The 72089-nt window shown below is 37.9% G+C and overlaps 3 protein-coding genes and 1 non-coding gene across 4 annotated transcripts in view; 3 read left to right on the top strand and 1 right to left on the bottom strand.

Annotated features, from left to right (window-relative positions):
* Positions 1–3800: 3800 nt before the first annotated feature.
* Positions 3801–9336, top strand: LOC130968589 (uncharacterized). The gene is made up of 13 exons (XM_057893940.1): positions 3801–4497; positions 5044–5122; positions 5254–5310; positions 5747–5802; positions 6651–6879; positions 7141–7227; positions 7313–7387; positions 7483–7563; positions 7949–8016; positions 8095–8281; positions 8369–8457; positions 8592–8706; positions 8952–9336. The coding sequence occupies exons 1-13, from the start codon at positions 3935–3937 to the stop codon at positions 8991–8993; spliced, it is 1728 nt and encodes a 575-aa protein (XP_057749923.1). The 5' UTR covers positions 3801–3934; the 3' UTR covers positions 8994–9336.
* Positions 9337–33514: 24178 nt separating this feature from the next.
* LOC130971268 (small nucleolar RNA R71) lies at positions 33515–33622 on the top strand. Its single transcript, XR_009082496.1, has one exon. It is a non-coding gene; the product is annotated as a small nucleolar RNA R71 (small nucleolar RNA).
* Positions 33623–62713: 29091 nt separating this feature from the next.
* LOC130966870 (uncharacterized) lies at positions 62714–65138 on the bottom strand. Its single transcript, XM_057891690.1, has 4 exons — positions 65038–65138; positions 64194–64434; positions 63242–63631; positions 62714–62971 (listed from the first exon to the last, which is right to left on the bottom strand). Exons 1-4 carry the CDS (start codon positions 65136–65138, stop codon positions 62714–62716), a joined length of 990 nt encoding a protein of 329 aa, XP_057747673.1.
* A 5558-nt stretch (positions 65139–70696) lies between these two features.
* LOC130966868 (uncharacterized) overlaps positions 70697–72089 on the top strand; it is a 3971-nt gene continuing 2578 nt past the window's right edge. The window contains exons 1-3 of the mRNA XM_057891689.1: positions 70697–70819; positions 70907–70987; positions 71067–71155. Coding sequence (XP_057747672.1) covers positions 70697–70819; positions 70907–70987; positions 71067–71155 — 293 coding nt within the window. The remainder of the gene's footprint in view (positions 70820–70906; positions 70988–71066; positions 71156–72089) is intronic.

The raw sequence follows: 72089 nt of genomic DNA, 5'->3' as shown, positions 1-72089 counted from the left end.
AACCATAGTATAGATATAGATAAATAGCATTTTTGCATAGTTGCATGCACATAGGTAGTTGCATTAAATAAGTTGCTTGCCCTTTTATCCTTTTCCTTTGATTGTGATTAGCATGAGGAATGTTATTGTTTAAGTGTCGTAGAATTGATGAATCCATATTTGACAATAAATTTTGGATTGATTTGAGTGGATTTCATCATATAAACCCACATTTATTCATCTAAATAGTATACTTTTGTGTTTTCTCCCTAAGTTGAGCTTAATTGTGAAAACATGCTATTTTTTGCTTAATTTAACCAATTTTATTCTACTTTCATTCCATTCGATGCCTTGATATTTTTGATGAGTGATTTTAGGTATAATGGGTTGGAATGGCTTGATGAGAGTGGAGGAGAAGCATGCAAGAGAAAGAAAACATGAAGAAATCAAAGGAGGAGCACACAGCCATGTGTGCGTACGCACAAGAGGAAAATTTAGCACGTGTGCGTGCGCACACATCTGTGCGTATGCACGAATCAGCGCACGTAAATCACTTAAAGGAAAACACTGGGGGCGATTTATGGGCTCCAGAGCCCAGTTTTAGACTTTCTGAAGCTGATTGAGTGCTATATCAAAGGGGCATCATTCCATGTCAAGTGGAGAGCAATTAGGGTAAATTAGAAATTACATGCTTTAGGTCATATTCTAGAGAGAGAAGCTCTCATTTCTCTCTAGAATTAGGATATATTAGGTTAGATCTCTCTTAGATTTAGGTTTAATTCTTGTTTTTATTTAGTTTTCCTTGCCATTTTTTGTTCTTGCACTCTTGTTCTTTAATTCTACTTGTTATTTCCTTTATTTTGTTCTTTTATGTTTATGACACTTTGTTACTTTTAATTTTTATTAATGCAATTCGTGTTTTATGCTTCTTATTGTTTAATTTAGTTGTTATTATTGTTTTCTTGTAATTGGTAGTTGTAGATTTTATTATCTCTTGTTATTTTACCATGCTTCTCTTTTATACCTTCTAAGTGTTTGATAAAATGCTTGGTTGAATTTTTGCCTAGTTTTTCACACTCTTGGTTAGAAAATTGGGTAATTGGGTGAACTTGAGTGGTAGATGTCCATTCTACATTGTGTAAGGATTGTTAGTTGATTTGGTTTCCACTAACTATAAGCCTTCCATTAATAGAGTTGGCTAGGACTTGTGGATTGAGATTAATTATGCCCTTTTGACTAGTTCTCAATGTTAGGATTGACTAATTGGGATTAATTCTACACAATTACCATGTTTGTAGTCCATAACTAGGATAGGAATCCTTAATTCCCCAATTCTTGCCAAGAGCTCTTTTTTCCATTTAATTTCCATTTTTATTGCTTTTACTTGCTTTTCATTTAATTACTTGCCATTTTAATTTCTTGCCTCTTATAATCATAACCCCCAAATCCCCCATAGCCAAGAATTGAGCATTTCATTGCAACTCCTAGGGAAGATGACCCGGAATTTAAAAACTCCCGGTTATTTTGTATTGATTGTGACATCTTTGAATTAAAATTTGATTGTTGGTCAATCGTTGGGTTTGGACTATACTTACAACGGAGAAATTCTATTTTGAGAAAAATTCCTAACTTGCTTTTGGCCATCACCATCCATTAACAACCAAACCCAAATTGAGTGCAATGTACAACATACTTTAATTGGCCACTCTTTAGTATCTTATACTCTATAACCCTCTTAATACTATACATCTTAACTGCCATAATGACTTTTTCCTTGTTTTCATACTATTGCTCAATCTCAAACTCATTGGTAGGATCATCTTTAGGGCTTCCTTGACTAAACAAACAATCTGGAGTCATTGACTCGAAATTCAATGTAAAAAAGTGATCGAATCGATCATATGATCGGAAAATGGTAGGCTGTGTCAATGCGATTTATGTGTCAGTGAAGTAGTTCATCTCTTCCTCTTCTTTATCTGGAATTTTCATCAGTTCAGCCTCTACATCTTCACCGTCGTTAAGGCCAACTTGATAGGGATCCATCATTGGATCTTTAATCGTAGAACCCTCATGGCTTTCAAAATTTACTTGCATCATGCAATCATTAGAATTTTTGACATTTGATGTCTCTTGACTATCGTCAGGTGGCATATTTAGGTCAACTATCGTCCTTCTAATATTTTTTCTAATTGCCCTACTTAAGGGAGTATCATCACCAGTATCCACATAAATCCCTCCATATAAGTCGACCAGAAAACAAATAATTCCAATAGATGGGCATTTGCCCAATGGTTGTGCTAGGCTCTTATAAAATATATGTCTTTGTCATCACGTAATCGATACTTAACTCACAAAAAACATAAAACCTTATCAAAATTATGATCAAATAATAAAATAATAATATGTCCAAGATGTCTTTCTAGCCAGGAATCAATTTTATATTATATTTGAAATTGTCCGAAAGCTCAACTTGTATGTCATATGTTAGATATTTCTTGTCATTCTCTAAATTTAAAGAACTGATTCTTGTATCATCACAGAGAGCATCCGTTCAGGTTCTTTTCGAGACTTGGTGGATATGGTGAGTACGGAATAATGACATCTTTAATCCTTATGAGACTTACCCTGTGAAAAAAGTGATTTGTCCAGCTTTAACTTCCGAAAAAGAGCTTAGGAGTGTTTTTTAATTACAACGTATTCTCCCCTCTATTCTAAGTGGTTGTTGGAATCCTCTATTTATAGGTACTTTCAAGATAAATTGTAATGTTAGTTATCTTGATTCTAGTGATAGTGTTGATTTTGCTTGTGTGATTAGAGATTGCAATAGGTGTTGGCAAAGGGGGTGTTTGATAATGATTGAGAATAATAGTATTTTTCAAGGATAATTGTTTACTATTTGGAGAGGTTATCTCTTTGCTTGGGATGTGGGTCAACGAGATATTATTTGTGAGACGGATTGCGTGGAGGCGTTTAATCTTGTTACTAATCATCAAGATGGTTTTGAGTTTATTGATTTACAGGTGCTCAACATAAGGGATATCATGCATTGGAATTAGCGTGTTGACTTTCGTTTGAATATGAGAGATGCAAATACAGTTGCGGACACTATGGTAAAGATGACGATGAGGTTATGATTTCATCAAGTAGAACTTCCCTCTCCTTCGGAGGAATTTGAGGATAGTCTTAAGCGAGATTACCCCTTATTTAAGCAGTTTTTTGTCCTTTGTTTTCTTTCTTTTTTTTAGCTTATTTATGTAAAAAAAAAGATGTGATCTATGAATAATACGAATATATCTTTTGTAAAATAAAGTGTTATCTATTTCTCTCAGATATCTATAAAATTCTTTAACGTTGTTAAATCTTTTATTTTAGGTGACATATACGCAAGTATCGATTGCGCATAATTAAATACAATAGATCTATCTTAATCATATACTATTTTACAATCATAATGAATAAACAACAATAAAATTTTAAATATTTTATAGAAAAATAGAAGATAAAAAACAGTGAGATACTAGTAATTTTGTGATTGTTCAACTTCAGTATTATACAAACACCTTATATAAAATGATGAGATTTGCCGAGGAGAGTGGTGGCCAAAAAATTAAGTCTCAGAAAATAAAATGAGATTTATTTTTTTAAAAAAATAAAATATTTTTTATTTTATTCTAGAAAAAAATTCCAAATATATGATGATTAAGTTTAGTTAATGCACATAATAATTTTTAATTTTTTAATCTGGATAGGAATTCAAGCTCTTCTAGATTACACAGCCGAGGAGCCAACCAAACACCCTTTTTGGCTCTTTCCATATTCCAATTGCCAAGAGAAGAAAAAAGCGAAATAATATAATAAAAACCAAAACCCTAGAATTCATAGTTGACAATAGAGCTGATAGATAGTTCTCCGTTTCCGCGGCACCATTCACTGAGTGTTAGAGAAACCCTAAAAAATGGACTTCGACGAGTACGAATACTTGGAGAAGACAGTGGAGGACCACGACGACAAAGACTCCTCTAAGCTCAAGAAGAAGGACTCCACCGACAGAACAGATAGGTCTTACCGCAAGCGTGACGTTGACGACGATCTCGACGCTGCCGACGACAAGCGCACCAAGCGCTCCAGGCACGACGACGACGACACCACTGGCTCCAAGAGGGACCGTGACCGTGACCGCGAACGGTCCAGCCGTGACAGGGAGCGCCACCGCAGCGAGAGGGAGAAGGATAGGGATAGGGATAGGGACGGGGAGAGGAGCAGCAGAGAAAAAGAGAAGGAGAGGGATCGGGATAAGGACAGAGAGAGGAGGGACAGAGACAGAGATAGAGATAGGGACAAGGAGAGGGAGAGGAGAGATAGGGAGAGAGAAAAGGAACGCGAGAGAAGGGAGAGGGAGAGGGAGAAGGAAAAGGAGAAAGAGAGAGAGGAGAGAGAGAGATCCAGGAGGAGCAGGAGTCGTTCCGAGAGAGACAGAGACAGAGAAAGAGAACCAGATTTCGAATCTCGCGATGGCCGGTAATCTCCAATTTTTCTGAGTTAGGTTTTAATTTTTCTACTCGTATCAATGTTCTCTCAATTCACTGGTTACTCTTCAATTCTCGTTGCTATTTAACTTAATATGTAGCTCAGTAGCTGTCCCTCTTCAGCTACTTGCTTTCGTTTTAGATTTGTTAATGGCTGAATTCAATGATCACACTCCTTTTCTTCAATACTACTTGCATTAGCTACTTTCATCCTTTTAGTGCTACTGTTTCATGCAATCCGTATTTCTTCAGTGGTATTCAAGCTGCATGTAGATCTCACTCACATAGTTACTTTGGTCAGTATTGAGTCCCTCTTTCATGCATTAGATCGGTGGCATTTTAACATTCAACAGCATTCTTCAGGGAGGTATTGTATCATTGCTTTATTGGTGTTCATAAATATATTTGAAACAGCTTCAAATGATCTTATATAAGTATCAGATGTAACTATCACGAGCTTTGTTATTTACTTTCTCCCCACCCCCCTTTCCTTCCTCCTCCTCCTCCTCCTTACGGATGAAGTTTAATTTAATTTCAGGAGGTTTAGGGATAAAAAAGAGGCTGCGGAGCCCGAGGCAGACCCAGAAAGGGATCAGAGAACTGTTTTTGCCTATCAGGTTGATAGGATAAGCCCCACTTCTGTCAGTTTTTAAATATTACTATCAATATCAATCTTAAAGGTCTAGCATACTTGAATATTTCATCGCTTTTCCCGTTGATTGCTTATATGCTATGTCTCTGCATGCAGATGCCCTTAAAAGCAACAGAGAGAGATGTATATGAATTCTTCTCAAAAGCTGGCAAGGTTAGTTGTTTTCAATTTTTTACATTTCTTTGCCTTCGGAACTTTAAAGACTTCCGACAATCCGGTGGCTTGTATTCTAGATTTCTAGTATACTTTAGTATTAAAAGTTTCAGTATATAGATGCTCTTATCTTTTCGCCCTATGATTAATAACTACTTTTGTAGATTCTATAATTGCTAGTTTGTTAAGAAGGACTAATGCATGTTGCTGGCAATTTTGACCTGCCTTAACTTTTGAGTAGTATAACAATTTTACTGTGTCCCAACTTTTCTGTGTCTGTCTTCCATGAATAAGATGGGGCATCATGAGGTTTTCAATGCAACAAAGTCGGTATTTGAATTCCAAGGGTGACATGTCAAGCATATATGTATCTTTGTATGATGATTCTTGTCGAATGAATATCATCTAATGTTACTTTTATTTTTTGCCCTCCTAGGTTAGAGATGTTCGTCTGATCATGGATAGAAACTCAAGACGTTCTAAAGGAGTTGGGTATGGCTTTATTTTCAAATAATTTAAAATTTATACGCATGTGCTATTGTGATACCAGGATACCAACTTCTAAGAATCATGTTTAACTGTATTCTTAAATGAACTAGCAATGCGATAATGATGAGGGATGGTGGGAATACCTTGCACTCATGTTTAATCAATTCATGCTGCGTACTCAAGGTAGACAACATACATAATCTTGGTTTTCTGCTTGGTCCTATTCCCAATTTTCTTCCTCTCAGTTTGTATACAGTGATAATTTCATTGGTATGCTGATAAGCCCTTTTAGTTTATTTCCTTCTGATTTTCATTTTTTGGGTGGGAAAAATGCCATTGGTGTCTAGATGAGATGCTTATGGATTTGGTTCTGTTTGTCTTCTAGAGCTATTTGGCAACTGAGCTACCTTACTAATCTTTACAGCAGTTGACAACTGCCAAGGTTGAATATTCCCCATCTCTCCCCCCCCCCCCCCCCCCCCCCCAAAAACAAAAAAAATTGAAATTGAATTGCTACGTAACCTCCGCATATAAAAGAAGCAAAGTAGATGAGTTTCCGTTGCTAATCCTCCCTGTCTTGGGTTACCTGTATCTTCATTCTCATATGGTCTTCCCATTTCTCTCCATTGAATTGGCAATTTTAAATATGCCTTAGCTTTGTATTTTGATTATGACAGGCTAACGTTTTCTGTACACGAGTCAGATACATCAAAAGAAACCCAGCTTGAGCTGTCTGCACTAAAGTTTTTGTTTCCACCAATCTCTTTGCTGTGTATGCTTTGTAAGTTTTGATTGCAAATTTTGCATATCTAGTTCTGAAATCTTGATGCAAGTTCATGGGGAGGCTGCAGGTACATTGAATTTTATGATGCAATGTCAGTGCCAATGGCAATTGCTCTTTCTGGCCAGCTTCTTCTTGGTCAACCTGTAATGGTGAAACCTTCTGAGGCTGAAAAGAACCTTGTTCAATCTACTGCTTCCACTGGAGCTGCTGGCGTAGCAGGACCATATGGTGCCATGGACAGAAAGCTGTATGTGGGCAATCTTCATTTCAACATGACTGAGAGTCAGCTGCGAGAGGTATTTTAGCCATTTATCGCTTGTCATTATCTGGTGTGTTCTGGATAACAATATTTGGCCTCGATTGAGCCACTGCCGCGATCAGCGCTGAGTGCAGATCGAACATCAATAAAATTGGCAGAGTTTGTTTCTCCATAAAGATCAACCATTTAATTTTTGTATATTTGATTACTTTCTGTAGTTTGTTTGATGTCAATAATTATAATCTTGATTGGATACTGTGCCATTTATCGTATTTTAACATCTTTTTTTTTCTTCAAGATTTTTGAGCCATTTGGGCCAGTGGAGGTTGTACAACTGCCTCTTGACTTGGAGACAGGACACTGCAAAGGTTTTGGGTTTGTTCAAGTTCGTTTCTAACACTCAACTTTGAATAATACCTCTCCTGTATATATTGGTATTCATGTTTCTTGTGTTGATTGAATTTGGACAGTTTGCCCATCTTGAACATGCCAAGGCAGCACAGAATTTAAACGGAAAATTGGAGATTGCTGGCAGGACTATCAAGGTAGGAATAGTTGTGTTGATTTTTTCTGTTTCTCTATGGTGTATGTTTTCAGTGATGATCATGTGGTTCTCTGAGTCTGATGTTTGCCAAATCAGGTTTCATCTGTAACTGATCATGTTGGGAGCCAAGATACAACTGCAAAATCTGCAGATCTTGATGATGATGAAGGTGGATTGGTAAGTTCAAACCTGGTATATAGAATATTTAAAAATTTAGTTTCCAGAAAAGTCAAGAAATTCGCATTGCAGCATAATGGTTGCTGAAAATTAACTAAATGTTACTAAAAGTGTAGCTTAGAAGCAGTTGCTTTTACTTCTCAGGTTAATTATCCGAATTTCTATTTGATTCCCCACTGCCCCGTCCTCCTTTACTCTTTTCTCCTTATCTTTCATCGTTCCAGATTAGTCTTATTGATGTATGAAGCTGCATTTCTTTTTATCTGCGGCATGTCCTGAACTTCTGTCTCCTTTATTCTGCCCTTATATTGCTATTTGATTTTATTGGCCACTCTCTTATTCGCAATGAGTTCCTTGCTCATCTATTATGGGTTTTTGGGTGAAGGCTTTAAATGCACAATCAAGAGCATTGCTTATGCAGAAGTTGGCAGACCGCCATGGCCTTCCTGGAAGGTTTGTGCTTTCTCTATAGTATTTTTGTCTTATATATGATGGATCTGTTTGCCATCTTCACGGATTTCAATAATGCAGCAATGGGGTGCCTGCTGTGAATGGGGCTGTTCCTATTCAGCCAACCATGGGTTTGCCTATTGGTAATCCAGGTATAATACCTGCACCTGCTCTCCCAACTCAAATTTTGCCTACTCCAGTGGCAGAACCTGTAGGGATCCCCAGTGAGTGTTTGCTGTTGAAGAATATGTTTGACCCTAGCACCGAGGTTTGTGACTAACTGACTATATATACTTTATGCTTACCATGCACTGTCATATCAAATAAAGTACTGATGACAAGTATTACAATGCAGACTGAGCCAGATTTTGATATAGACATTAAAGAGGATGTAGAAGAAGAGTGTTCTAAATATGGCCGGGTGAAGCATATTTATGTTGACAAGTAAGTTTATAAATGCATGACATGGTTCCTTTAATTATGAGGAATAATTTTACTTCGTCTTTTTTTTAATGTCAATTTTAATTTTCACAATTTACTTGAGTTGAATCAACTCTACTACTTTGCCATTTATGCAGAAGAAGTGCGGGTTTTGTATATTTGCGGTTTGAAACGGTGGAAGCAGCAAGCGCTGCACAACGGGCAATGCACTTGAGATGGTTTGCACGCAGATTGATTTCAGCTGTGTTCATGGTACTTATTAGCCTCGAGTTTCCTTTTGCTTATTTATTTTCTTCAGATCTGATAAAATTTTAAGATCAGACATAAAATGGCAGATTAGAAAGTATAGTCCCTATAATTCTGTACTTGTTTTTTTTTTTATTTAACTACTCTTATCTTTGACCGTCCAAACATTCTCTTGCCCTCAAGGGTCCAGTCATGTTTGACTGCAGATAATTTCCAGCTCTAGATATTTTAAGAAATTGTTTGTGTTGCAGCAACCTCAGGTCTACGAAGCTAAGTTTAAAGGAGAAGACTGAAGTAGTGCATACAGGCCTCGAGAGAAGGTACTGCCGTACTATGGATACAATATTTTTTGTGGGTCTGAAATATCCGGGGATACAATCTGAATATTTTGTTGGGTCTAGGTTTTCATAAATTAACAGTTTATAGGTTGATTCCTTAGTTGTGCTAGGTGTATGATTACAGAAATTGTAATGTGAGGATGGTATATTTGAAATCAGTTTGCCATCTCCCATTTCAATGTATTTTAACCCTCGTACCCTTTGTCTTTCACCCTGTTTGTAATGTGGAATGCCCTCAAGGAATACTTTTTTATTTTTCTTTATTATTTGATGATTCTAGGCTTAAGGAGTTCTTTTATTCTACTAGGACATAAATGTCTGTCAAAACTCAATTTGCAAGACAATTAAATGTTTTCCAGTATAAAATATTTAAATTAATAATGGGCGATAGGTTATTCAAAACAATTAATTTTTTCTATTATAAATTATTTTAAACTAAAATGATAATAGGTTGTTATGTTTACCTCCCCAATCATCCTAGTTAGTGTCCAAAGTATATATTTAGCTTAGATTAATCAAGGTTGGCGAACAAAGCAGCGAACCTGCTAGCGAAGTTTCTGCACTTGGAATAGAGAGAAGGGCGTTGGAATAAGTGGGATCAAGCTTCTTGTGACATTCTGCACATATTATCCATCAAGATTCAAGATAGATAGGGGAGTTCTGTTGCACGTAATTTAAAAAAAAAAAATCTAATGCCAACTTTCGTTTCTGATCCTTATGTTGCCAAAACTAGAATGCACGCATTTTTTAGTGGGAACACAAGTGAATGACCGTTTAAAACATATGCGCCCCTGGAACCCAAAAATATACCATATTGAGTTATGTCTTAATAATATTAGAAAAATAGATTTAGAATCTAAAAATTCAAATAAGAGTATTTTTGAAGCAAGTGCTTGTTTTCAGACATTGAAACTCAATATTGTTTGGTAGTCTTTAGGTAGCATTTTAGGTAGCATTTGGAAGAAAGATAGACTTAAAGATTGAGACTAAGAACTAGAGACCGAAGTAATTCTTAATATTGTATTTGGTGTAAAATGGGAAACAGATGAAATAAGAATGAAGCTCTAATTTAATTTGTATAAGGGTAGAATTGGAATTAATTAATTAACAACAACAACAAAGCCTTGTCCCACTAAGTGGGGTCGGCTACATGAATCAAACGACGCCATTGTGCTCTGTCATGTATCATGTCTACAGAGAGACCGTTTACATGTAGATCTCGTTTGACCACCTCACGGATGGTCTTCTTAGGTCTTCCTCTGCCTTTCGCTCTTTGTCCATCTTCCATCTCATCCACCCTCCTGACTGGATGTTCTATCGGTCTTCTTCCCACATGTCCAAACCACCTGAGACGCGATTCAACCATCTTTTCCATAATGGGTGCTACTCCAACTCTCTCCCTTATATCTTCATTCCTTATTTTATCCAATCGCGTATGACCACTCATCCATCTCAACATCTTCATCTCTGCCACACTCAGCTTATGTTCGTGCTCCCCTTTAGCCGCCCAACACTCCGTACCATATAGCATAGCCGGTCTTATAGCGGTGCGATAGAATTTACCTTTAAGTTTTAAAGGCACTTTTTTGTCGCATATAAAACCAGATGCACTCCGCCATTTTGACCAACCTGCTTGGATCCTATGATTTACATCCTGTTCAATCTCTCCATTATCTTGTATGATGCACCCAAGATACTTAAAACTTTTAACTTTTCGTAGGAATTAATTAATTAATTAAAATGAGAATATTTTAGGTATAAAATGTTATTAAAGTTCTGTTCTAAAAAATTTCAATCCTATGTGTCCCTACTTTTGGAGGTACTAAAATATTGAAATTTTGGAGATAAAAACTAAAATTTTAGTATCAGTTTCTGGGCCAACAAACATAATATTGAATTTCAGTCTCTCAAATTCTATCCCATTATCTCTAGAAAGTGGAGACAGAAGGAACTCTCTTTAGTATCTCTAGAAAGTGAAAAAAGAGAAAACCGAAACTTTAACATTTCTTTTTAAAAATACTCTCATTTACTTTTTAAATTTCAAACATAATATTTAAATGTAATTTAATTCAGTATATTTTACATTAAATACAATACAGAGACTTAATTTAGTCTCAGTTCAAACACGAACAAGAAATTGAAATTGTATCTTGAGATTGAAATTTTAAGACGGAAATTGTAATTCTAATTTTCTAATCACTAAACAGAATACTCAGTCCTAATTTTCCAATTTCAGTTTGAGTATGTTTTTTTAATTCTCATTAATATGTGAAGAAAAGCATCTATTACTGCATTAAAGTTCCAGGTGTACTTGAAAAAATGTTAAAGCTTCTAAACAAAATTAGTAGGAGAAAAGCAGAAAAGTACAGTACTCTGAAAATTTACGTTGAATAGAATGTGGACTCAAGGTCTCAAGCTAACAAGGATATGTAATATGTAAATATGTAATCTTGGTTAATGTAACAGGCTTTGGCAACAACAGTCCATGAAAAATATAAAAACATTTTATACTTCCAATTTTTGAGAAGGGTTAGGCCACGTCTGAACAAGTAAGAGAATTAGGAAAAATATCGGTAGATAACGAAAATACCAAACAATGTAAATAATGAATATATTGGATGTTTAATTTATTAGGTGTGTGAATGGTTATCCTAATATTAAGATTTATGTGGGTAATTTGGAGTGTAATGTATTTTTATTCTATTGGACTAATTTTAGAATACATTGTTCACATTATTTACAAAAGTTATTGTTTATCTAACAAAGTCCAAAGAATTAATATGTTATCCGATAGCATTTGTCCTCCCTCTCTGTACAGAAGTCTCAGAGAACAATTAAAAAAAAAAAAAGGCCAAATAATACATTTTTTTTAATAAATAAAATAATTATCAATATATGCAAACGTAAAAAAATTTACGTTTTTATTCTATCTAATAATTTACTGATAGAAGAGTTCAAAATGAAAAATTAACAGTGGCATTAAGGACTTTATCAATATCCGAGTTCAACCCATATGGGCATAAGCGCAACTTTCCTACTTTTAAACTTGTGTTCCCTACAAAACTCGACACTTCTATATGTATTATAATCATCTCCTACAATGTTGAAGAGATTATCCTCCTGCATCGCTTCAAAGCCCCAATGTAATACTGACAGAATATATGATAAATATGAAATAGGCAGCTGGATCAATGAGGAACCAGGTTGGTCCATCAATCAGAGTGCCCGACACAAACTCATCCTTATTATTATTGTTAATGGGTGTGTTGCTGATATGAAATAAGAGAGAAACAAAAAAGATAAGGATAGAAGTTGAATAAAAAAGATAAATTGTATTTGAAAGAAAAAATAAAAAAGATAGATTGAAATTGAATAAAAAGAAAATTATTCTTGTTAGCATAAAAATTTGATATTATGAACAATTTAACCATAGTGAAATAGAATGTCATTTGACCCATATAAATAATAGAGCAAATGATATGTAAGTCGAAATATCATATACATAAGTTGTTCTATGAAAAATATTAGCACAAGAGTTCGACTTATCATGGAAGAAGAGTTGAGTTAGTAGCTTCAAAAATCGAAATGAGATAATCACATGTGATATTATCTAGAAGTGTTATACAGAACGTGGGATTTCGAGATCAAGGTGAGAGAGGATGTGGGATGTCAGACTTGGGAGTAGTCAAGATTCTTCATAGTTAAGATAAGGTCATGGGTCATGAAAATTCAGAGAAAGAAGGGGAAGTTAGATCGTGTCTACAGTTTACTTCTTATGGTCTATAAATAAGAAAAGTTCAGAAGAATTCAGGGACTTCAATCAAAACACTTCACAGTCACACAAAATTTTGCAAAAATTTTCAGTCTCAGCAATACAACGAAAGATCATAGAATGCAAGTGTAAGTGAGTTTCTAGAGTCAATTTTCTTTCTTTGTTCATTTTATTGTTTTTTTTCTTTTCCAACATTTAGTATTTTTTTCTTTTTATTAAATTATTTAATTTCTCTTAATCTCAATTTAATTCTGTTTGTTTCTTTTCTGTTGCTTTAATTCAGTTATTTGTTCTGACAGCTCTGGCAACTGAGCTTGGCGGTGATAGCAACCACCGCAACAGCACTTTCCGTCGCGACCTTCTCCCTCGGAGTTTCTCTCTCGTTGCACCTCTATCCTTTTCCTTAGCTTAGTTCGGCAACGGACTCAACCGCATTAGCCATGGCGAAGGTCTTCTACGCCTGCGATAGACACGACGGTGACGTGGAACTATCTTTTCCTCCCTCTTCTCTGTCGCGCGCCTCCTTCTCTTCTTTTCGGTCCTCTACCTGTCCAGCCACGACGACGACGATGGCGGCGGAGTCCTAGCCATTGTCGTCCTCTCCTTCCTTTCCCTCTTCTTCTCTTCTCCCTTTCTTCCTTCCTTCAATTACTCTCTCTTTGATCAGTGTTGTGTGTGTGTGATGGCATTGCAGAGAGATGATGAGAGAGAGTGTTAATTAAAATGACAATTAATTTAGGTATTTTGATAAAATTGGAGGGTAGGGTAGTAATTGAAAACTAAATGTAATCCGTTAAAATTATTTCAAGAACATTATTTATTTATCATCTTACTAATTAGTTTAAAATAAGTACTCTAATTTAAAATTAGAGATAATGTAATTAATTTTCTTTTAGTTCATATTATTAACTAAACTCAATTTATCAAAACTTGATTTAATTAAAAAATAATTTGTAATAGAACTTCTGAAAATTCGGGGTCTTACACCAAAGGCATGCACCTATTCAAAGAGTCCTCACCTTTGACTTATATTCTATAGTCAAGTCATGGCCATTCAAAGGATGGACTCTCGACTTAATAGGAATGATTCACCCTCCTTCGACTAAGGGGCATAAGTTTATCTTGGTGATAGTCGATTACTTTACAAAACGGGTGAAAGCTGTGTGCCCATGAAAGAGGTTACCCAAGCTAAGATAATCGACTTTATTGAGAAGTCGATTATTCATAGATTCGTCATTCTTTAGACTTTGACCACGTGATCAAGGGACCAAGTTTACAGGTCGATAAATGAAGGGGTTTGTTGAATCACAATGTATTAAGATAATGCACTCGACTCTCTATTATGCACAAGCTAATGGCCAAGTCGAAGCCATTAATAAAATTCTAATAATTTTAATAAAAAAACATATAGGGAGACAACTTCGAAATTGGCATAATACTCTAAGCCAAGTACTATGGGCATATAGGTGTTCACCTAAAAAGGCCACAGGTTTGACACCTTATGAGCTGGTATATGATCATAAAGTTGTTTTATTACTTGAAATAAATTTATAAACTATTAGAGTGAAAAAATAAAATGATTTGCCTGTCAAAAAATACTGGTCAAGTATGATAGATGAATTAGATCAATCTCGACTAACTGCATTAGATAGAATGATTCGACAGAAAGAACTGATAGCTAAGTCATACAACAAAAAGGTAAAGAATAAAAGATTTGTAGTTGATGACTTGGTTTTAAAAGTGATACTTTTCACTGAGCAAGTTAAAGAAAAATGGTCACCTTTATGGAAGGACCTTTCCAGGGCAAAAAATATTTGATGACAATGCATATGAGCTAAGAGATATAAAAACCGATCGACAAGTAGGGCATATAAATGGCAAATATCTCAAGTTATACCATTGTTATTAAATCAAAAGATGAATTCTATAGAAGAGAAGTTCATACAAATATAGTTGAAACATCATTAAAATTACAAAAGACACAAAATCAAAATTCAAACACAGTTCTAAACTTAAGTTTCAAGTCTTCTAGTTTTCAACCCAGAGCAACAGAAACATCAGAGATTTCATCTTGGGCTGTATGGCTAGAGTTACTGCTTCGACGAAGGTAGGACGACTTGAAGTTTAAGAATCATACATTTTCTGGATCTTCTGAAGTCGAAGTGTCAAAGTTGAATTTGTGACAACAACTTTCTCTTTGCTAGCCTTTAACTCAGCTAACTCTTTCCTAAGAACCTCAACTCTCGATGTCAGGATTTGCTTTTTAGTTTGACCCTCTGATAAAACTTATTTGATTTGAGACTTGGCCATATCAAATTTCTTCAATTGGGTGTCATGATTAGCCAACGCCTCAATCGACTTCTTCAATTTTTTCTCAGCAACTTCAAACTTAGAGATATGATTATATATATCTTTGATGAAGACCCCTATAGCTGTATGAACCTCAATGAAAATTTTTTTATCCAAAAATCTAAGAGCATCAAGTAGTTGAACCTTTGAGTTAGCATTATTGTTGATATCTTCTAAAGGTTAATTAAGGCAATTGAGAATTGTGTTCACTTTCTTGACACCTAAAGGATCAAGACCTGGTGGTGTTTGAGGTTGGGGAGAAATGACTTCTTCATGGGTCGGTGCCCCTGGCATTGATTTTGGAACTAAGGGCACAAGATTCAGTTATGGATTAGAGGAAGAGAGCACCTTAGTCCCGTCTGAGGAATATACTTGTCAAGCTTCAGACAAAATGTTGGCAAGGTCGAAGTTGAAGTCTTCAAAGTCTAAATCCTTAGCCTTTGGTGTAGGAGGAACATTGAAAGGAGGCTCCAAATCCTGTTCGACAACAACCTGATTTGTGTTTGGGGTGACTATAGAAATGGCTGCAGCAGTTGTTAAAACAAGACCTGACTCTTGATGTGTTTCTGCATCACTTGGCAAAGGCATATAGCTCGCCTACAAGAGATAGGCAATGAGTGTGAATATGAACAGTTAAAATGAAATATGAAAATGGTAAAGAAATTTACCAATAGAGAATTAGTCGAGCCCTGAGAGGCAGCAGTCGATGGAATGGGCTGTACTGGACTTAGAACGGGAATGGATGGTATAGCCATTGGTCGAGGAACTGTGGGAGGAGCAAGTTGAGTTACTTTAGTCTCGATATCGAATGGGTCAACCTCTAGTTCAGAATGACTTTCTACTTTGACCCGAGACTTGGAGTTTTGCTTCGACTGTTTAGATTGAGAATAAAAGAGATAGCAGGAGAGCTACTAAGTATTTATTCAAAACAAACTTTGACTATAAGCTTAAAGGTACTACAAAAATACCTTAGAAGAAATGGTGACATGTGTTCTTTGTACTTTTTTAGGATTTGCACTAAGAAGAATGTCGACAGCCTCACATTTCTTTTAGAAAAGAATGGCTTCACTCGACTTTCCTTGGCCTCGACCTCTCCTGGATTTCGTTTTCTTCGGAGAGGCATCTTCATCTGACTCCTAATTCTCTTCGACTGGCTTGGGGTCAAGAGCATCACCAGAAATTTCTGTAGGCCGAGTAGCTGAAAATGCATAGAAAATATAATATGAGTAAGAAATGCAATGATTGAAGTCTTAAGGAAACATGGTACCTGGAGGATATCCAGCGATCTTCGTTCGACCATGAATTTTATCGCTGAAGCCCCGGTAATAGACAACACTAGTTATATTTATGCCCAGGGTTTGAGGATCTTTCTTTTGGAGTTGGTAGTTTGGTGCGGATTTTGAGAATATCCACAACTAAACCAGAAAGTTCATCGGGTCGTCCAAGTAATACCTCAGGTAAGTGAGGGTCGATCCCACGAGGACTGAGGAACTGAGCAACTATGGTCAACTGATTGGCTTAGTCAGACGAACAGAAAAGTTGGTTTTTTGGGTTTTAAAAGCATTAAACAGTAAATCAAGAGTAAAGAAAGCAACAATACGTTTGGAGTAGAAATCAATGAGAGAAATAGTTAAGGTATGAGAGATGTTTACTTTTTCGGATCAAGTTTTCTTACGAACTATTTTAATCATGTAAGATTCATTTCATGGCAAACCGTAATTAACTAAACCCTAATCTCTTAGTGATCTAGTTTCCTCTAACCTTCATCAACCGCCAATCTCTTGGTCACTTGATTCCGATTAGAGGGTTAAGTTCAAATCTAGTTTATGGCCACAAAACCCCTAATTATCCAAGGCTAAACAGATTATATGTCATGTATCCAGATTAGTTCAAGTAATTAGCAATTTAGGAGGAATTTACTTTCAAGCATTGTTTAGATGAGAGACCTCTCCTGAGGGTCACAAGAACGCATCTTGAATAAGGATCATACTCTCGTTCCACTCAGATTCGTAAAATTAAGAACGAAAGTAATCCTTGAAATTGAATCAATACATTAATTAAAATATAAAAGTAATAGTCTTAATCCATAGAAATAAACAGAGCTCCTAACCTTAACCAAGGAGGTTTAGTGGCTCATGACTTTTAGAGAAAACAACGGTTCTGAAAAGTGTGAAAGTGCGAAAGTGAGAAGATCTCCCTTCTAAAGGGTGAATATTTTCCCTTTTATATCTAACCTAATTTGATTTGAAAATAAAATAAAATATTAAATCCTAAAACTAAAAGATATTGTTTGTAAATAAAAATTACAAAAATAAAAGATAAGATAACTAATAAAAGCTAAATCCAGCTAGAGATGTTTCAAGAGGGTGGATTCGGTTCAGGCTGCCTGGCACTAAACGCTAGATGGGTGTTTAGCGCCTAGAATGGGTAGAGACGTCCCTGGAATGCTGGCTTGCTGGCGCTAAACACCAACTTGACGTTTAGTGCCTAAGACGGTTGCTCTAAGTATTTTTCTTTTTGCTCCAAACTTTGCTAAATTGCTCCGAATTTCACCTGAAATCATAAAAATACTAAAATAATTCAAAGTAGCCTCCAAAGAGGATTTTTGCACTAAAATATAATAAAACTTAGTAAATATTACTGAAAATGACTAAAAGATAGAGGGAAAAAGGGTACAAGATGCTCACGCATCACAACACCAAACTTGAACTGTTGCTTGCCCTCAAGTAACTAAAACAATCTAGGACTGAGAAAAGAAGAGACAAAGGCTTAGGACTTGAGTGTTCATTTAAGCTCATGTCTAGTTATTGAGTGGGGCTAATGACACTCTAACTCTGAATAGGCTTAGCATCCACTATCCTTTGAAGTTCAGAAATATTAATAACCTTCAGTACTAGAACTCAGATGACATTATGGATTTTCTTCTTTAAGCTTTAATTGATCCTTGAACACAGCTTTTTCTTTTCATTTTCTTGGTGCTTTGCACCTTGAGTCTAACCGTGACTCTAAGTATTTTGTCCTTAAGCTTAATTTGATACAAAAGCACCACAAGCACTTAACTGAGGAATTCTTTGAGTTCTAGTTTTTCTTTTAATTTCTCTCAATCAGTGGCGCTAAGAGCCTTTGGCATACTCTATAATTGCATTTGGACACAACTCTTAGTGTTTTGTTTCAAGGATTACTTGACACATTCCACCACAAGCATATGGTTAGGAAAAACCACTCTTTTGAGTTTTAGATCAATTTTGACCCTCTTAACCATTGATGCACAAAGTCTTGGACCTTTCTTTTTATTTTCTTTCTTATTATTTTCTTTTTCTTTTTGCTGCTTATTTTGCTTCAAGGATCAATGTCTTACTAGGTTAGAGAATTCATAATACTTCTCTAAGTTCCTGTACTTCAAAAACCAAAATTCTTAACTTCAATATCAAATATGTATTATTTATTCATGCATTTAGAGTTAAAGATAATGCCACCACATCAAAGTAACTAGAAAAACTCATAATATAAATAACTCAAGCCTTATGCATTTTACTATTTCTTTTCTTTTTCTTTTGATTTTTTTTCAAGCTCGGTGAGCAATACATGAGACATCTTTCAAAATAAATATAAAATAACAAAATAAATAACTAAATTAGCAAGCAATAAAAGACTGCTAGTGATCATGCAAAGACTCAAATAAGTAAATAACAGGGAACAAGATAAAAATACTGAAAATAAGAAATAGGGTAGGCATAAGGTAATGAAACTCAACCACCTTAGTCATGGTGGCTGCTGCTCTCTGCTGAGAATCCACTCCATCGCTTCAAATCCTCCAGCTCACGTCCCTGTCTCTACTGCTCCTCCATCAGCTTGTGGAGGATGGTAGATTGGCTCTTATGCTTCTGTTTCAGCTGATCCATAGTAGATATCAACTGTCCAATGGATACCGCCAGCTGAGTCCAGTATTCGTGCGGAGGAAGATAGTGTCCCTCAGGTGATTCAGGATGCTCCTACTGAGGAGGGAGAACTGCCTCCTGAGGTGGTTCTTGTCTAAATTTTTGAGCATACTCTATACCCCTCCTAATGATTGGTCTATCAACTGCAATAAGAATGTCTCTATTAATCTGGACATTAGCAGCCTCACATAAGCGGAAGATGAGGTGGGGGAAGGATAATCTAGCAGAGGTGGAGGTCTATGTTGCTATGTTGTATATCTCTAGAGGGATCACATGGTGAACTTTCACCTCATTGCCGAGCATGATGCCGTGAATCATCACAGCTCGGTCTACAGTAACCTCAGACTGATTACTAGTGGGGAGGATGGAGCGCTGAATGAACTCCAGTCATCCTCTAACAACTGGCTTCAGATCCTGCCTTCCCAGTTGGTATGGCTGGCCCTTGGCATCCTTCCTCCACTGTGCTCCGGGTAGGCATATATCCTTGAGGACTTGATCTAGTCTTTGATAAGCTCTGACACTTTTAGTGTAGGAGTGAGGGTCATCTTTGGATGGAGGCAGCTGAAGTATCTCCCTCACTCTCTCCATACCAAACTGTAGAGTCTTCCCTCAGACCATGGTGCGCCAAGTCTTGAACTCTGGATGCATCCTTGCTATGCTTGTCAGTCACCCATAGATTTGTATAGAACTCTCTAACCTTCAGAACTCCAACCTTAGTCACAGGATTGGTCAGAACTTCCCAACCCCTGCTTTGAATCTGTTCCTGAATCTCTAGATACTCGTTTGGCTTCAAGTCAAACTTCACCTCCGGTATCACTTTCTTTTTGCTGACAATCTTATAATAGTGCTTCTCATGAACCTTAGTGTAAAACCGGTTGACCTCATGTGAAATTGTGGAGGGAGCCTTTTCTTTCCTCTTCCTTGAAAAGGATTCTCCAACTTTTGATGCTATAAGAAATGTGAAGAAGGTGAAAAGCAGAGCTCCCCAATACCAAACTTAAAGATTTTGCTCGTCCTTGAGCAAAGAAAAAGATAAGAATACGAGAAATGAGTAGGGGAAGAAGGGGAAGAGGAAGAGAAAGGTGGAGGGGGTGAGGGAAAATTTTGGTTACAAGAGGAGAAAAGAAAGGAAAAAAGAGAGTGATGTGAAAAGGTGTGGATGAGAGGTGTGGTGAAAAGAGAAGTAGAGAATAGTATTTATAGGGGTTAAGGTTCGGTTATGGGGAATGGGTGAAAAGGGGAGTGAATTTTAATTGTTGGAGATATGATATGAAAAGATATTATGGGAATTTGATGAGATATGATATGAAAATGGTTGGAAAAAAGATAAGTTGATGGTTGAGGATGAGTAGTGGGGGAAGAGAGAGAAGGTAGACGGTCAAAAAGTGGTGAGAAAGGGGAAGTGACCGTTTGAAATCTCAATTTACACATTTTTGGAATTGAACTCCCCTTGCTGGTGATAAATGCCACCTTTGACATTTAGCGCCCAAACGGTGAAGACATTATCCCTTTTGTGGCGTGAAACACCAGTTTTTTTTCTTTTTTTTTTTGAAACTAGGACAAGTCAAGTTTGGCGCTAAATGCTCAGCTGGCGTTTAGCGCCCTTGGTGGGTTGAAAAATGCCTCCTTCATGGGAGTTAACCACCCACTTGGCGTTTAACGCCAGTCTTTGTAATCCTTCCTGGGTGTTAAACAGCCTCATGGCGTTTAACGCTAGGTTCTCTGGCTCCCTTCCTGGCGCTAAAGGCCATTCTTGACATTTAACGCCCAAGCCCTTCGAAAGCTCCTTACTCCAGGGTGTTTTGTTCTTTATTCTGAGTCCTCCTGTCCCTGTTCTGAGCACTGTGCATGATCATAAACTAAATTAAAGCTTGAGTATAGCCTTCAACCATAGATTTACAACTCAAAGGGGACCAAAGGGATTGATCGAAGATTCACCTCATCAAATTTCGCTAATGACTAGAGAAAGTGTTTCATACAATTGACCCAGAATTAAAGAAGGGAGGTGGTGCGGAATTTATGACCCACAAACTAACCGGCAAGTGCACCGCGTCGTACCAAGTAATACCTCAGGTGAGTGAGGGTCGATCCCATGAAGATTGATGGATTAAGCAACAATGGTTAAGTGATTTACTTAGTTAGACAAGCAGAAAATAGTGTTTGAGTGTTCAAAAGCATTAAACAGGAACTTCAAAATATCAGAAGACAGGCAATAATTAAGTTGGAAAAACAATATGAAGAAGGCAGTTAAGGTTTCAGAGTTATCTATTTTCCGGATTGACTTTTCTTATTAATTTATTATAATCATGCAAGATTTAATTCCTGAAAAACTATATGTGACTAAACCCTAATTCCTTAGACCTTTCTAGTCTTCTCTAAAATTTATCAACCGCTAATTCCTTGGTCAATTAATTCCAATTAGAGGGTAAAGTTCAAATTCCAGTTTGTATGCCCCAAAAATCCTAATTACCCAAATATAAGAGGATTATATGTCACGTATCCCGTTAAGTCCATATAATTAGAAATTTAGGAGAATATGTTTTCAAGCTGTTGTTCAAGTAAAGAGCTTTTCCAAGTTATACAAGAACTCAATTAGAACAAGGGTCATACTTTTGTTCCACCTAAATTCATAAGATAAAGAACGAAAACAATTCTTGATATATAAATCAACACATGAATTAAAATAGAAAATAATAGTATCAATCCATACAATAGACAGAGCTCCTAACCTTAACATTGGAGGTTTAGTTTCTCATGGTTCAGAGAAGAAAAATAAGGATTCAGGTAAACTGTAAAAGTATGGAATGTCAATTGGAATAGAATCCCCGAATCTTTTATATCTAATCCTAATTAATTTAAAATCTAATTTCTAAAATTTAAAATAATATCTTTTCCTATTTTAAAATTTAAATTTAAATTAGAATCAATTAAATAATCCGCGCCTTGTACGTGGGGACCACTTGGCTTCACTGGATCTGCGCCTAACTTGGCAGAGAGCTGCGCCTTACTTGAGTGCCAAAATGGGGCCCAAAAATCGCCCCCAGCGTTTTCTGCATTTTCTGCACGTGGCGCATGTCACGCGTACGCGTTGATGGTCTTCTTCGCGTGTCACGCGTACACGTCAGGTACGCGCACGCGTCGCTGCACAACTCTCCAAATCACGCGCACGCATCAGGTATGCACACGCGTCACTCCTCGCTGATAATCTCCATTAATTCTTGTGCTCCTTCCATTTGTGCAAGCTTCTTCTCCATCAAATCCAGCCAAATGCTACCTAAAATAAACAAAATTGCACGAATCTCAAAGTAGCATCCATAGTGGCTAAAAGATAATTAATTCTTGATTAAACTCAACAATTTAAATGCAAATTCACTAGAAAAAGATAAGAAAGATGCTCACGCATCACAACACCAAACTTGAATTGTTTCATGTCCTCAAGCAACCAAAACTAATATAGGCTTAGGGTGTGAATTTGCATGAGAATGAGAGTTCGATTAAGCTCATGTCTCTTCTTATAGTGGGTTTACAACTGCAATCCTGAATAGTTTTGGCATCTCACTCTCCTTTGAATCAGAGGAACGTCAGTGTCATTCAGAATTAGAATCCAAATCATATTATGAATTCTCTGATCTTTATACTCCAATTTAATCCTTGAACACATCATAATTTTCTTTAATTTATTTTTCTTTGGTGCTTTGCACCTTGAGCCTAGCTGTGACTTTAAATATTTTATCTCAAGGGTTACTTGACACAGAAACACCACAAGCACTTGATTGGGGAACTCTCTTTAAGTTCTGATTTTTCTTTCAGTTACTCCCAGACAGTGGTGCTCAAAGCCTTTGACATACTCTGTCAAACGCACTTGGTCTCTACTCGAAGTGTTCTGTCTCAAGGATTATTTGACATAAAAATACCACAAACATATGACTAGGAAAAAAACTCTTTGAGCTTTTAATCATGTCTGGCCTCCCTAGTCATTGATGCTCACAGCCTTGGACCTTGCTTTTATAGTTTTTTCTTTTGCTGTTTCTTTTGCTTTAAGGATTAAATTTTTGTTTATTTAAGAGAAGTTATAATAATTCTCTAAATTCCTGTTCCTTATATATCAACATCCTTTGATTCAAATTCAAATATGCACTGTTCATGTCATGCATTCAAAATCACAAATAATACCACCACATTTAAGTAAATAAGAATACTCTTAAATATAAACTCAATTTCTCATGCAATACATCACTTCTTTTTCTTTTGAATTCAAGCTTAGTGAGCAATACATGAGGCAATTTTTTTTTTACTAAAAGTACTAAAGATCATGCAAGCAATTAAAGCAACAAAAAATAGAAGACAACAAAATAAGAACGGAAGCGAAATAGAATGAAAGGAACTCAACCACCTCAGTTATGCTGGTGACCATCTCATTCCTCCATGAAGAACATTCATCTCCCTTTGGTGCTAAACAGAAAATCCATAAGCGAAACGTCAACACCAAACTCAAAGGTTTGCTTGTCCTCAAGTAAAGAAAAAATGAAAATAGAGAGGGACATAAAAGTAATTAGTATGATAAAAGAAGAATAAAAGGGGGAAAGAACGAGAGATAATTAGGATTTGGGAGGGAGAGAGAATGAAAACAGGGTGGCGCGCTGGGTAAGTGATGCGGCGCAATCGACGCGTACGAGTACAGCACGCGTATGCGTGGGTCGCATGAAGCTTAAGTGACGCGTACGCGTCTGGGACGCATCCGCGTGTTCTTAGTTTGTGCAAATTGCACGAAGGCATCCTCACGCGCGCACAACTCTCAGGTTGATGCACATGAAGGCTAGATAGACAGATGACACTTGCGCGTCAGGTACACGCACGCGTGAATGGGGACAAAATGAAAGTGACGTGTACGCATCAGGGACGCGTACGCGTGATGAGGATTATGCTTCTAGCACAATTCCAGCCCCAAGCCATCACAACTCGCTGGCCAAACACCTATTTATGCTGATTTCCAAGGTCACGCGTATGCGTCAGGGACGCTTACGCGTGGTCTGGCAATTGCGCATGCGACACGCACATGTCATGGACGCGTACGCGTGGAGTTGCTTGTGCGCAGGGCACGTTTCCAGCACCACTCCGGCCTATCTCTCGGGTGAATTTTCTTCTTCTTATACTTTTTTTTGAAGTGTTCAGTTCCTATTCTAAAATAGCTGCATGATTAGATAAAACTCAATAAAAATCAAATAAATAAGAAAACTACTACTACGAAAATAACTAAGGATACGAAATCATCGGGTTGCCTCCCGACAAGCGCTTCTTTAATGTCACTAGCTTGACGGTTAATTCTGCTAATTTAGTAAATGAGCGGACCTCTGGCGATCGATCTCGCCTCCAAGATAGTGCTTCAACCTCTGGCCATTCACTGTAAATTTCTTGTCAGAATTCTCTTCCTGTATTTCCACATGACCATATGGTGAAGTTCTGGTAACCACAAACGGTCCTGACCATCGGGATTTCAGCTTTTCGGGAAAGAGTTTGAGCCTTGAATTATACAGAAGCATTCTCTGTCCTGGCTCAAAGACTCTGATGGCAATCTTCTTGTCATGCAATAACTTGGTTCTCTCCTTATAGAGCTTGGCATTCTCATAGGCTGAGTATCTGAATTCATCAAGCTCATTCAACTGAAGCATTTGCTTAATTCTTGCAGATTCTGAATCAAGATTTAGATACCTGACTGCCCAGTAAGCTTTATGCTCCAGCTCAACTAGCAAGTGACAGGCTTTGCCATAGACCAACTGGTAAGGGGACATGCCAATGGGAGTCTTGTACGCTGTTCGGTATGCCCAGAGAGCATCATCGAGCTTCCTAGACCAGTTCTTTCTTGAAACACTAATGGTCTTCTCTAGAATCCTCTTGAGTTCTGATGAGCGGATAATTTATACGCTTTTGGCATTGTTTTTAGGTAGTTTTTCGTAGGATCTAGGTACTTTTAGGGATGTTTTCATTAGTTTTTATGCTAAATTCACATTTCTGGACTTTACTTTGAGTTTGTGTGTTTTTCTATGATTTCAGGTATTTTCTGGCTGGAATTGAGGGACCTGAGCAAAACTCTGATAAGAAGGCTGACAAAGGACTGCTGATGCTGTTGGATTCTGACCTCCCTGCACTCGAAATAAATTTTCTGGAGCTACGAAACTCCAAATGGCGCAGTCTCAACGGAGTTGAAAAGTAGACATCTAGAGCTTTCCAGAAATATATAATAGTCCATACTTTATTCGAGATTAGATGAAGCAAACTGGCGCTCAACGCCAGTTCCATGCTGCATTCTGGAGTCAAACGCCAGAAACACGTCACGAACTAGAGTTGAACGCCAAAAACACGTTACAACTTGGCGTTCAACTCCAAAGGAAGCCTCTACACGTGTAAAGCTCAAGCTCAGCCCAAGCACACACCAAGTGGGGCCCGGAAGTAGATTTCTGCATCAATTACTTACTTCTGTAAACCCTAGTAGCTAGTCTAGTATAAATAGGACATTTTATTATTGTATTAGACGTCTTTGACCACATCTTTGGTCTCAGTTTTAATCTATTATTCATCTTAGGAGACTATTGATCACGTTCATGGGGGCTGGCCATTCGACCATGCCTGGACCATCACTTATGTATTTTCAACGGTGGAGTTTCTACACACCATAGATTAAGGGTGTGGAGCTCTGCTGTACCTTGAGTTTTAACGCAATTACTACTATTTTCCATTCAATTCAGTTTATTCATGTTCTAAGATATTCCTTGCACTTCAACATGATGAATGTAATGATCCGTGACACTCATTATCATTCTCACATATGAATGCGTGACTGACAACCACTTCCGTTCTACCTTAGACCGAACGCATATATCTTGGATTCCTTCATCAGAATCTTCGTGGTATAAGCTAGAATTGATGGCGGCATTCATGAGAATCCAGAAAGTCTAAACCTTGTCCGTGGTATTTCGAGTAGGATTCAGGGATTGAATGATTGTGACGAGCTTCAAACTCGCGATTGTTGGGCGTGATGACAAACGCAAAAGAATCAATGGATTCTATTCCGACATTATCGAGAACCGACAGATGATTAGCTGTGCTATGACAAGAGCATTTGGACCTTTTTCACTGAGAGGATGGGATGTAGCCATTGACAACGGTGATGCCCTACATAAAGCTTGCCATGGAAAGGAGTAAGAATGATTGAAGGAAGGTAGTAGGAAAGCAGAGATTCAACAGGGACAAAGCATCTCCATATACTTATTTAAAATTCTCACCAATAATTTACATAAGTATTTCTATCTTTTTTTCTGTTTATCTATTATTATTATTCAAAAATTCCATAACCATTTATTATCTGCCTAACTGAGATTTACAAGATGACCATAGCTTGCTTCATACCAACAATCTCTGTGGGATCGACCCTTACTCACGTAAGATTTATTACTTGGATGACCCAGTGCACTTGCTGGTTAGTTGTGCGAATTTGTGAAGAAAGTGCTGAGTTAGTAGATGCGCATATCAAGTTGAATGCCATTATTAGAGATCACGATTTCGTGCACCAAGTTTTTGGCGCAGTTGTCGGGAATTGTTCGAGTTTGGACAACTGACGGTTCATCTTGTTGCTCAGATTAGGTAATTTCTTTTTGTTTTATTTTCAAAAAATTTTCAAAAATCTTTCAAAAATTTATCACCTATTTTCAAAAAATTTCAGAGTTTTCAAGAATGAATTCTAGAGTTTCATATAACATGTTTTAGCTTCGCTGGCTATTAAGCCATGTCTAATTCCTGGGATTCTGATTGAGGACTTTGGATTCATTACTTTCTTTTTCCAAAATATGTTTTCAAAAAAAATATATTCTAATAAAATCATAAAATCAAAAATATTTTTGTGTTTCTTGTTTGAGTATAGTGTCAATTTTTAAGTTGGGTGTCAATTGCATGTTTTTAAAAATTATGCATTTTTCGAAATTTTCATGCATGGTGTTCTTCATGATCTTCAAGTTGTTCTTGGTAAGTCTTCTTGTTTGATCTTGATGTTTTCTTGTTTTGGCTCTTTTGTTGTTTTTCATATGCATTTTTGCATTCATAGTGTCTAAGCATTAAAGATTTCTAAGTTTGGGAAATGAAGGAAGTTGCTTTGTATTGGAACAATTGGAGGAAGCTTTAATTGTTGAAGACAAGGAAGAAGTGTGGTGCACGAAATTGTGATCAATACTTTTCAATACACAAAACAATCCCCGGTAATGGCTCCAAAGACTTGGTGCTCAATACCATGGCATAAACACAACTTCGCACAACTAACCAGCAAGTGCACTGGGTCGTCCAAGTAATAAACCTTACGCGAGTAAGGGTCGATCCCACGGAGATTGGTGGTATGAAGCAAGCTATGGTCACCTTGCAAATCTCAGTCAGGCAGACTCAAATGGGTATAGATGATGAATAAAGCATAAAGATAAAGATAGAGATACTTATGCATATCATTGGTGAGAGATTCAGATAAGCGAATGAAGATGCCTTCCCTTCCGTCTCTCTGCTTTCCTACTGTCTTCATCCAATCCTTCTTACTCCTTTCCATGGCAAGCTCATGTAGGGTTTCACCGTTGTCAGTGGCTACCTCCCATCCTCTCATTGAAAGCGATTGCATATGCCCTGTCACGGTCATAGCGGAATTCATCTGTCGGTTCTCAATCAGGCCGGAATAGAATCCAGTGATTCTTTTGCGTCTGTCACTAACGCCCCGCCCTCAGGAGTTTGAAGCACGTCACAGTCATTCAATCATTGAATCCTACTCAGAATACCACAGACAAGGTTAGACCTTCCGGATTCTCTTGAATGCCGCCATCAGTTCTTGCCTATACCACGAAGACTCCGGTTAAAGAATCCAAGAGATATTCACTAAGCCTCATATGCTTGTAGAACAAGAGTGGTTGTCAGTCACTTTGTTCATGAGTGAGAATGATGATGAGTGTCACGGATCATCACATTCATCAAGTTGAAGAACAAGTGATATCTTGGACAAAGAACAAGCGGAATTGAATAGAAGAACAATAGTAATTGCATTAATACTCGAGGTACAGCAGAGCTCCACACCTTAATCTATGGTGTGTAGAAACTCCACCGTTGAAAATACATAAGAACAAGGTCTAGGCATGGCCGTGAGGCCAGCCTCCCAAAGTGATCAAAAGATCTAAAGAAAAGGTTCCAAAGATCAGAAGATTCTCCCTAATACAATAGTAAAAGGTCCTATATATAGAGAACTAGTACATAGATGAGTAAATGACATAAAAATCCACTTCCGGGCCCACTTGGTGTGTGCTTGGGCTGAGCAAATGAAGCATTTTTGTGTAGAGACTCCTCTTGGAGTTAAACGCCAGCTTTTATGCCAGTTTGGGCGTTTAACTCCCATTTAGGTGCCAGTTCCGGCGTTTAACGCTGGAATTTCTTGAGGTGACTTTGAACGCCGGTTTGGGCCATCAAATCTTGGGCAAAGTATGGACTATCATATATTGCTGGAAAGCCCAGGATGTCTACTTTCCAACGCCGTTGAGAGCGCGCCAATTGGGCTTCTGTAGCTCCAGAAAATCCACTTTGAATGCAGGGAGGTCAGAATCCAACAGCATCTGCAGTCCTTTTCAGTCTCTAAATCAGATTTTTGCTCAGATCCCTCAATTTCAGCCAGAAAATACCTGAAATCACAGAAAAACACACAAACTCATAGTAAAGTCCAGAAAAGTGAATTTTAACTAAAAACTAATAAAAATATAATAAAAACTAACTAAAAGATACTAAAAACATACTAAAAACAATGCCAAAAAGCGTATAAATTATCCGCTCATCACAACACCAAACTTAAATTGTTGCTTGTCCCCAAGCAACTGAAGATCAAATAAGATAAAAAGAAGAGAATATTCAATGAACTCCAAAAACATCTATGAAGATCAGTATTAATTAGATGAGCGGGGCTTTTAGCTTTTTGCCTCTGAATAGTTTTGGCATCTCACTTTATCCTTTGGAACTCAGAATGATTGGCTTCTTTAGGAACTCAGAGTCCAGATAGTGTTATTGATTCTCCTAGTTAAGTATGATGATTCTTGAACACAGCTACTTTATTGAGTCTTGGCTGTGGCCCAAAGCACTCTGTCTTCCAGTATTACCACCGGATACATACATGTCACAGACACGTAATTGGGTGAACCTTTTCAGATTGTGACTCAGCTTTGCTAAAGTCCCCAATTAGAGGTGTCCAGGGTTCTTAAGCACACTCTTATTGCCTTGGATCACAACTTTATTTCTTTCTTTTTCTTTCTCTTTTCCTCTTTTTTTTTTTTCGTTTGCTTCTTTTTTTTTTTTTGTATTCACTGCTTTTTCTTGCTTCAAGAATCATTTTTATGATTTTTTAGATCCTCAGTAACATGTCTCCTTTTTCATCATTCTTTCAAGAGCCAACATTCATGAACCACAAATTCAAAAGACATATGCACTGTTCAAGCATACATTCAGAGAACAAAAGTGTTGCCACCACATCAAAATAATTAAACTGTTATAAAATTCAAAATTCATGCAATTCTTTTCCTTTTCAATTAAGCACGTTTTTATTTAAGAAAGGTGATGGATTCATAGGACATTCATAACTTTAAGGCATAAACACTAAGACACTAATGATCATGAGACACAAACATGGATAAACATAAGTACTAAAATTCGAAAAACAGAAGAATAAAGAACAAGGAAATCAAGGAACGGATCCACCTTAGTGATGGCGGCTCTTCCTTCCTCTTGAAGGTCCTATGGAGTGCTTGAGCTCCTCAATGTCTCTTCCTTGCCTTTGTTTCTCCTCTCTCATGATTCTTTGATCTTCTCTTATTTCATGGAGGAGAATGGAGTGTTCTTGGTGCTCCACCCTTAGTTGTCCCATGTTGGAACTCAATTCTCCTAGGGAGGTGTTTAGTTGCTCCCAATAGTTTTGTGGAGGAAAGTGCATCCCTTGAGGCATCTCAGGGATCTCATGATGAGAGGGGTCTCTCGTGTGCTCCATCCTTTTCTTGGTAATGGGCTTATCCTCATCAATGGTGATGTCTCCCTCTATGTCAACTCCAACTGAATAACAGAGGTGACAAATGAGGTGAGGAAAGGCTAACCTTGCTAAGGTAGAGGACTTATCCGCCACCTTGTAGAGTTCTTGGGTTATGACCTCATGAACTTCCACTTCTTCTCCAATCATGATGCTATGGATCATGATGGCCCGGTCTAAAGTAACTTCGGACCGGTTGCTAGTGGGAATGATTGAGCGTTGGATAAACTCCAACCATCCTCTAGCCACGGGTTTGAGGTCATGCCTTCTCAATTGAACCAGCTTGCCTCTTGAATCTCTCTTCCATTGTGCGCCCTCTTCACATATGATTGTGAGGACTTGGTCCAACCTTTGATCAAAGTTGACCCTTCTTGTGTAAGGATGTTCATCTCCTTGCATCATAGGCAAGTTGAACGCCACCCTCACACTTTCCGGACTAAAATCCAAGTATTTCCCCCGAACCATTGTGAGATAATTCTTTGGATCCGGGTTCATACTTTGATCATGGTTCTTGGTGATCCATGCATTGGCATAGAATTCTTGGACCATCAAGATTCCGACTTGTTGAATGGGGTTGGTAAGCACTTCCCAACCTCTTCTTCGGATCTCATGGCGGATCTCCGGATATTCACCCTTTTTGAGTGAAAAGGGGACCTCGGGGATCACCTTCTTCAAGGCCACAACTTCATAGAAGTGGTCTTGATGCACCCTTGGGATGAATCTATCCATCTCCCATGACTCGGAGGTGGAAGCTTTTGCCTTCCCTTTCCTCTTTCTAGAGGTTTCTCCGGCCTTGGATGCCATAAATGGTTATGGAAAACGAAAAAGCAACGCTTTTACCACACCAAACTTAAAAGGTTTGCTCGTCCTCGAGCAAAAGAAGAAAGAAGAGAGTAGAAGAAGAAGAAATGAGGGAGAAGGAGATGGCTTATGTATTCGGCCAAAGAGGGGGGAAGTGGTGTTTAGGTTGTGTGAAAATGAAGGAATGAAGAAGGGTATTTATAGGAGAGAGGGGAGATGGGGTTCGGCCATTATGGGTGGGTTTGGGAGGGAAAGTGGTTTGAATTTGAAGGGTGAGGTTGGTGGGGTTTTATGAAGGATGGATGTGAGTGGTGAAGAGAAAGATGGGATTTGATAGGTGAGGGGTGTTTGGGGAAGAGGTAATGAGGTGATTGGTGAATGGGGGAAGAAGAGAGAGGGTGGTGGTGGTGTTGGTGGGGGTCCTGTGGGGTCCACAGATCCTGTGGTGTCAAGGAAAAGTCATCCCTGCACCAAATGTTGCTCAAAATCTCGTTTTGAGCCATTTCTGGCGTTAAACGCCGGGCTGATGCCCATTCCTGGCGTTTAACGCCAGGTTCTTGCCCTTTTCTGGCGTTTAACGCCAGTCTGGTTCCCCTTTCTGGCGTTAAACGCCCAGAATGGTGCCAGACTGGGCGTTAAACGCCCAACTGCTAGGTTTACTGGCGTTTGAACGCCAGCAACTTCTTCCTCCAGGGTGTGCTGTTTTTCTTCCTGTTTTTCATTCTGTTTTTGCTTTTTCAATTAATTTTGTGACTTCTTATGATCATCAACCTACAAAAAAAATAAAATAACAAAAGAAACTATATAAATTATAATCATTGGGTTGCCTCCCAACAAGCGCTTCTTTAATGTCAGTAGCTTGACAGAGGGCTCTCATGGAGCCTCACAGATACTCAGAGCAATGTTGGAACCTCCCAACACCAAACTTAGAGTTTGAATGTGGGGGTTCAACACCAAACTTAGAGTTTGACTGTGGGGGCTCTGTTTGTCTCTGATTTGAGAGAAGCTCTTCATGCTTCTTATCCATGGTGACAGAGGGATATCCTTGAGCCTTAAACACATAGGATTCTTCATTCACTTGAATGATCAGTTCACCTCCATCAACATCAATCACAGCCTTTGCTGTGGCTAGGAAGGGTCTGCCAAGGATGATGGATTCATCCATGCACTTCCCAGTCTCTAGGACTATGAAATCAGTAGGGATGTAATGGTCTTCTACTTTCACCAAAACATTCTCTACAAGTCCATGAGCTTGTTTTCTTGAGTTGTCTGCCATCTCTAGTGAGATCCTTACAGCTTGTACCTCAAAGATCCCTAGCTTCTCTATTACAGAGAGAGGCATGAGGTTTACACTTGACCCTAAGTCACACAGAGCCTTCTTGAAGGTCATGGTGCCTATGGTACAAGGTATGGAAAACTTCCCAGGGTCTTGTCTCTTTTGAGGTAATTTCTGCCTAGACAAGTCATCCAGTTCTTTGGTGAGCAAAGGAGGTTCATCCTCCCAAGTCTCATTTCCAAATAACATGTCATTTAGCTTCATGATTGCTCCAAGGTATTTAGCAACTTGCTCTTCAGTGACATATTCATCCTCTTCAGAGGAAGAATACTCATCAGAGCTCATGAAAGGCAGAAGTAAGTCCAATGGAATCTCTATGGTCTCATTTTGAGCCTCAGATTCCCATGGTTCCTCATTGGGGAACTCATTGGAGGTTGGTGCACGCCCATTGAGGCCTTCCTCAGTGGCGTTCACTTCCTCCCCTTCCTCTCCAAATTCGGCCATGTTGATGGCCTTGCACTCTCCTTTTGGATTTTCTTCTGTATTACTTGGGAGAGTACTAGGAGGGAGTTCAGTAACTTTCTTGCTCAGCTGTCCCACTTGTCCTTCTAAATTCCTAATGGAGGACCTTGTTTCAGTCATGAAACTTTGAGTGGTTTTGATTAGATCAGAGACCATGGTTGCTAAGTCAGAGGGTTTCTGCTTAGAATTCTCTGTCTGTTGCTGAGAAGAAGATGGAAAAGGCTTGCCATTGCTAAACCTGTTTCTTCCACCATTCTTGTTGTTGAAACCCTGTTGAGGTCTCTCTTGATTCTTCCATGAGAAATTTGGGTGATTTCTCCATGAAGAATTATAGGTGTTTCCATAGGGTTCTCCTAGGTAATTCACCTCTTCCATTGAAGGGTTCTCAGGATCATAAGCTTCTTCCTCAGATGAAGCATCCTTAGTACTGCTTGGTGCATTTTGCATTCCAGACAGACTTTGAGAAATCAGATTGACTTGTTGAGTCAATATCTTGTTCTGAGCCAAAATGGCATTCAGAGTATCAATCTCAAGAACTCCTTTCTTCTGATTTGTCCCATTGTTTACAGGATTCCTTTCAGAAGTGTACATGAATTGGTTATTTGCAACCATTTCAATGAGCTCTTGAGCCTCTGTAGGCGTCTTCTTCAGATGAAGAGATCCTCCAGCAGAGCTATCCAAGGACATCTTAGATAGTTCAGAGAGACCATCATAGAAAATACCTATGGTGCTCCATTCAGAAAGCATGTCAGAAGGACATTTTCTGATTAATTGTTTGTATCTTTCCCAAGCTTCATAGAGGGATTCTCCATCCTTCTGTCTGAAGGTTTGGACTTCCACCCTAAGCTTACTCCATCTTTGTGGTGGAAAGAACTTTGCCAAGAAGGCATTGACTAGCTTTTCCCAAGAGTCCAGGCTTTCTTTAGGTTGAGAGTCCAACCATATTCTAGCTCTGTCTCTTACAGCAAAAGGGAATAGCATCAGTCTATAGACCTCAGGGTCTACCCCATTAGTCTTGACTGTGTCACAGATTTGCAAGAATTCAGCTAAGAACTGATGAGGATCTTCCATTGGAAGTCCATGGAACTTGCAATTCTGTTGCATTAGAGAAACTAATTGAGGTTTAAGCTCAAAGTTGTTTGCTCCAATGGCAGGGATAGAGATGCTTCTCCCATAGAAGTCGGGAGTAGGTGCAGTAAAGTCACCCAGCACCTTCCTTGCATTGTTTGCATTATTGTTGTTTTCGGCTGCCATGTCTTCTTCTTCTTTGAAGAATTCGGTCAGGTCCTCTAAAGAGAGTTGTGCTTTGGCTTCTCTTAGCTTTCTCTTCAAGGTCCTTTCGGGTTCAAGGTCAGCTTCAACAAGAATGCCTTTGTCTCTGCTCCTGCTCATATGAAAGAGAAGAGAACAAGAAGATGTGGAATCCTCTATGTCACAGTTATAGAGATTCCTTGAGGTGTCAGAGGTAAAGAAAAATAGAAGAAGGAGGTAGAAGAATTCGAACTTGATTAGATAGAGTTCGAATTGTGCATTAAGAAGGAGTAGTACTCCATAAATAGAAGGATGTGAGAAGGAGGGAAGAGAATTTTCGAAAATTCAATTAAAAAGATTTTGAAAACATTTTGAAAAATTGATTGATAATTTTCGAAAATTCAAAGTGAAAAAGAAATCAAGTGATTTTTTGAAAAAGATTTTGAAATTAGAAGTTAAAAAGATTTGATTGAAAACTTATTTTGAAAAAGATGTGATTGAGAAGATATGATTTGAAAACAATTTTAAAAAGATTTGATTTGAAAACAATTAAAAAAAAAGAATTGATTTTAAAAATTAATGACTTGCCTAACAAGAAAAGATATGATTTGAAACATTAAACCTTTCTCAACAGAAAAGGCAACAAATTTGAGATGTTCAATCAAATCATTAATTGTTAGTAAGTATCTTGGAAAAAGGAAAGAAATTGATTTTGAAAACATTTGATTGAAAAGATATGATTTGAAAAAGATTTGATTTTGAAAAACTTTGAAAACTTGAAAAAAATTGATTTTGAAAACAAAATCTTCCCCCTTTGCCATCCTGGCGTTAAACGCCCAGAATGGTATCCATTCTGGCGTTTAACGCCCAAAATGCACCCTTTTTGGGCGTTAAACGCCCAACCAGGTACCCTGGCTGGCGTTTAAACGCCAGTCTGTCCTTCTTCACTGGGCGTTTTGAACGCCCAGCTTTTTCTGTATAATTCCTCTGCAGTATGTTCTGAATCTTCAATTCTTTGTATTATTGACTTGAAAAGACACAAATTTAAAAATATTTTTGGATTTTTAATAATCAAAATGCAACAAGAATCAAATAACAATGCATGCAAGAGACCAAACTTAGCAGTTTGTATACTACTGACACTACATGAGACACATAAACACTCAAGTCAAAAGAATTCAAAGATCAGAGTAAGAAATCATCAAGAATTACTTGAAGATCCTTAAGACACATGAATGAATGTATGCAATTGACACCAAACTTAAGATAAGACACTAGACTCAAGCAAGAAACATCAAATATTTTTGGTTTTTATGATTTTGTGAATTTTTTTTGTGATTTTCGAAAATTAAGTGGAAAAAGATATCAAAATTCTTAATGAGAATTCCAGGAATCAGTGCAATGCTAGTCTAAGACTCCGGTCCAGGAATTAGACATGGCTTCACAGCCAGCCAAGCTTTCAAAGAAAGCTTCGGTCCAAAACACTAGACATGGCCAAAGGCCAGCCAAGCCTTAGCAGATCACTGCTCCAAAAGCAAGATTAACAAGCTCTTGTGATGATAAGTTGAAACCTCGGTCCAATGAAATTAGACATGGCTTTACAGCCAGCCAGATTTCAACAAATCATCATGAAACTCTAGAATTCATCTTCAAGAATTTCGAAAAAAAAATAAATGCCTAATCTAAGCAACAAGATGAACCGTCAGTTGTCCATACACAAGAATAATCCCCGGCAACGGCGCCAAGAACTTGGTGCACGAAATTGTGATCAATACTTTTCAATACACAAAACAATCCCCGGTAATGGCTCCAAAGACTTGGTGCTCAATACCATGGCATAAACACAACTTCGCACAACTAACCAGCAAGTGCACTGGGTCGTCCAAGTAATAAACCTTACGCGAGTAAGGGTCGATCCCACGGAGATTGGTGGTATGAAGCAAGCTATGGTCACCTTGCAAATCTCAGTCAGGCAGACTCAAATGGGTATAGATGATGAATAAAGCATAAAGATAAAGATAGAGATACTTATGCATATCATTGGTGAGAGATTCAGATAAGCGAATGAAGATGCCTTCCCTTCCGTCTCTCTGCTTTCCTACTGTCTTCATCCAATCCTTCTTACTCCTTTCCATGGCAAGCTCATGTAGGGTTTCACCGTTGTCAGTGGCTACCTCCCATCCTCTCATTGAAAGCGATTGCATATGCCCTGTCACGGTCATAGCGGAATTCATCTGTCGGTTCTCAATCAGGCCGGAATAGAATCCAGTGATTCTTTTGCGTCTGTCACTAACGCCCCGCCCTCAGGAGTTTGAAGCACGTCACAGTCATTCAATCATTGAATCCTACTCAGAATACCACAGACAAGGTTAGACCTTCCGGATTCTCTTGAATGCCGCCATCAGTTCTTGCCTATACCACGAAGACTCCGGTTAAAGAATCCAAGAGATATTCACTAAGCCTCATATGCTTGTAGAACAAGAGTGGTTGTCAGTCACTTTGTTCATGAGTGAGAATGATGATGAGTGTCACGGATCATCACATTCATCAAGTTGAAGAACAAGTGATATCTTGGACAAAGAACAAGCGGAATTGAATAGAAGAACAATAGTAATTGCATTAATACTCGAGGTACAGCAGAGCTCCACACCTTAATCTATGGTGTGTAGAAACTCCACCGTTGAAAATACATAAGAACAAGGTCTAGGCATGGCCGTGAGGCCAGCCTCCCAAAGTGATCAAAAGATCTAAAGAAAAGGTTCCAAAGATCAGAAGATTCTCCCTAATACAATAGTAAAAGGTCCTATATATAGAGAACTAGTACATAGATGAGTAAATGACATAAAAATCCACTTCCGGGCCCACTTGGTGTGTGCTTGGGCTGAGCAAATGAAGCATTTTCGTGTAGAGACTCCTCTTGGAGTTAAACGCCAGCTTTTATGCCAGTTTGGGCGTTTAACTCCCATTTAGGTGCCAGTTCCGGCGTTTAACGCTGGAATTTCTTGAGGTGACTTTGAACGCCGGTTTGGGCCATCAAATCTTGGGCAAAGTATGGACTATCATATATTGCTGGAAAGCCCAGGATGTCTACTTTCCAACGCCGTTGAGAGCGCGCCAATTGGTCTTCTGTAGCTCCAGAAAATCCACTTCGAATGCAGGGAGGTCAGAATCCAACAGCATCTGCAGTCCTTTTCAGTCTCTAAATCAGATTTTTGCTCAGATCCCTCAATTTCAGCCAGAAAATACCTGAAATCACAGAAAAACACACAAACTCATAGTAAAGTCCAGAAAAGTGAATTTTAACTAAAAACTAATAAAAATATAATAAAAACTAACTAAAAGATACTAAAAACATACTAAAAACAATGCCAAAAAGCGTATAAATTATCCGCTCATCAAAGTGGTAGAAGACTTAGGAGATGCGGAGCCTCCATGGGAACATAAAGTTGAAGAAAACCCCTCCAAGATGATTGAAATTGATGCTAGGGAGGAAAGTGCACACCTTCCAAGGCATATTCCATATGAAGACTTGGATGGGATAGAGCAAGAATTGAATTCCCATGGCAATGAAGAGCAAGTATCAAGTCCTAGTGGTAGAGAATCCTTTGAACTTGAAGAACCTTCTCCCGGTGCATTTGAAAATGTTGTGGAGGTAAATTTCTTTCACCCTCCCAATTATAGTTTGATTAAGGGAAAAGGCTTAGATAGTATTAATGAACAAAGGATTGAATTAGAGAAATCTTGTGAAGAGGTGGAAGTCCTTAGAAATAGAAGGATGGGAGTGGAATACGCTTTATCAAGATCTTTGGAAGCATCTTTGCCTAGTTTGCCGTCTACTCCTTCACTTGAGTGGGTAAAATTCATTTCTATTAGCTTTATTGTCCCACTTGAGTATGGCTTGCTTGAAACGGATGGTCAACTTAGGATGCTTTGTGGGATGAAGCGTAAGCGAAAGATGTTTCATGGTTGGCGTTGCAAATCAAGGCTCATTATGGTTGAGGCATCAAACATGAGATATAAAGGATGGAGTAGTGCTCAAATAGATGGGTCTAGGAGGATTGTTGGGCACTTCATAGAGAATTCGCCTTACTCACCACCCGGTTGGACTAATAATGATGATCAACCTCAAGACGGGTGTGAAAACAAAGTGTGGGACCCCGGATCACAAGAAGAGGATCAACTTTGGGAGCCCCAAGCTTGTGAAGAACTCCATCAACACTTGGCTCAATCCATGAGGAATCTTGGGGCACAATGGAGAACCAAGCATTGGTGGGAGTTCCAAGATGAGTACAAGCACAAGCCACCTTGATAAGAAGCTCCCCATAAGTCCAACTTAAGGACAATAAATAAAAGTGCTTGGTGGGAGACACCCCACCATGGTAAACTCTTTCCATACTCTTTTAGTTTGTTAATAAGTGAATTGAGTTGCCATTGTAGGTAGATTCTCATTTTCATTTTTTATCTTTTGTAAATATTGGTAGAATTAGTTTAATTTCTTGTTTTTATTGTTTTATTGAGTTTAGTTAGTAGTATAGTATGTTGAATAAGGTTCTAGGGTGTTTTGGTAGCTGTTTGGAGGATTGAAAGACTTGGATTGGTGCAAGAGCTTAGAAAAAATATAAATATATAAAATTTTGAAAAACAGAGCACATCCACGCGTACGCGCACTTGACGCGTACGCGCACCTGAGCATTTTTCAACCATCCACGCGGACGCGCACTGTACGCGTACGCGTGGATGCAAAATTTCACCTCCAGCCAAAAAACCCGAGAGTTAGGCCGACACTGTGCGAACATTGGGCCTAAGACATAAGTCTATGCACGCGTGCGCGCACTTGGCGCGTACGCACACATGATCTTAAATTTGCAATGCGCGCGCCCGCACACTATGCGCGCGCGCGTCGATTGCACAATCTGCACCCCCGGTACATTTACCCGAGAGTTGTGCCAAACTTGGGCCGACACTATGCCTCCGGCCTAACTCGACGCACGCGTGCGCGCACTTGGCGCGTACGCGTCCTTCGACCAATATACCCATCGACGCGTAAACGTGCATGACGCGCACGCGTCGGTAAAAAAAAAAAGAGTTTTTTTCTCATCTTCCATTTTCTTTTGCTTATCACATTCGCATACTTCTACTCTTTCCATTTTCATTTTGTTTCTATAGCATGTTTTCGTTTTTTTTTTAAGTCATTTCAATAATGGTGTTGGATTCTTACACTCAATTGTTGAGAAATTCTTGCATTATTTTGGTGCTTCTTGACTTGTTTGATATTGTTGGGTGATGAAACTTTTAAATCAATGCTTCCTCTTGTAAGACTCTTATGTCTTTTTGCATTGATATGACCTCATATTGTCTTTCATGACCCACTTCTTCTTATGTGAACTTGATGTGCCATATGCTCTTCATGCTTTGATTTTACTCTTGCATCAAGTATTAGTTAATATGCCATTAGCTTATATTGTTTTCTCACCTACATGCGTAGCTAACATGTAGTGAGAACCTTACTCTTATTTGGCATTAACCCCCGCCTATGTTCTATTTGCTTTGATATCTTTGTCATAGGCTTAATATTCCTTTCCTTTTCTATCCTTTTAGGTTGGCCACCAGGGAGGGAGAAAGGAAAAGCTTTTAAAGGGGGCAACAAACAAGTCATCCGTACAACCTTTTGAAGGAGCTCATCAATTGTAGCAACCCGTCCCCCTTACTCATCTTTGAGTGCACCGAGGACGGTGCAAACTTTTAAGTGTGGGGAGGTCGTCCGACCGTTCGGCGATTTTGGGTGACAAGTTTCTAATCCCAACACTTTTGCATTTCATTCTAGGATTTTAGGATTTTTACTTGCATTCTCTTAATTTTTGCATATGTATACACAATAAGCTTAGTCAAAATAATAAAATTTTTCAAGATTTCTATCTATAGGGCACATTAATTGATTTGAGTAAAAACTTTTCATAGAACTTGCTTGAATTATATATATTGTGGATCATATTTTTGAGCTGAGAACACAAGCAAGTGAGATTTGAGCCTAATGGTGTGGTTACATCCTATAACCACTTATTTTCCTTCTTGTGTGCATTATTCTCTTTCTATGATTGCAATCTTTGATTTGTTTGATTCTTTATGTCCATTATTTTGTGTATTCATGCATTTATATGATTGAGGCCATCATTTCATTTAGCTCACTTACCCAAATAGCCTTACCTTTTATATTCCTTTGTTAGCCAAATTTGAGCCTACGCTTAACCCACTTGTTCTTATTTTTAGCACATTACAAGCCTTAAAGCGAAAAAAACAATAAATGTCCTTATTTGGATCTTTGATTAGCTTAGGCTAGAGTGTGTGAGTATCATTCAAGTGTGGGAACCTTGGGACATTGGGTGAATAAAAGGGTATTTTTGAATTGTTATTGAAAATATTAGGAATTGGGTACATACTCATATATTGATCAAATGTAAAACCTTATGCATTGATGCTCTTGTATATAGGAAGAAAGAAAAATAAAACAAAAGAAAAAAAAAGAAAAAAATAATATGGAAAAGAAAAAAAAAGAAGAAAAAAAATATAGAAAAAGAAAGAAATAAAAAGGGGACAAAATGCCCCAAAGCAAAGTGAAGCTCAATAAAGATCAATGCATAAGTGTTGTGAAATGAAAAGAAAATGCATGAGTATGTGAAAAAGTGAAGAATGGGTAGTTAGGTTAGCTTTGAATTTGTATAGGATGTCATAGGTTAGGTGGGAAGTTTAAGCTTATCAAAGATTCAAATTCCAAGCTCACTTAACCATATATACATCCTACCTTGACCCTAGCCCCATTACAACCAAAGAAAAGACCTCATGATATATGTATGCATGCATGAAGTATTTGTTGATTGTTAGAAGAAGAACAAATCTTAGAAAGCATGACTAGGAGAGAATTGAGTGAATCAACCCTAAACACTTGAGCGAATAGAGTGCAAACATTACCGGTGAGGGTTTGATGCTCAATTACATGTTTCCACCAATGATCATCTCCTTTCATGCAAGTTTGTAAAAATATTTAATAGCTCAATTCAATTGTGGTTTGGCATGGTTGTTAATACCTTTTGCCCTTATGCTTATATATGCTTCTTGGGAATTAATTTATTTTGACCAAGCAATTGCATTCATGTAGATAGTTGCATATAGGTAGATTGCATTTAGTTAGTTCCATTGAATAAATGCCATACCCTTACTTCATTCTTGGTTTAAGCATGAGGACATGCTTGGTTTAAGTGTGGGGAGGTTGACAAACCCCGTTTTTACGGTTTATCTTGTATTGATTTTAAGAGATTTTATCACCTTTTACCCACATTTATTCAATGAAATAGCATGGTTTTGTGATTGTCTCCTTATTTGTGCTTAGATGTGAAAACATGCTTTTTAGGCCTTTAATTTGAGGATTTCAATCTCCCTTTGATTCCACTAGATGCCTTGATATGTTTGCTAGTGATTTCAGATTGAAAAGGCTAGGAATGGATCAAAGGAGTGAAAAGGAAAGCATGCAAAGTGGAGAAATCATGAAAAGTCAAAGAAGTTGAACTCGCCCATGGACGCGCGCGCGCACCTGGCGCTTGCGCGCACCTGCGAATTACTCCATGGATGCGTACGCGTGCTGTGCGCGTACGCGTCGGTGTTGGTTTATGAATTTTTAATGAAAACGTGGCCAACGAATTCTGAAGGGTTGTGGGGCCCAATCCCAACCAACTTTGGCGCCAAAGATGCTATTTAAAGCCAAGGATTGAAGAGAAAAGGGGATTCCAACTCATTAGTTCATTTTACACTCATTAGGATTAGTTTAGAGTTAGTTTCTAGAGAGAGAAGCTCTCACTTCTCTCTAGAATTAGGATTAGGATTAGGTTTAGTTCTTAGATCTAGGTTTTAATCTTTGCTTTCTTCTACTTCTACCTTTCAATTCTTTGTTGTTAGATTCATTCTTCTTCTACTCTTTTGTTGTAATTTCCTTTATGTTGTTCTTAGATTTTGTTGTAGATCTAGAATTGCTCCCTCTACATTCTTTCAATTCAATAAAAGGTAATTCTTAATAAATGTGTTTCTTTTGATTTGTTGTTGTTAATTCCTTGTAATTGAGTAGTGTAGATTTACTTTTCTTGCCATTTACTATGCTTTCCTTTTATGCCTTCCAAGTGTTTGATGAAATGCTTGGTTGGATTTTAGAGTAGAATTTTATATTCTTGGCTTGGAAAGGTAACTTAGGACCCCTTGAGTTACTAATGTCCAAGTGATTGATGATTGGGAGCCATTAACTCTAGTTCTCACTAATTGAATTAGTGGAGAGTTAGGACTTATGGACTAGGATTGATATAGCTCATTTGACTTTCCTTTACTATTAGTTAGAGGATGATTTAATGAGATTAATCCTTGCCAATTCTCATATTGTGGTTAGTGATTAGGATAGAGATCCTTGACTACCAACCCTTGCCAAGACCTTTTTAGCCATTAGTTTACTTTCTTACCATTTACTTTCATGCTTCTTATCCAAAACCCCAAAATACATTTCTAACCAATAACAAGACACTTTATTGTAATTCCTAGGGAGAACGACCCGAGGTTTCAATACTTCGGTTTATAAATTTAGGGGTTTGTTTTAGTGACAAACAACTTTTTGTATGAAAGGATTATTGCTTGGTTTAGAAACTATACTTCGACGAGATTTTATTTGAGAAATTCTAAACCATCAAAAATCCATTCGTCAGTCCTCCATTAGAAATTTGGAGGCACAAGTGGGCCAGCTGAGTAAGAAAGTCACTGAAACTCCTCCTAGTACTCTCCCAAGCAATACTAAAGAGAATCCAAAAAGAGAGTGCAATGCCATAGACATAATCAACATGGCCAAACCTAGAGAGGAAGGGGAGGACCTGAATCTCAATGAGGAAGACCTCATGGGACGTCTCTCAAGCAAGAAGGAGTTCCTTATTGAGGACCTGAAGGAATCTGAGGCTCATATAGAGACCATAGAGATCCCATTAAATCTCCTTCTGCCATTCATGAGCTCTGAAGACTATTCTTCCTCTGAAGAGGATGAAGATGTAACTGGAGAGCAAGTTGCTCAATATCTAGGAGCCATCATGAAGCTGAATGCCAAGTTGTTTGGTAATGAGACTTGGGAAGGTGAACCGCCCTTGCTCATTAGTGAACTAGATACATGGGTTCAGCAAACTTTACCTCAAAAGAGACAAGATCCTGGCAAATTTTTAATACCCTGTACCATAAGCACCATGACCTTTGAAAAGGCTCTGTGTGACCTGGGGTCAGGCATAAATCTTATGCCACTCTTTGTAATGGAGAAGTTGGGAATCATTGAGGTACAACCTGCCATATTCTCATTACAAATGGTAGACAAGTCAGTAAGACAAGCTTATGGATTAGTAGAGGACGTGTTAGTAAAGGTTGAAGGCCTTAACATCCCTGCTGATTTCATAATCTTAGACACTAGGAAGGAGGAGGATGAATGCATCATCCTTGGAAGACCTTTCCTAGCCACAGCAGGAGCTTTGATAGATGTTAACAGAGGAGAATTAGTCCTTCAACTGAATGGGGATTACCTTGTGTTTAAAACCCAAGGGTGTTCTTCTGTATACATGGAGAGGAAGCATAAAAAGCTTCTCTCAGTGCAGAGTCAAACAAGACCCCCACAATCAAACTCTAAGTTTGGTGTTGGGAGACCACAGCCAAACTCTAAGTTTGGTATTGAATCCCCACATCCAAACTCTAAGTTTGGTGTTGGGAGTCTACAACATTGACCTGATCACCTGTGAGGCTCCATGAGAGCCCGTTGTCAAGCTATTGACATTAAAGAAGCGGTTATTGAGAGGCAACCCAATTTTTATTTATCTAATTTTATTTTTATTTTATTGTTCTTTTATGTTTTATTAGATTCATGATCACGTGGAGTCACAAAATAAATACTAAAATTAAAAACAGAATAAAAAACAGCAGAAGAAAAAGCACACCTTGGAGGAAGGGCTTACTGGCGTTTAAACGCCAGTAAGGAGCATCTGGCTGGCGTTCAACACCAGAACAGAGCATGGATCTGGCATTGAACGCTAGAAACAAGAAGCATCCTGGTGTTTAAATGCCAGAAATACACCTTGAGGAGAGCTGGCGCTGAACGCCAGAAACAAGCATGGAATTGGCATTCAACGCCAGAAACATGCTGCAAATGGGTGTTGAACGCCCAAAACAAGTATGAAGCTGGCGTTCAACGCCAGAAACAAGCCTCAATCTGGCGTTGAACGCCAGGATTGCATGCAGAGGGCGTTTTACACGCCTCATTGGTGCAGGGATGTAAATTCTTGACACCTCAGGATCTGTGGACCCCACAGGATCATCTCAGGATCTGTGGATCCCACAGGATCCCTACCTACCTCAACTCACCCTCTCTCTCTTTTTCACACAATCCAATAAACACTCTTACCAAAAACCCTTCACCAATCACCTCAATCTCTCTTCCCTATCACTTCTTCACCACTCACATCCATCCACTCTTCCCCATAAACCCCACATACCTTCGAAATTCAAAATCTCTTTCCCACCCAAACCCACCCTAAATAGCCGAACCTACTCCCTATCCCTTCACTATATAAACCCCTCTATCCTTCTTCATTTTCACACACCACAACTCTCTCTTCTTCACCTTGGCCGAAACCACACACCTCTCCCTTTCCTCCATATTTTCTTCTTCTTCTTCTCTTCCTTCTTCTTTTGCTTGAGGGCGAGCAATATTCTAAGTTTGGTGTGGTAAAAGCATAGCTTTTTTTGTTTTTTCATAACCATTGATGGCACCTAAGGCCGGAGAAACCTCTAGAAAAGGGAAAGGGAAGACAAAAGCTTCCACCTCCGAGTCATGGGAGATGGAAAGATTCATCTCAAAAGCCCATCAAGACCACTTCTATGACGTTATGGCCAAGAAGAAGGTGATCCCCGAGGTCCCTTTCAAACTCAAAAAAAATGAGTATCCAGAGATCCGACATGAGATCTTAAGAAGAGGTTGGGAAGTTCTGACCAACCCCATTCAACAAGTCAGAATCCTAATGGTTCAAGAGTTCTATGCTAATGCATGAATTACTAGGAACCATGATCAAAGTGTGAACCCGAATCCAAAGAATTATCTTACAATAGTTTGGGGAAAATACTTAGATTTTAGTCCGAAAAATGTGAGGTTATCATTCAACTTGCCCATGATGCAAGGAGATGCACGCCCCTACACCAGAAGGGTCAACTTTGATCAAAGGTTGGACCAAGTCCTTATGGACATATGTGTGGAAGGAGCCCAATAGAAAAGAGACTCCAAAAGCAAGCCGGATCAATTAAGAAGGCTGGATCTCAAGCCTGTGGCTAGAGGATGGTTGGAGTTCATCCAACGCTCCATCATCCCCACTAGAACCGATCCGAAGTTACTGTGGATCGGGCCATCATGATCCATAGCATCATGAATGGAGAGGAAGTAGAAGTTCATGAAGTCATCTCCCTTGAATTCTACAAAATAGCCGAAAAGTCCTCCACCATGGCAAGGCTAGCTTTTCCTCATCTCATTTGCCATCTATGTTACTCAGCTGGAGTTATCATAGAAGGAGACATCCCCATTGAAGAGGATCAGCCCATCACTAAGAAGAGGATGGAGCAAACAAGAGAGCCCACTCATGGATCCCAAGAGATGCATGAGGAAGCTCATCACCAAGAAATTCCAGAAATGCCTCAAGGGATGTACTTTCCTCCCATCAATTATTGGGAACAACTCAACACTTCTCTAGAAGACTTGAGTTACAATATGGATCAATTAAGGGTGGAACATCAAGAGCACTCTATCATTCTCCATGAAATTAGAGAAGATCAAAGAGCAATGAGGGAGGAGCAACAAAGGCAAGGAAGAGACATAGAAGAGCTCAAGGACATCATTGGTTCTTTAAGAAGAAAGAGCCACCATCACTAAGGTGGACTCATTCCTTGTTCTTATTTCTCTGTTTTTCGTTTTTATGCTTAATGTTTATTTATGTTTGTGTCTTTCCTACATGATCATTAGTATTTAGTAACTATGTCTTAAGGCTATGAATAAATCCATAAATCCTTCATCTCTCTTAAATGAAAAATGTTTTAATACAAAAAGAACAAGAAGTACATGAGTTTCGAATTTATCCTTGAATTTAGTTTAATTATATTGATTTGGTGACAATACTTTTTGTTTTCTGAATGAATGCTTGAACAGTGCATATTTTTTATCTTGTTGTTTATGAATGTTAAAATTGTTGGTTCTTGAAAGAATGATGAACAAGGAGAAATGTTACTGATAATCTAAAAAATCATAAATTTGATTCTTGAAGCAAGAAAAAGCAGTGAATAGCAAAAACTTGCGAAAAAAAGAAGAAATTTGGCGAAAAAAATATTTAGAAAGAAAAAAAAAAGAAAAAGCAAGCAGAAAAAGCCAATAGCCCTTAAAACCAAAAGGCAAGGGTAAAAAGGATCCAAGGCTTTGAGCATCAATGGATAGGAGGGCCCAAGGAAATAAAATCCAGGCCTAAGCGGCTAAATTAAGTTGTCCCTAACCATGTGCTTGTGGCATGCAGGTCCAAGTGAAAAGCTTGAGACTGAGTGGTTAAAGTCATGATCCAAAGCAAAAAGAGTGTGCTTAAGAGCTCTGGACACCTCTAACTGGGGACTTTAGTAAAGCTGAGTCACAATCTGAAAAGGTTCACCCAGTCATGTGTCTGTGGCATTTATGTATCCGGTGGTAATACTGGAAAACAAAATGCTTAGGGCCACGACCAAGACTCATAAAAGTAGCTGTGTTCAAGAATCAACATACTTAACTAGGAGAATCAATAACACTATCTGAAATTCTAAGTTCCCATAGATGCCAATCATTCTAAACTTCAAAGGATAAAGTGAGATGCCAAAACTGTTCAGAAGCAAAAAGCTACAAGTTCCGCTCATCTAATTAGAACTAATATTCATTGATATTCTGAGATTTATAGTATTTTCTCTTCTTTTTATCCTATTTTATTTTCAGTTGCTTGGGGACAAGCAACAATTTAAGTTTGGTGTTGTGATGAGCGGATAATTTATACGCTTTTTGGCATTGTCTTTAGGTAGTTTTTAGTAGGATCTAGCTACTTTTAGGGATGTTTTCATTAGTTTTTATGCTAAATTCACATTTCTGGACTTTACTATAAGTTTGTGTATTTTTCTGTGATTTCAGGTATTTTCTGGCTGAAATTGAGGGACCTGAGCAAAACTCTGATAAGAAGGCTGACAAAGGACTGTTGATGCTGTTGGATTCTGACCTCACTGCACTCAAAATGAATTTTCTGGAGCTACAGAACTCCAAATGGCGCGCTCTCAATGGCATTGGAAAGTAGACATCCAGATATTTCTAGCAATATATAATAGTCCATACTTTATAAGAGATTAGACGATGCAAACTGGCGCTCAACGCCAGTTCCATGCTGCATTCTGGAGTCAAACGCCAGAAACACGTCACGAACCAGAGTTGAACGCCAAAAACACGTTACAACTTGGCGTTCAACTCCAAAAGAAGCCTCTGCACGTGTAAAGCTCAAGCTCAGCCCAAGCACACACCAAGTGGGCCTTGGAAGTGGATTTCTGCATCAATTACTTACTTCTGTAAACCCTAGTAGCTAGTCTAGTATAAATAGGATATTTTTATTATTGTATTAGACGTCTTTGACCACATCTTTGGTCTCAGTTTTAATCTATTATTCATCTTAGGAGACTATTGATCACGTTCATGGGGGCTGGCCATTCGGCCATGCCTGGACCATCACTTATATATTTTCAACGGTGGAGTTTCTACACACCATAGATTAAGGGTGTGGAGCTCTGCTGTACCTCGAGTTTTAATGCAATTACTACTATTTTCCATTAAATCCAGTTTATTCCTATTCTAAGATATTCGTTGCACTTCAACATGATGAATGTAATGATCCGTGACACTCATTATCATTCTCACCTATGAACGCGTGACTGACAACCACTTCCGTTCTACCTTAGACCGAACGCATATCTCTTGGATTCCTTCATCAGAATATTCGTGGTATAAGCTAGAATTGATGGCGCATTCATGAGAATCTGGAAAGTCTAAACCTTGTCCGTGGTATTCCGAGTAGGATTCAGGGATTGAATGACTGTGACGAGCTTCAAACTCGCGATTGTTGGGCGTGATAACAAACGCAAAAGAATTAATGGATTCTATTCCGACATGATCGAGAACCGACAGATGATTAGCCGTGTTGTGACAAGAGCATTTGGACCCTTTTCACTGAGAGGATGGGATGTAGCCATTGACAACGGTGATGCCCTACATAAAGCTTGCTATGGAAAGTAGTAAGAAGGATTGAAGGAAGGCAGTAGGAAAGCAAAGATTCAACAGGGACAAAGCATCTCCATATACTTATCTGAAATTCTCACCAATGATTTACATAAGTATTTCTATCTTTATTTTCTGTTTATTTATTATTATTATTCGAAAATTCCATAACCATTCATTATCCGCCTAACTGAGATTTACAAGATGACCATAACTTGCTTCATACCAACAATCTCCGTGGGATCGACCCTTAGGGCTTGTTTGGGTGAGCTTCTAAGAAAAGATCTTTTTTCAAGTTATCTTTTTTTTAAAAAGATTTTATAGAGAAGTAAAAGTAATTTTATGTTTGGATATCTCATGTAAAAAGGTCTTTTTATCTATCAATTATATTTGGGTATAACAATATAAAAGTACTTTTTTGTTTATTTATTATATGAAAAACATCTTTTTTTTAGGAAAAAAGATCTTTTAAAAAAAGATGTAAATTACAGCTTCTCAAAAAAGATCTTTTTTTGATTTTACTAGTACTTTTACTTTTACTACTAGAAATTTGCCAAACACATTAAAAAATAATGGCGCCCAAACATGCACTTACTCACGTAAGGTTTATTACTTGGACGACCCAGTGCACTTGCTGGTTAGTTGTGCGAATTTATGAAGAAAGTGCTGAGTTAGTAGATGCGCATATCAAGTTGAATGCCATTATTAGAGATCACAATTTCGTACACCAAGTTCCCTGTTGGAAACTTCAACCTGTCCGCTTGTCTGAGGGTGATAGGGGGTTGCCACTTTATGACAGACTCTATATCTATGCAGAAGTGAGTCCAACTGTCTATTACAGAAGTGGCTTCCTCCATCACTAATGAGTGTCCTTGGGACACCAAACCGGATGAAGATATATCTCTGAAGAAAGCTCATTACCACCTTGGCATCATTGGTGGCTAGAGTGACAGCTTCCACCCACTTAGACACATAGTCAACCGCCACTAGAATATAGTTGTTTGAATGTGAGGGTGGGAAAGGTCCCATGAAATCAATTCCCCACACATCAAACAACTCAACCTCAAGAATCCCCTGCTGTGGCATTTCATGGTTGGCAGGAAGATTCGTGGCTTTTTAACATCTGTCACAGTGCTTCATGAATGCTCTTGCGTCCCTGAAGAGAGTTGGCCACTAAAACCCGCTCTGAAGGACCTTTGTTGCTGTCCTTTCACCACCAAAGTGGCCTCCATAATCAGAACCATGACAGTGCCAAAGAATCTGTTGTGTTTCTTCATCTGGGACACATTTCCGGATGATACCATCTGAACACCTTTTAAAAAGGTATGGTTCCTCCCAAATGTAGTACTTCGCATCAGTCAATAGCTTATTTACTTGTTTCCTGCTGTACTCCTTTGGGATAAAACTCATGGCTTTGTAATTTGTAATGTCTGCAAACCATGGAGCCTGCTGAATGAGGAACAATTGCTCATCCAAAAATGTCTCAGTCACAGCTGTAGGTGGTTATACTCCTGCTTCAGGCTCAATTCTGGAGAGATGGTCAGCTACTTGATTTTTTGACCCTTTCCTGTCATTTATCTCAATATTAAACTCTTGAAGGAGTAACACCCATCTGATTAATCTTGGTTTAGAATCCTATTTGGTTAGAAGGTACTTCAAAGCAGCTGATGAGCGGATAATTTGTATGCTTTTTGGCATTGTTTTTAGTATGTTTTTAGTATCTTTTAGTTAGTTTTTAGTATATTTCTATTAGTTTTTAATTAAAATTCACTTTTCTGGACTTTACTATGAGTTTTGTGTGTTTTTCTGTGATTTCAGGTATTTTCTGACTAAAATTGAGGGTCCTGAGCAAAAATCTGATCCAGAGACTGAAAAGGACTGCAGATGCTGTTGGATTCTGACCTCCCTGCACTCGAAGTGGATTTTATGGAGCTACAGAAGCCCAATTGGCGCGCGCTCAACGGCATTGGAAAGTAGACATCCTGGGCTTTCCAGCAATATATAATAGTCCATACTTTGCCCAAGATTTGATGGCCCAAACCGGCGCTCAAAGTCACCTACAGAAATTCCAGCGTTAAACGCCGGAACTGGCATAAAATTTGGAGTTAAACGCCCAAACTGGCATGAAAGCTGGCGTTTAACTCCAGAAAAGGTCTCTACACGAAATTTCTTCATTGCTCAGCCCAAGCACACACCAAGTGGGCCCAGAAGTGGATTTTTCTGTCATTTACTCATTTCTGTAAACCTTAGGATACTAGCTTTTACTACTTATAGGATCTTTTGACATTGTATCCGTACCTTATGACCTAACATTTTGTACACGTTTCTTTCCACAGTATGAGCCTCTAAACCCCATGGTTTGGGGTGAGGAGCTCTGCTGTGTCTTGATGGATTAATGCAATTACTACTGTTTCTTATTCAATCATGCTTGCTTCGATTCCAAGATAACACTTGTTCTTAATCCGGATGAATGTGATGATCCGTGACAATCATCGGAATCTTCGTGGTATAGGCAGGACCTGATGGCAGCATTCAAGAGAATCCGGAAGGTCTAAACCTTGTCTGTGGTATTCTGAGTAGGATTCAATGATTGAATGACTGTGACGTGCTTCAAACCTGTAACCTACTGGGCGTTAGTGACAGACGCAAAAGAGGGATTCTATTCCGGTAGGGGAGGGAACCAAACCGGTGATTGGCAGTACTGTGACAGAGTGCGTGCATTAGCTTTCACTGCGAGGATGGGAGGTAGCCATTGACAACGGTGAAACCCTACATGAGCTTGCCATGGAAGGAGACTTGCGTGTTGATGAAGAAGACAGTAGGAAAGCAGAGATTCAGAAGATGGAGCATCTCCAAACCTCAACCTATTCTCCATTACTGCAATACAAGTAACCATTTCATGTTCTTTTACTTCTTACAATCAATCCTGATAATTTCTGATATCATGACTAAGATTTACAAGATAACCATAGCTTGCTTCAAGCCGACAATCTCCGTGGGATCGACCCTTGCTCACGCAAGGTATTACTTGGACGACCCAGTGCACTTGCTGGTTAGTTGTGCGGGATTGCAAAAGTGTTATTGCAATTTCGTGCACCAAGTTTTTGGCGCCGTTGCCGGGGATTGTTCGAGTTTGGACAACTGACGGCTTATCTTGTTGCTTAGATTAGGACTGTTTTATTTTTGTTGGTTTAGAGTCTTTTAGTTGAGTCTAGTTTCATATTCTAAGTTTGGTGTCAATTGCATGCTTTTGTTTTTCTTTTAAATTTTCATTTTTGCATGTTCTTAGTCCCTTTTTGATTCATAAAAATTCTAAGTTTGGTGTCCTCTTTGTGTTTTTCTCTTAAAATTTTCGAAAATTTAGTGTTTGATTTTCTAAAAATTTTAAGTTTGGTGTCTTTTTGTGTTTTTCTCTTTCCTCTTTTTAAAAAAATCAAATCTTTTTTCATAAAAATTTTTCAATCGTATCTTTTTAATTGCTGTTTTCAAAATCTTTTCTTTACTAATTGATTCAGTTCTCAATTTGCTTTGATCTCATTTTCCCTTTTGATTTTCGAATTTTTTTATTTAAATTTCTTTTTATTTTATTTTTTTCGGTTATTTCAAAAAAAAAAATATAAACAAAATTTATCTCTTTGCAATTATTATCATTTCCCTTTTGTCCATCATGGACTCAAGTGGAATTAATCAGTCCAAAAGGACTCTGGGGTCATATGCTAACCCCATTACAGCTGCATATGGGTAGCATTGTATACCTCCCATTAAAGCAAGCAGCTTTGAGCTAAATCCTCAACTCATTATCATAGTGCAGCAAAATTGCCAGTATTCCGGTCTTCCACAGGAAGAACCTACTGAGTTTCTGGCACATTTTTACAAATTGCTGACACAGTACATGATAAAGAGGTAGATCAGGATGTCTACAGACTATTACTGTTTCCATTTGCTGTAAAAGATCAAGCTAAAAGGTGGTTAAATAACCAACCTACAGCAGCATAAAGACAAAACAGTTATCAGACAAATTCCTGAATCATTTTTACCCTCCAAAAAGGATGACACAGCTAAGGCTGGACATCCAAGGCTTTAAACAAGAGGATAATGAATCCCTTTATAATGCCTGGGAGAGGTATAGAGGTATGCTAAGAAAATGTCCCTCTGAAATGTTTTCAGAGTGGGTACAGCTAGACATTTTCTACTATGGGCTTACAGAAAAAGCTCAGATGTCTTTAGACCACTCAGCTGGTGGATCTATACACATGAGGAAGACAATTGAAGAAGCTCAAGAGCTTATAGACATGTTGCTAGAAACCAATATTTGTACTCTAGCAATGAGTTCTCTTCAGAAGAGGAAGTCATGACAATAGTCACTGACTCTAATCCTCAAGAACAGATAATGGAGCTTAATCAACACTACTCCTGATGACTGAACAGTTAGCAAAATTTAAAGAGATGCTCCATGAAACTAAAGTTGCTAATAAAAGCATAGAACTACAGTTGAATCAAGCAAAACAGCAAATATCTAACAGATAACTGAGGAGTGCCAAGCAGTTCAATTGAGGAGTGGAAAGACCTTGAATAACACTGTTCAAAAGAGCAAAAAGCCAAATAAGGAACAAATGACAGAGGACAACCAAACCACTGTTCAAAATCCCTCTGAGGACAGTAAGAGCCCAGAGAGGAATATTGGCGTTCAAACGCCAGAAGGGAAGGAAAGTTGGCGTTAACGCCCATTCCTTGCCCAGTTCTGGCGTTCAAACGCCAGAAAAGGGGGAAAAGTTGGCGTTAAACGCCCATTTTCCACCCAATTCTGGCGTCCAAACGCCAAGGGAGGATCAGACACCTGAGAGTGCTGACAGTAATCCCCCTAACAAGGCTTCTTCAACCACTTCTGTACGGAATAAACCTGCAGCATCTAAGGTTGAAGAATATCAAGCCAAGATGCCTTATCCTCAGAAACTCCGCAAAGCGGAACAGGATAAGCAATTTGCCCGCTTTGCAGACTATTTAAGGACTCTTGAAATAAAGATTCCTTTTGCAGAGGCACTTGAGCAAATACCTTCTTATGCTAAGTTCATGAAAGAGATCTTAAGTCATAAGAAGGACTGGAGAGAAACTGAAAAAGTGTTTCTCACTGAAGAATGCAGTGCAGTCATTCTAAAAAGCTTACCAGAAAAGCTTCAAGATCCTGGAAGCTTTCTGATACCATGCACATTGGAAGGCACTTACACCAAGATAGCCTTATGTGATCTTGGAGCAAGTATCAATTTAATACCTGCATCCACTATCAGAAAACTTGGGTTGATTGAAGAAGTCAAACCAACCAGGATATGCCTCCAACTTGCTGATGGCTCCATTAAACACCCATCAGGCATAATAGAGGACATGATTGTCAAGGTTGGGCCATTTGCCTTTCCAACTGACTTTGTGGTGCTGGAAATGGAGGAGCACAAAAGTGCAACTCTCATTCTAGGAAGACCTTTCCTAGCAATTGGACGAACTCTCATTGATGTACAAAAGGGGGAAGTAACCTTGAGAGTCAATGAGGACGAGTTCAAGTTGAATGCTGTAAAAGCTATGCAGCATCCAGACACACCAGAGGACTGCATGGACGCTGACATTATTGACTCTCTTGTAGAAGAGATCAATATGGCTGAAAGCCTAGAATCAGAGCTTGAGGACATCTTCAAGGATACTCAAACTGATCAGGAAGAGCCAGAGGAGGCAAAGGAATTTTCGAAAATTCCTCAGAAGGAGGATAAACCTCCTAAGCCTGAACTCAAACCACTACCATCATCCCTGAAATATGCATTTCTGGGAGAGGGTGACACTTTTCCAGTGATTATAAGCTCAGCTTTAAATCCACAGGAAGAGGAAGCACTGATTAAAGTGCTAAGGACACACAAGACAGCTCTTGGGTGGTCCATAAGTGATCTTAAGGGCATTAGCCCAGCTAGATGCATGCACAAGATCCTATTGGAGGATAATGCCAAACCAGTGGTCCAACCACAGAGGAGGCTAAATCCTGCCATGAAGGAGGTGGTGCAGAAGGAGGTCACTAAATTACTGGAGGCTGGGATTATTTATCCTATTTCTGATAGCCCCTGGGTGAGCCCTGTCCAAGTTGTTCCCAAAAAGGGAGGCATGACAGTGGTTCATAATGAAAAAAATGAACTGGTTCCTACAAGGACAGTCACAGGGTGGCGCATGTGTATTGACTACAGAAGACTCAATACAGCCACCAGAAAGGATCATTTTCCTTTACCATTCATAGACCAAATGCTAGAAAGACTAGCTGGTCATGATTACTACTGCTTTTTGGATGGCTACTCAGGCTACAACCAAATTGCAGTAGATCCTCAAGACCAAGAGAAAACAGTATTCACATGCCCTTCTGGCGTGTTTGCCTACAGGAGGATGCCTTTTGGTCTGTGCAATGCACCTGCAACCTTTCAAAGGTGCATGCTCTCTATCTTCTCAGATATGGTAGAGAAATTTCTGGAAGTCTTCATGGATGACTTCTCAGTGTATGGAGACTCATTCAGCTCCTGTCTTAACCACCTATCACTTGTCCTTGAAATTTTGTGCCCAAGGACAATTCCTTCAGTCACCATAAAGTGACATTTCTCCCAGTTTAAAACCAGGGGAATAGAGGTGGATAAGGCAAAGGTAGAGGTAATTGAAAAATTACCACCACCTGCCAATGTTAAGGCAATTAGAAGCTTTCTGGGGCATGCAGGATTCTATAGAAGGTTTATCAAGGATTTTTCGAAAATTGCAAAACCTTTAAGTAACCTGCTAGCTGCTGACACGCCATTTGTGTTTGACACACAGTGTTTGCAGGCATTTGAGACCCTGAAAGCTAAGCTGGTCACAGCACCAGTCATCTCTGCACCAGATTGGGCATTACCATTTGAATTAATGTGTGATGCCAGTGATCATGCCATTGGTGCAGTGTTGGGACAGAGGCATAACAAACTTTCTGCATGTCATTATGCTAGCCGTGTTCTAAATGATGCACAGAAGAATTACACAACCACAGAAAAAGAGTTGCTTGCAGTGGTCTATGCCATTGACAAGTTTAGATCCTACTTAGTGGGATCAAAGGTGATTGTGTACACTGACCATGCTGCTCTTAAATACTTACTCACAAGCAGGATTCAAACCCAGGCTTATAAGATGGTGTTGCTTCTGCAAGAGTTTGATATAGAAATAAGAGACAGAAAAGGGACAGAGAACCAAGTAGCTGATCATCTGTCCAGAATAGAACCAGTAGCTGGGCGTCCCTCCCTTCTACTGAGATCTCTGAGACTTTCCCAGATGAGCAACTCTTTGCCATTCAGGAAGCTCCATGGTTTGCAGATATTGCAAACTATAAAGCTGTGAGGTTCATACCCAAAGAGTACAGTTATGTGCAGAGAAAGAAACTAATTTCAGATGCCAAGTACTACCTTTGGGATGAACCATATCTCTTTAAGAGATGTGCTGACGGAGTGATCTGCAGGTGTGTACCCAGAGAGGAAGCACGAAGGATCCTATGCACTGCCATGGATCACAGTATGGAGGGCATTTTGGAAGTGAGCGAACAGCCACTAAAGTTCTCCAGTGCGGCTTCTACTGGCCTACTCTCTATAAAGATTCCCGGAGTTTGTGCGTAACTGTGACAGTTGCCAAGAGCTGGTAACCTGCCTCACGGATATGCCATGCCTCAACAAGGAATATTAGAGATAGAATTGTTTGATGTATGGGGAATTGACTTCATGGGGCCATTCCCACCATCATACTCAAACACCTACATTCTGGTGGCAGTGGACTACGTATCTAAGTGGGTAGAAGCAATTGCTACACCCACTAATGATACCAAAACGTGCTGAAATTTCTCCAGAAAAACATTTTCAGCAGGTTTGGCGTCCCCAGAGTGCTAATCAGTGATGGGGGCACTCATTTCTGCAATAAACAGCTATACTCTGCTATGGTTAGATATGGAATCAGCCATAAAGTGGCAACTCCGTATCATCCACAGACTAATGGGCAAGCTGAAGTCTCTAACAGAGAGCTAAAAAGAATCCTGGAACGGACTGTAATGGCCCGAAGAAAGGATTGGGCAAGAGCTTGGATGATGCTCTGTGGGCATACAGAACAGCATTCAAGACTCCTATAGGAACCTCTCCATACCAATTGGTGTATGGGAAGGCCTGTCATTTGCCTGTGGAACTGGAACATAAAGCCTACTGGGCAACCAGATTCCTAAACATGGATGCACAGTTAGCTGGTGAGAAAAGACTGCTCCAGCTAAATGAGCTAGAGGAGTTCAGACTCATGCCTTTGAAAATGCAAAAATTTATAAGGAAAAGGCAAAGAAGTGGCATGACAAGAGATTGTCAACCAGAGTCTTTGAGCCAGGACAGAAAGTCCTGCTCTTCAACTCCAGGCTCAAACTGTTTCCAGGAAAACTCAAGTCCCGGTGGAGGGGTCCGTATGTGATTACAGGAGTATCACCATATGGATATGTTGAGCTTCAGGATATTGATTCTGACAAGAAGTTCATTGTTAATGGACAGAGAATCAAGCACTATCTTGAAGGAAATTTTGAGCAGGAATGCTCAAAACTGAGACTTGAGTGATTCTCAGTGAAAGTCCAGCTAAGGACAGTAAAGAAGCGCTTGCTGGGAGGCAACCCAGTCATTAGGAAAGTTGTATGAATTGTTCTTACAGAGGCAAGTATCAAAAATGAAGGAATTCACAGAGTTACAGGAGGATTCAGCTCAAAAAAGCAGAGAAAATGAGCTTACTGGCGAAAAAACGCCAGTAAGGGGCATTTTGGGCGTTAAACACCAGAATGGGTACCATTCTGGGCGTTTAACGCCAGGTGTGCAGCATCCTGGGCGTTTTGGAAAAACGCCCAGTGAGGAAGAATTTCTGGCGTTTAACGCCAGCCAGGGTACCTGGCTGGGCGTTAAACGCCCAAGTGGGGCAACAGATGGGCGTTAAACGCCAGAATGGGTGCCATTCTGGGCGTTTAACGCCAGCTTGGTGGGGGGACCACAATTTTGTTTTCAAATCAGATTTTTTCAAACTTTCCTTTTCTCACCCATACTTTTCTACAAAATCACACTTCATCATTCATCATTCACTTCCAAATCTTCAAAAATCAAAACCTTTTTTTTCAAATTTATTTCAAATCAATTACAAACATTGTTCAAAAATTTCACCCTTTTCTCAATTTCTTCTCAAATCTTCTCAAATCTCCTTTCAAATTCCTCTTTGTTTTCGAAAAAACTCCCCTCCCCACCTTATAAATACACGTTTGTTCCACTCTTCCAACCACACCATTCGAATTTTCTCTTCCTCCCCCTCTCTTCTCTCTTCTCTTTTGCTTGAGGACAAGCAAACCTCTAAGTTTGGTGTGCTTTTCCGTGATCACTAAGCCAAGATTCATCAATATCATGGCTCCTAAGGGAAAACAAACCAATTTAAGAGGCAAGAAAGAATAATCCAAAGAATCTTTGGAATGAAGAGAAGTTCTTAACCAAAGAACATGAAGACCATTATCATAAAATAATGGGTCTGAGGTCAGTGATCCCGGAAGTTAAATTTGATCTGAAAGAAGATGAATATCCGGGGATCCAAGAGCAAATTCGAAACAGAGGATGGGAAGTTCTAACCAATCCTGAAACAAGGTTGGAAGGAACATGGTTCAGGAATTCTACTCAAATCTGTGGCTAACAGATAAGCAGAATGACTGGAACTGCTTACCATACCTATAGAACCATGGTCAGAGGGAAAGTTATATACTTCCATCTGGACAAAATAAGAGAAATCTTCAAGTTGCCCCAACTGCAAGATGATCCTGATTCCTTTAATAGGAGGATGGTGAGAGTAGATAAAGGGTTGGATCAAGTTCTAGAGGACATATGCCTCCCTGGAACTAAGTGGATAACCAATTCTAAGGGTGTCCCAAACCAACTCAAGAGAGGAGACCTCAAACCAATTGCAAGAGGGTGGCTAGACTTCATTGGGCGTTCCATATTGCCCACTAGCAACCGTTCTGAGGTTACCATCAAGAGAGCAGTGATGATTCACTGCATTATGCTTGGAAAAGCAGTGGAGGTGCATCATGTGATTGCTTGTGAGATCTACACAATTGCAAATAAGAATTCCACTGAAGCCAAATTGGCCTACCCAAGCTTGATCTCCTTGCTCTGTAAAGAGGCTGGGGTGAAGATGGGAGTAGATGAATTCATACCCATTGAACATCCAATCACCAAGAAGTCAATGGAAGGACAAGTGCAAGACAACTCTATCAAAAGGAGGGCGCATGAGTTCCTCCCTGAATTCCCTGAAATTGGCTATTGGGCCAACCTAGAAGCATCTATTAACAAGTTGCAAGAGACTATGGAGCAACTGAAGGAAGAACAGCAGAATCAGAACTGCATGCTCTGCAAATTGCTGAAGGAACAAGAGAAGCAGGGGCGTGAAATTCAAGAGATGAAACGCCAAAAGCTCTCCTCTCAAGCTGAGGGAGCATCCACTTCTCAAAATCAAGGTTGTTGAGTTCTAACTCTGTGAAAATCTCTATCATTAGGAGCCTATTATTTTTCGTTTTTTTTATTTATTATTTTTAGTCTCATCTTATATCTATATTTGAGTCTTGTTCTTAATTAATAAAATTAATAAAGTTTATGCCTTAAAGCTATGAATGTCCTATGAATCCATCACCTCTCTTAAAAGAAAAATGCTTTAATCACAAAAGAACAAGAAGTACAGGGTTTCGAAATTTATCTCTGAAACTAGTTGAATTAGTTTGATGTGGTGACAATACTTTTTGTTTTCTGAATGAATGCTTGAACAGTGCATATGTCTTTTGAATTTGTTGTTTTAAGAATGTTAAAATTGTTGGCTCTTGAAAGAATGAGGAGAAAGAGAACTGTTATTGAGGATCTGAAAAATCATCAAATTGATTCTTGAAGCAAGAAAAGCAGTGAAAAAAAAAATTCGAAAAAAAAAAGAAAGAAAAAGAAAAAGAAAAGAAAAAAAGAGGAGGAAATAAAGTTGTGATCCAAGGCAACAAGAGTGTGCTTAAGAACCCTGGACACCTCTAATTGGGGACTTTAGCAAAGCTGAGTCACAATCTAAAGAAGGTTCACCCAATTATGTGTCTGTGGCATGTATGTATCCGGTGGTAATACTGGAAGACAGAGTGCTTTGGGCCACAGCCAAGACTCATACACTGGCTATGTTCAAGAATCAATATACTTAACTAGGAGAATCAATAACACTATCTGAGTTCTGAATTCTTATAGATACCAATCATTCTGAACTTCAAAGGATAGGGCGAGATGCCAAAACTGTTCGGAGGCAAAAAGCAACTAGTCCCGCTCATCTAATTGGAGCTATGTTTCTTTGATATTTTGGAGTCTATAGTATATTCTCTTCTTTTTATCCTATTTTGATTTTCAGTTGCTTGGGGACAAGCAACAATTTAAGTTTGGTGTTGTGATGAGCGGATAATTTGTATGCTTTTTAGCATTGTTTTTAGTATGTTTTTAGTATCTTTTAGTTAGTTTTTAGTATATTTCTATTAGTTTTTAATTAAAATTCACTTTTCTGGACTTTACTATGAGTTTGTGTGTTTTTCTGTGATTTCAGGTATTTTCTGACTGAAATTGAGGGTCCTGAGCAAAATCTGATCCAGAGACTGAAAAGGACTGCAGATGCTGTTGGATTCTGACCTCCCTGCACTCGAAGTGGATTTTCTGGAGCTACAGAAGCCCAATTGGCACGCTCTCAACGGCATTGGAAAGTAGACATCCTGGCTTTCCAGCAATATAATAGTCCATACTTTGCCCAAGATTTGATGGCCCAAACCGGCGCTCAAAGTCACCTACAGAAATTCCAGCGTTAAACGCCGGAACTGGCATAAAATTTGGAGTTAAACGCCCAAACTGGCATGAAAGCTGGCGTTTAACTCCAGAAAAGGTCTCTACACGAAATTTCTTCATTGCTCAGCCCAAGCACACACCAAGTGGGCCCGGAAGTGGATTTTTCTGTCATTTACTCATTTCTGTAAACCTTAGGATACTAGCTTTTACTACTTATAGGATCTTTTGACATTGTATCCGTACCTTATGACCTCATAACATTTTGTACACGTTTCTTTCCACAGTATGAGCCTCTAAACCCCATGGTTTGGGGTGAGGAGCTCTGCTGTGTCTTGATGGATTAATGCAATTACTACTGTTTCTTATTCAATCATGCTTGCTTCGATTCCAAGATAACACTTGTTCTTAATCCGGATGAATGTGATGATCCGTGACAATCATCACCATTCTCAACTATGAACACGTGCCTGACAACCACCTCTGTTCTATCTTAGATTGAGTAGTTATCTCTTGGGTTCTTTAATCGGAATCTTCGTGGTATAGGCAGGACCTGATGGCAGCATTCAAGAGAATCCGGAAGGTCTAAACCTTGTCTGTGGTATTCTGAGTAGGATTCAATGATTGAATGACTGTGACGTGCTTCAAACCTGTAACCTACTGGGCGTTAGTGACAGACGCAAAAGAGGGATTCTATTCCGGTAGGGGAGGGAACCAAACCGGTGATTGGCAGTACTGTGACAGAGTGCGTGCATTAGCTTTCACTGCGAGGATGGGAGGTAGCCATTGACAACGGTGAAACCCTACATGAGCTTGCCATGGAAGGAGACTTGCGTGTTTGATGAAGAAGACAGTAGGAAAGCAGAGATTCAGAAGATGGAGCATCTCCAAACCTCAACCTATTCTCCATTACTGCAATACAAGTAACCATTTCATGTTCTTTTACTTCTTACAATCAATCCTGATAATTTCTGATATCCTGACTAAGATTTACAAGATAACCATAGCTTGCTTCAAGCCGACAATCTCCGTGGGATCGACCCTTGCTCACGCAAGGTATTACTTGGACGACCCAGTGCACTTGCTGGTTAGTTGTGCGGGATTGCAAAAGTGTTATTGCAATTTCGTGCACCAGCAGCATGATCAGTATAAATAATAACCTTAGAACCAATTAAATAGAACCTAAACTTATCAACAGCATACACAATAGCTAATAATTCTTTTTCTGTAGTTGTGTAATTCTTTTGGGCATCATTTAACACACGACTGACATAGTAAATGACATGTATAAGCTTACCATGCCTCTGTCCTAAAACAGCTCCTATAGCAAAGTCACTGGCATCACACATCAATTCAAATGGTAAACCCAGTTAGGGGGAGCTATAATGGGAGTAGAGGTAAGGTTTGCTTTCAGAGTTTCAAAAGCATGCAGACATTCAGCATCAAACACAAAAGGAACATCAATAACTAACAGGTACTCAATGGTTTAGCAATTTTAGAAAAGTCCTTTATAAATCTCCTATAAAATTCTACATGACCCAAGAAACTCCTGACTGCCTTAACATTAGCTGCTGGTGGTAATTTTTCAATTACCTCCACCTTTGCTCTGTCAACCTCAATCCCTTTACTTGAAATCCGATGACCAAGAACAATACCTTCTGTAACCATGAAATGACATTTTTTTCCAATTTAAAATAAGGTTTGATTCTTGACACCATTTCAAGACAAGAGATAAATGCTTAAAGTAGGATTCAAAAGAACTACCAAAAATAGAAAAGTCATCCATAAATACCTCAATGAATTTTTCAACCATATTAGAAAAAATTGAAAGCATACACCTCTGAAAAGTTGCTGGAGCATTACAGAGTCCAAATGGCATTCTTCTGTAGGCAAACACTCCAAAGGAGCATGTGAATGCTGTCTTCTCTTGATCTTGAGGGTCCACTGCAATTTGATTATATCCAGAATATCCATCCAGAAAACAATAAAAAGCATGACCAGCTAACCTCTCAAGCATCTGATCAATGAAAGGCAGGGGAAAGTGATCCTTCCTTGTAGCAATGTTGAGCCTCCTATAGTTTATACACATTCTCCATCATGTGACTGTCCTTGTAGGAATAAGCTCATTCTTTTCATTCTTGATCACTGTCATCCCTCCTTTCTTGGGAACTACCTGTACAGGACTTACCCAAGGACTGTCAAAAATAGGGTAAATAATACCTACTTCCCATAATTTCATTACCTCTTTTTGGACCACATCTTTCATTGTTGGATTGAGTCTCTTTTGTGGTTGCACAACTGGTTTAGCATCATCTTCAAGGAGGATCTTGTGCATACACTTGGTTGGACTGATCCCCTTCAAGTCACTAATGGTCCACCCAAGAGCTGTTTTATGGCTTCTGAGCACTGAAATAAGCGCCTCTTCCTCTTCAGGCTTCAGGGAAGAGCTAATAATCACCGATATGAATCATTTTCACCCAAGAACTCATATTTTAGAGAAGGAGGTAAAAGTTTGAGCTCAAGCTTGGGGGCTTCCTCCTCTGCTTTAGGCGTGTGAACCATGGCCTTGTGGGGTGGTGAATCATCAACTTCCACTAATTTATACTCAGAAATAGGATCCAGAATGTCATCAAGTACCTCAGCTTTCAGTACCTCTTGAACAAGTGGTTCAATAACATTTATTTTCATACACCCTTTAGAATCATTAGGGTGCTTGAGAGTTTCAAAAACATTGAGGACCACTTATTCTTCATTGACCCTCAGGGTCAATTCACCATTTTGCACATCAATCAGAGCTCTACCTGTAGCTAAAAAGGGTCTACCAAGTATAATAGAGGATTTTACCTCCTCTTCCATGTCTAATATAACAAAATCAACAGGAAAAATAAATGGTCATACTTTAACAAGTAAATCCTCAACAACACCCACAGGTAATTTAATAGAAAGATCAGCAAGTTGAAGAGAAATACGAATGGGTTTTACCTCCCCAATTTGAAGCTTTTTCATCACTGAAAGTGGCATCAGATTGATGCTAGCTCCAAGATCACATAAAGCTCTCTGAATGGTGACATCTCCAATAGTGCAAGGAATTACAAAGCTCCCTGGATCTGGCATCTTCTCATAAAGGTTGTGTTGAATAATGGCACTGCATTCCTTGGTTAACACCACTATTTCTTGTTCCTTCCAATTCCTCTTGTAGGTCAACAATTCTTTCATAAATTTAGCATAGAGAGGCATTTTCTCAAGAGCCTCTGCAAAAGGAATGTTGATATGTAGCTTCTTGAAGACATCTAAAAATTTAGAGAACTGCTTTTCTTTGGACGCCTTCTGAAGCCTCTGAGGGTATGGCATTTTTGGCTTGTATTCAGGAGCCTTTAGCAAGGTAGAATAAGTGTCAAGAGAATCAGGGAATGGGTTGTCTGCACGCTTAGGAGGGGCGTGCTCCACATCTTCCTTCTTCTCCTCTGGAGCTTCTTTTTCAATTAACTCCTCATTGACCTTGGTCTCAGAGCCAGCTACTTTACCACTTCTCAATTGAATAACCTTGCAATATTCTCTTGGGTTCACCACTGTATCACCTGGGAATATACTTGCAGACCTCTCAGGTATTTGCTTACTTAGTTGGCCCATTTGCACTTCCAAGTTTCTAATGGAGGCTCTGATTTCCTGCATAAAACTCCTCATCATCTCCCAATTAGAATCTTCTTGGGACTTAGAGTTTGCCTGCTGAGGTGGTTGTTGCTGCTGAGACTGAAATTGGTGGTTTATTATAATTGTTCTGTTGGAAGCCGCCCTGAAAATTATTGTTGAAATTCTGAGGTCTCTGATGTTGGTCTCTCCACCCAAAATTTGGGTTATTCCTCCACCCCTGATTGTATGTCTTAAAATATGGGTCATTATTGGGATTTCTAGGACTACTCCCCATATAATTGACCTGTTCAGACGAGGATTGAGCATAATCATAATGATCATTTTGCACAAAATTACCTATCATGTCATAGGAGATCTCTTGAGGTGGATTTTGGGTGTTGATAGCTGAGACTTGCATACCACCCATGTGTTGAGTAAGTAGACTCATTTGTTGAGACATGAGCTTATTCTGAGCAATAATAGCATTTAGAGCTTCTACTTCCATAACACCCTTCTTCTGAGGAGCCTCAGAGTTCACAGAATTCCTGTTAGATGAGTATAAATATTGGTTGCTAGCAACCACTTCAATAAGCTCAATAGTCTCCTCCGTTGTCTTCTTCTTGTGCAGTGAACCACTAGCAGAATTATCTAAGCACATCTTGGACATTTCACCCAAACTTTCATAAAAGATATCTAGTTGGATCTACTTGGAGAACATGTCCGGAGGACATTGCCTAGTCAGTAGCTTGTATCTCTCCCAAGCTTCATAAAGAGTTTCAACATCCTTATGCCTGAAGGTCTGAACCTCCACCCTAAGCTTAGTCAGCTTCTTTGGTGGGAAAAATTTAGTAAGAAACTCAGTAACAACATTGTTCCAAGTATCTAAACTCTCCTTGGGTTGAGAATCCAGCCATAGCTTTGCTCCATCGCTCAGAGCAAACGGGAAGAGCATGAGTTTATACACCTTTGGGTTCACTCCATTTGTCTTCACAGTATCACAAATCTACAGAAAACTAGAAATAAATTGATTTGGGTCTTCGTGGAGAAGACCATGATACTGGCAGTTTTGTTGCACCAGGGTGACCAATTGTGGCTTCAACTCAAAGTTGTTCGCAGCTATAGGAGGCACCACAATGCTTTTTCCATACAGATCTGCAGTAGGTGCAGAGTAAGACTCAAGTACTCTCCTTTGTTGTTCATTCCCATTCGGATTTGCCACATTGGCATTAACAACATTGTTAGGGTCCATAGTGGATTCTGTAGCATTGTAGAGTCTTGCTTGTTGCAACCGCCGCCTAAAAGTTCTTTCAGGTTCAGGATCAAAGTCTAAGAGATGTTCTTTGTCTCTGTGCCTGCGCATAAACAAATAGAAGACAATAAAAGATGGAACTCTCTACGTCAGAGTGCAGAGAATTCTCAGTGAGGTAACCTGAACTAGGAAACACCAAACTTAATTTCAGAAATTAATAAAAATATTAGTGCTATTAAAATATTTTTTTTTCGAAAATACTTTAACAAAATTTAAATGAAATTAAAACTAAAACGCCTAATCTAAACAATGAAACAACTAATAGTTGTTAATCACTATCAATCCCCGGTAATGGCGCTAAAAATTTGGTGCGAAATTTATAACCCACAAACTAACCGGCAAGTGCACCGGGTCGTACCAAGTAATACCTCAGGTGAGTGAGGGTTGATCCCATGAGGATTGATGGATTAAGCAACAATGGTTAAGTGATTTACTTAGTTAGACAAGCAGAAAATAGTGTTTGAGTGTTCAAAAGCATTAAACAGGAACTTCAGAATATCAGAAGACAGGCAATAATTAAGTTGGAAAAACAATATGAAGAAGGCAGTTAAGGTTTCAGAATTATCTATTTTCCGGATTGACTTTTCTTATTAATTTATTATAATCATGCAAGATTTAATTCCTGGCAAACTATATGTGACTAGACCCTAATTCCTTAGAACTTTCTAGTCTCTTCTAAAATTCATCAACCGCCAATTCCTTGGTCAATTAATTCCAATTAGAGGGTGAAGTTCAAATTCCAGTTTGTATGCCCCAAAAATCCTAATTACCCAAATATAAGAGGATTATATGTCACGTATCCCGTTAAGTCCAGATAATTAGAAATATAGGAGAATATGTTTTCAAGCTGTTGTTCAAGTAAAGAGCTTTTCCAAGTTATACAAGAACTCAATTAGAACAAGGGTCATACTTCCGTTCCACCCAAATTCATAAGATAAAGAACGAAAACAATTCTTGAAATATAAATCAACACATGAATTAAAATAGAAAATAATAGTATCAATCCATACAATAGACAGAGCTCCTAACCTTAACAGTGGAGGTTTAGTTGCTCATGGTTCAAAGAGGAAAAATAAGGATTCAGGTAAACTGTAAAAGTATGGAATGTCAATTGGAATAGAATCCCCGAATCTTTTATATCTAATCCTAATTAATTTAAAATCTAATTTCTAAAATTTAAAATAATATCTTTTCCTATTTTAAAATTTAAATTTAAATCAGAATCAATTAAATAATCCGCACCTTGTAACATGGGGACCACTTGATTTACTGGATCTGCGTCTAACTTGGCAGAGAGCTGCGCCTTACTTGAGTGCCAAAATGGGGCCCAGAAATCGCCCCCAACGTTTTCTGCACGTGGCGTATGTCACGCGTACGCGTCAATCACATGTACGCGTTAGGTACGCGCAAGCGTCACTGCACAATTCTCCAAATCACGCGCACGCGTCAGGTACGCGCACGCATCGTTCCTCGCTGATCATCTCCTTTAATTCTTGTGCTCATTCCATTTGTGCAAGCTTCTTCTCCATCAAATCCAGCCAAATGCTATCTAAAATAAACAAAATTGCACGAGACTCAAAGTAGCATCCATAGTGGCTAAAAGATAATTAATTCTTGATTAAACTCAACAATTTAAATGCAAATTCACTAGGAAAAGATAAGAAAGATGCTCACGCATCAGGAGGTTGACATACTTTTTGCAGTGGAGCATAATAGCTAATGGCAAATAATTACTTTTTTGGATCTGAATTGATTTAGGACAAAAGATAAAGACATTCAGCCATAAGAGTAGAAAAGCTACGTGCTTGCTATCAGTAACAGGATCACCCTCAAAACCCATGTTATATATTTTAAATAAAATCTGACACAAAAGTCGAGTCAAAATTGATGTCGAAAATATTATTTGGGTTTTTAGTAGCCTAGCACGCATCCTCCCCATCAGGAGCAATGCCAGTCGAAGTAAAAACTTCTATCAAGGTCGGACTCATCATTCTGTGAAAAAAAATAGAAGTTATTAGTAGTTGGGTACCAAAAGTACAAACTAATTCCTAAGAAAGGTGCAGTATAAGACAAGTTGAAAGTGGCTAATTTAAAAGTAGAAACAATTCCTAATGACTTTCCTACATGTCTGTAGGTCGAAGACAGTCTCGACATCCATCGAGAAGAAAGAGTTAGACTCTTTAGGAGGTGTAGTTTTAAAGATTCAACTAGCAAAATAGGTAGCCCTAACAATTTTGCAAAAAAAAATTAAAGAAAGATGTTTGGGGGGAGATGGAAAGAAAGAGGAGTGTAACAAAAAATCATGGAGTGCAAGTCCAAGTGAGTGAGTGTCTAGAATAAATTTTCTTTCTTTGTTCATTTTATTGTTTTGTTTTCTTTTTTAACATTTAGTATTTTTTTTCTTTTTATTCAGTTATTTAATTTCTCCTAATCTCAATTTAATTCTGCTTGTTTTTTTTCTGTTGTTTTGATTCAGTTATTTGTTTTTCTTTATCGTTGCTTTGTTATTTTGTTTATTTATTTAAATTTTTTATTTCAATTTACTCATTTTCATTTGTTATTCAATTTCTTTGTATTTTCAACCGTTTCGACTTTATTTTCTATTTTTTTTTCTTATTTCAATTTCACTTCTTTGCCTGCATTGTATTGTACAATTCACTTTCGACACTAACATTAAGTAATTCCCGAGTCGAGTCTACTCTTTTTTTAAAGAAATCGTATATGTTCTCGGAATTGAGATCTTGCTACAAACTTAATTCGATATCCTGTCAAAGTTACCAAAAATTAAGTAAAACAACTCTATTTTTTTATCCAATTTCTTTATACAATAAGAACCTAAGTCCTCTACAATCTATAATTTAAAAATTGAATAGAAGAAAATCACTCAATCTTCTACCCAATTTTCTTATATAAGGGAAGAATTCAATCAATTTTATTTGTCCACGTTATAGTATCATCACAAAATCAAAAAGTATTTTGACACTTTTTTAATTTTTTATGACAGCTACAATAATTTAAAAGGTATTTATAATCTCTTACCATATTAAAATAAAAAAATCTTAAACTCACAAATATAAATTTTAATTTAATAACTAAATAAATAAAAAATAAAATACAATAAATTAAATTAAATATTCTAATATTTAAAAATATAAATTAATAACTATTAAATAATAATTAAACTATTTATATGATGAACATTTAGTCCCTCAAAAAAAAAAAATTATGAACATTTAAAACACGTAGGTAAGAATTGTTATTAGCGATATACTCCTCGTTCGACTGAGTGCTCTTCCATATGGCCTAACATAATTTGCATACTAGAGATACGGTGTTACTAATGGTGGATCCTCCTGCAGCACAGAGTTAGAAGGAACACTCCCCCTATATCATTGAGCTTAGCGTAGAGTTCCATTACTTATTGAGTTATAATTTTTCCCCAAACGTCGAACATCAACAGGACATGCTCATCACTTTTAAATCAGAAAATTTTATACCAGAATCATGAGTTTTCCAAAGCTGTTAAAAATATATACTTGACATTTCTAACCTATATCCAACCCAGTGCCTCTGTATTCATCATACGACGAGTGTGCATTAATGTAGGAGCTGGAAATTCAAATGAGTCTTGTTCTCACTCTTTCTCATATCTATTTTTATATACATACTAACAAATTTATATTTGCTACTAATTATTTATAAGACAAAGAAAAGAAGAAGAATGAGAGAAATGTGATGATTTATGTTAAATGGAGCTATTTATATAGAGCTTAATTTTTTTCTTTTATATTTTATTTGCACAATAAATAAGATAATTTTTTTAAAAAAATTATTATTTATCTTATTTTCGGTATATGTCTAAGATTTGTAATGTGTGACAAAAACTTAAATTCTCCCAAATTTGCATATTTAGTACTTATTATATTTATTTTCCAAAAGGACTTGAATACATGTTTTTATTTTTTTGTTTAAAAAAAAGTGACAATTAAATTTTAAAAATTTTGATTTTGGACTAATTATTTTTTTTTTTAAATATTAATTTGATCTTCTACTATAGTAAATAGTGAACACGTTATGTCTTTTTATTAATTTATGACGTAAAACTTAACGGTATAGTATTTATATATATCGTTAACTACTATGACGTAATTATTTATGTATGTAGATAACAATTTTTTAAACAAAATTTCACTTGTTTTAGTAAGATTTGTGATAAATAGAAAATAATTGATGAAAGTTTTATGAAAATTCAAAAGATAATGAATATTTTACTATCCAAAACTATATTATTTCTAGGTTTAATTATTCTATTGGTCCCTATAGTTTTGCAAAATTTTCAATTAGGTCCCTATACTTTTTTTCTTTTTAATTTGGTCCTTGTACCAAAATTTTTTTTTCAATCAAGTCCCTCTTGACAGTAATTAGTTTAATTTTATAGGGACCCAATTAAAAAAAATTTTAGTGCAGGAATCCAAATAAAAAGAAAAAAAAAGTATAGAGATTCAATTAAAAAAATAGTGCAAGAACTCAATTAAAAAGAAAAAATATAGTGATGTAATTAAAAATTTCGTAAAATTATAACAATCATAACTAACTATAATAAATAACAAAATATATGGACAACTCTAATTCATTAAAAAAAAAAGACATATATGTTTAGTATTTATATCGTACAGAATAATTGTTTCTGTTGAACTACTAGTTCTAAGTTGAGGAGGATTTAAGGCTGCGTTTGTTTCTAAAAATAGGATTGGATAAAACAGTGAGAATAGAATAGAATAAGACACTGATTGACACAAAATTTTTGTGTTCTTGTATTCTATTTGATGATAAACTAGAATAAATTATGAAAATTTAATTTATTCTCGTTTTTTTTTATTCAAAAAATTTGAGATAAAAAAATATAATTATGAAAAATTAACAAGAATAATAAAAGAAAAAATAAAAAATAAAGTTGTGTATTTTATTAGTGTCTCCGTGTTCTTCCTATCAGGATGGACACAAAATACATTAATTTAATGGATACAAAATACATTAATTTAATGTGTCTGGACACATTATTTTTGTCTATATCTTCTTTGCTAAACACGATTTTGTATCCCAATATCCCTATCTCAGTGTCCTTTATTTATAAATAAACGCAGCGTTATTGTCACTGGATTCAAAAACTTTGTTTTGATAAAGGGGCATTGTCGGGAGAAGAAGGATGTTATGAGTTGCGAGTTGCGAGTGGGAGGGTTTTGGAGTGTTTGACGGTGACGGTCCCAACGGCAACAAGACCGTGATCTCATTGCCAGCTCGACTCATACTCCTTGTTTAGACTAGACTTGTTCTTCTCTCAATTCTCATTTTTTGATTCATCATTTCCCATTTCGCTTTTCTATATACCCCACACTGCAGCCTTCTCTTTCCCTGGCCTAATAAGTTTCAAATCCCAACAACTTCTTCCTCCTCCGAGTCCTCTATCTATTGTGGCTCGTTTCCAAGTTTGATAACAGATGGATAGGTATCAGAGGGTGGAGAAGCCCAAGACGGAGAGTCCTATAAACGACAACGATATACGCATTACAACTCAAGGTAGGATGCGCAATTATATCACCTATGCCACCACTCTCCTCCAGGTATTCTATTAGCATTCATGCATCTCAATTTCATCTCAAATATCTTCTCTTTTGTGTTTTCTGCATTTCATTTTTTTTAGCATGCAGGAGAAAGGGTCTGAAGAAATTTCTCTTAAAGCAATGGGCAAAGCTATTAATAAGACTGTAATGATTGCTGAACTCATTAAGGTGTGTTTGTCTCTTCACTTCTGTATTTATTGTGGCTTCTCTCTCTCTCTCTGTTACTATTCTATTCCTTTGATTGCAGAGAAGGATTATTGGTTTGCATCAAAACACTCAAATTGGGTCGAATGATATAACTAATACGTGGGAGCCTCTAGAAGAAGGCCTTCTTCCGTATGCACCTCCTCATTTTATATATTAATATACAAAAATAATACATGCAAACTAAAATTCAGTCATGCAATTAATTATTATATATTTGTGTATAAATATATATAATTTAATTTATTTTTAATATATTTTAATAGGTGAATGCTACCCAACCCCCTCTAAAATAACATGTAAGTTACCCTTCATTAGGTGTCACATTGTAATTGGTTTTTATCTTAACAATAGTTGGGTTATTTTATAATTTATTATTCTTAAAATATCAAAGCTCCACTCCCGTTAATTGAAGCACATTCCACTCCTCCATTCTTTGTTTATCACTTCATTACCTAGATTTGGTTCTTCCAAGCACCCTCGCGTTCGTGACAAGAAGCGCTAACGTCATCGCCATGCCCTCCCACACAACCTCTCTTCCCAGTATAGTATAGCCAGTGCCTCTTTTTGGCGTGAATCACTGCTTACCCACATAATTAATGGTTAATTTGGTTATTTAATTTTTTTATTAAAAAAATATATCTTTATTTAATTACGTGATGAAACATATATTTATATGTAAAATATAATATAATAAAATAAATCTATTCAAAGTATTTAAAAGTATAATTAAAATCATGAACATACAAATATAATAATAAAATTTGTACTAAAAAAAATAAATATATTTTTTATCATACATATATTATTTAAAAATAAATATATTATTAAAATTAATAACAGAAATTTAAAATGATTACCGTATTTTTTATAGTATTTTTATTTTTTAATTTTTAATTTATTAGTACTTTATTATTTAATTAATAATTAAATAAATTATTTTTATGAAAAATTATTTTTTATATTATATTAGAGAAGAGACCAATATAATAGTTTAAAAAATAAATTGTATAAATATTTAAGAGATAAATATGAAATACATACCTAAGTAATGTTTAGTTTGGTT

The sequence above is a fragment of the Arachis stenosperma genome, chromosome 3, assembly GCF_014773155.1.
Source record: "Arachis stenosperma cultivar V10309 chromosome 3, arast.V10309.gnm1.PFL2, whole genome shotgun sequence".
Classification (NCBI taxonomy): domain Eukaryota; kingdom Viridiplantae; phylum Streptophyta; class Magnoliopsida; order Fabales; family Fabaceae; genus Arachis; species Arachis stenosperma.
Note: the sequence above shows the minus strand (reverse complement) of the source record. Positions and strands in the feature narration are given on the sequence as shown.

Coding starts and splice junctions, on each gene's coding strand:
- LOC130968589 (XM_057893940.1), top strand. CDS start 3,935: ATGGACTTCGACGAGTACGAATACTTGGAGAAGACAGTGGAGGACCAC. Junction 5,803..6,650: donor AGACGTTCTAAAGGAGTTGG/GTATGGCTTTAT, acceptor GGGAGGCTGCAG/GTACATTGAATTTTATGATG. Junction 7,564..7,948: donor ATGATGATGAAGGTGGATTG/GTAAGTTCAAAC, acceptor TTTTGGGTGAAG/GCTTTAAATGCACAATCAAG.
- LOC130966870 (XM_057891690.1), bottom strand. CDS start 65,138: ATGGACCCTAACAATGTTGTTAATGCCAATGTGGCAAATCCGAATGGG. Junction 64,435..65,037: donor TCTGCACCTACTGCAGATCT/GTATGGAAAAAG, acceptor CTCATCTAACAG/GAATTCTGTGAACTCTGAGG. Junction 62,972..63,241: donor AAAAGCTTCAAATTGGGGAG/GTAAAACCCATT, acceptor GAAACTCTCAAG/CACCCTAATGATTCTAAAGG.